Raw genomic sequence first — 71,326 nt, forward strand, 5'->3', positions numbered from 1 at the left:
AACCGTATGACTATATTCCATAAGGCATTATGCCTATAAGTTACTGTGGCTAAATTCAAAGGACACAGAACCTCTCCGTCTTATAAATAGTTGTGCAAACAGCTGCAGCTGAAGGATCCTTTCACTCTTAAAAATCTTGTATCGCAGTGTCCCCTTCTGGCGAGTCCGGGCTACACCTAAGCTTTAAGCCTACAGTGTGGAAATGGAGCACGATTACTGGACTCACTCCTGTGTGTTGATTGTGAGGGGAAGAATCATCCACGAGGGCCTGACTGGAAATCTATTGCTGAATTTGTGTGAAATCTTGTGTGAAAATTCCAGCGGGAGGGCATTAAAGAAAGAGTTGTTCTCGTTGGATATTCGTTTTTTGATGGAGGGGAGGAGCAAGCACAACTGAGCTCTTCCATCTGTGTTCCATCTCTTCACAGACCCTATTCTTCGAAGCATACTGCCTCCCTGTAAGCCCCAGCACACACACACACACACACACACACACACACACACACCCACACACACACACACACACACACACAAGCCACTGGACTCGCCACATCAAAGCCTTCCATAAAGGCCTGGTTTTGGCCTTGGCTTTGGAGGAAAACGATGGATGGTTTTATATTTTATATTTCTCATCCATTAGACTGCGCTTCGCCATTCAGGTCCTGCTTGTTTTCTAAGCATGAGGATTAAAATATCTCTCTCCAGCGAGAGAAGCCAAGAAACATCCCCCTCCAAAAAAGGAATAAAAAAATGTGAGATGTGTGCCTCCAGGGGCTGTTTGTGCTGTCCTGAAGAATACAGAGGCAATTTATGCTCAGCCCAACTTATTTCCATACAGCATATCACTTCAAGTGGGCTTATTTACATCTGTTGGGAAATGAGGACAGTTTGGTACCTTACTGCTGAAATGCATTCGGGGAAGCTGCAGACTGAACAATCAAGAGCGTCCCCGCTCGTATGAATATTCAACGTGTTTATGCAGATATATCACGACAGAAAACATTGACAAAATAGCGTATCAAAGTGTAATCAAATACATTGCATGTGCACCGAATGAAATATGCATGCCAAATTGGCTTCAGAGAGCACAGAGCAGGCAGGTCCTCTGAACCCTTTGCACAAAAAGGCTCATTGAAATTCCTTTCATTATGACTGTGGCACTACAGAAAGACAGAGAATGAGAGGGACGGACGGAGAAAGATGAGTGTAATGGTTTCTGATTAGAAAGGCAGGGAAAAGCCTTGCATCATGCACTGGGATATAATTACAAGGAATTATGCAATTTCACCTCTGGGGGGGAAAAATAGTCAACAAAAAACACATGAGATGAGCATTTAGTCATTTTATTTACAAATGTTACGGTTTGCCTCGATCCATTTAGTGCGATATATTCTTCACATGGAAAGCTGCTTGTGTGTACAATTCCTCCATTCATCAGTGAAAACTCCAAACAGGTGCTATCCAAGCAGACAGTTTTAAATATGCTTTGAAAGGATCCTAATAATCTTAATTGCTAATCCCACCAATGAAAAGGCACACAGACGCGACGAGAATACATTGGTTGACAGACCTGTTAATACCACAAGACTCGGCGAAAAAAAAAGAAGAAGCAAGAGTGAGACGAGATTGAAACCTCGAAATATCTCTCGAGATCTCTAAAAATCTGTCATTACAAAGATCTGCCTCAATAATCTTATCGACAATTTAACGCTTTTACTAGTTTCGTGGCTAAAACATAAAAAAAAACTTGCGGATGCATGCAGAACCCTTACAATTTTGTACAACTGTAATACTTAATAAGATATAGACACGTTAAAGTAGATAACTTCTTTGCAAGCTTACCCTCTCAATCACACACTGAAAATAAAAAATAAAACGGAATATAATTTGAGTCAACCGGAAATTTCTGTCGCCATAAATGGAAGTATGTCCAGACCAGGTGTCCCCGGCTGCTTGCAGTGGCTTCGATGCACACGTTAACGCTCAGGGGCTGTTGTCACATGTAGTCTCTTCGTCGATCTGCTGGAGTACAGTCACGTCACATAGTGGTTGGCTGGCCAGCTGGGAGACAACAAACAGCAGCATTAGAGGGAAGAAAACCAACACGACGTCATGCTCGTCACGTTGATTTGCGCGCTCACCTTTGAATCGCATGTAGCAGGTGTTACAGAAGAGCTGCCTGTTCCGTATTCTGACCTCGGCGCCGGCTGCCGACCCTCCGAGGTCACACTTGCAGTCGATGCACTGAGGGAGTTTAAGAAAGGGAAGAGTTAGAGAGCTACTCAACCGCTGGTTAAAAGCTATAGACTACAGTGTCCAAGTCCAAAAGGCGGAGGGATGAGGACAGACAAGACACCCCTTGATTGTATGAAGAGAGAGAGAAAAATGGAGGGAAAAGGATAAACGAGAGTCGAAGATTGGCAAGATGGATCACTGTTCAGATGCAGGAGACCGAGCTCGAGTGAAGGCCAGAGTTCAAGGGAAGGATCGACAATTAAGCGTTGAGAGAGACAAAGTGAGGGAGAGGTGGATTAGTTTGTCTTGCAGGGTTTTGGCACAGAACATACTACTTTGCTCAAGCTGTGAAAGAGATCAGGACCTCGAGATTCACCAGGATTCACCAGGTTAGTCGTAAAAGAAAGGAGGAGTTTGGAGGAATCGAGGCCGAGGTGTATTGACGGTGTGCTCCGGCCGACACGTGTCCCAGCTCTCACCTTAAAGCAGCCCAAATGATAACAGAGCCCGAGGGACTCGATGATCATGGCCGCTCCCTTTCCCAGCGGGATGTCACAGAACGTACAGATTTTCCTGCCACTCACTGACCTGGATTACAGAACGCACAGCTGTGATTTTTAGAGCCGAGCACACGTGCACAACGCATGTATGCATATGCATACGCACACACACACACACACACACACACACACACACACACACACACACACACACACACACACACACACACACACACACACACACACACACACACACACACACACACACACTATGCAACTGTTAAACTGATAGATGGCTTGTTTGCTAATGGTCAATATTGTCCTTTTTTTTTAAATAATTATCTTGGATGAGGGCCAATCACGTCCCCTGCCAAAATGGAGCAGGAGCACCTCCACAACATTCTGTAAAATATTTAATAATGTTTTTGCATTTTTCATTACTTTAATTGTTTATTCCATTATAGAAATCACTGAGTAAACAATTATCATTTATACTTTTGGCACGGAAACAAATGTTTGCTTAATTCTTAAATGACCGGTGCCCCGGTGTTGCTTTAGAACACATGAACAAAGATTCACACAAGCTCAAAACAATCAAACAGGGAATCTTTAAAAAAAAAATTGTGTGTCAGAGTTTCACCTGTCAGCTGTGAAAAAAGAGGGTGAACAACACAAAACACAATATCATACAACAACATATCATATTAGGTTCAAAAGCAGAACAAGTGAAATCAGTTGAGCTTCAACCACCACTCCCCATCCAAAGTCATGGTTTATTAACACCACCTGGAATATGACTATGCAACCCAGTATACCAGTGAGAGGTTAGTTGTTGGGGGTGTTAAGCGAAAGCAGCACTGTTAATATGTACCTGCTCCGCTGCTGAGGGGCGCCTGCCTCAGACGTGGGCTCTGGGGAGGTTGCGGGTGACGGAGAGGACGGCGAGGGGGACGGCGACTGCCGGGACCAAGGGGACATGGGGGTTCCCGCCCCGGCTCGCAGGGAGCCCATGGAGTAGGAGGAAGGCAGGGCGGAGGAGCCGGCCCGCTGGGACCCTGACGACCCGCCGCCGTAAAAGGAAGTGCTGCCGGAGAGCGCCGAGTTAGGCCGAGCGTAGCTTTGGGCGAGAGAGTTGCTTCTGGGCGTCCACGACGAGCGCCAGGAGTTGTGGGAGGCGTCCAAGTTGTCGAGAGACTCACCTCTGCAAAGGCCACACCCACGCCACACCCACATTAGCCCGTTAGAGGCATTTAAAAAGTCTGGCTACTAACTGAACCTGTGGTTTTAGAATATCTGGTCTGATCAAATTTGCCAAGATAAAGTCAGAGTAGCCAGACTAGTAAATGTTTTAATATTTCAGCAGGTAACACAGGATATTAGTAAGGGTGAAAAGCCAGCCACCACCATCACACAACAGAGATGAGATTGTTTCACTCTAACCAGACCGTACCTGCGCATGGGCGGCACGTCGGACTCATTGGTGGCGGCGGTGGTGGAGGCGCGCTGGCGGATCCAGCTTTTGTCCCTCAGCAGCGGAGTCTTCTTCTTCATCTCGTTTAGGATCTGCTGGCGCTCCTGCTCCGCCTGCGATGCCGACTGCTGACCCTTCCTCTCACCCACCCCGCTGCCCGTCACTGCACCCAGAGAGGAGAGGGTGGGAAACTCAACATTATGCCGGGCTACATGAAAACGCTTCCGGTAGGACAAACATAGATCACGACTGGCGAAGAGGACGGGTCAGAAACGATGAGTCTGTGATGAAGTCTGGTTGGATCGGACCATTGTTTTTAAGCGCAATGAAATTTAACGCACAAGAGAAATCGCCCTGCAATCAATGAGTTCATTGTTTTATTGCTGCATGCAATTTTTCCGCTTGGCTGACTGATTGATGCACCATTTGATTGGTCAGCTGTTAATCAAACAGCTGTAGGTTTTTGATTTTGTAGATCATCACAAAATGAGAGCGGGTTGGGGGTGGGGGGAGGGGCTGAGCCCACCTCTCTCTGGCTCTCTGTATCTCATGGCGTTGAGGATGTTCCTCCTCTCCATCTCCAGCTCGGACGCCGCCCGCTGACTCTGGGCCTCTTTGTCCAGCGCGCTCCTCGCATGCTCCTGCAGCAGCTGGTGAACCATGCCCCCCGGCTGCACTAACGCATCTACAGCAGCGCACGGCCCAAATGCACGCGCAATGGCACAGTGCATACGTTGCTTTTACAGTTACATTTTCTAAAGTTTTAAAACAACCAGTATGAAAGAAACTGAGATTTTATATTGCTGTTGCATTCACAATCCATTCATCATTAAAGGTAAACTACAATGACGGAGAACACCTTTAAAACTGACCTTTTCTCAGAGGTTTTTCCTCTTTATCAAGCTGGGGAGATGATTGAGATTTTGTCCTGTCAAATAAAAGAAAATAACTGTTATTTGAAGAAAAGAAAAGAAAAGAAAAGGAGCCATACTTACACGGCTATCTTTATAGAAGCCACAGGTTTTACAACCTTTTTGTTACCACCATAAAATATCAATCAACTCTTTTGATATGTCAAACCCCACAGTGAAAGAAATGGTTTAGTGAGAAAAGTGCTGATTGCAGACAGCACAGGTCACTCCCCGCTCAGCTGGAGACATAACACACGAGCTGGCTGGAGGCCTTCCAATTTCATGAGCGTCTATATAAAGAGAGATTGTTTGAATGATTCAGTTCAGCAAGAAACAAAGCAGCGAGTACCTGGACACACACGCTTTAATATGTGTCAGCTTTGTTCATTACTGAGAAATGTGTTGAAAATATAACAAAAAAAACATGATTACTGTTCCGGAGATATACGTGATGTCCAATGATGTACCTGGTGTATGTGTTTTAAGGTGAATGACAAATTGTTCTTGTTTGATAGAAACTGGTTTTGGTGTTTGGCAGGATTATGTGCTCGTGAGACACTGTTTTGGCAGGTTCGGTGCAATTCAGGCAAGAACAGAATATGTTGCCAAGATGACTCCTGTGCAGAGAATTATATAAAGCACTCAGATAACCTGGAGAAGCTAACGTGAAAGCAACACTTATTCATTTACAATTCAAATGCAACCGATTACACCTGAAATCCCCCTATTTCATATTTATAAGCAGTATACAAACATTTAATGGAAGGTTTATAACACAATTTAAAGTACTGCTGTTATTACTTCTTATGTTTTTACTCCTGTTTTATTCTGTTTTAATTGACTTTTTCTCTTCTAGTTTTACTTATTTTACTAAATTGATCGTACTTGTATTGCTATTATTATTTTGCACTGGTGTAAGTACTTATACACTTTATATGTATTACTTTATTGTTTATATAGCTTTATATTATATTCTAATGTTTTGGAATTTGGAATTAATAAACCTTATCTTATCTTATAATGTAGTTGTAAGCAGATATAAGGACATTTTTAAGTGCTTATTAAACTTCTTCTATGAAGACATATTGTATATTATTACAGCTGCTTTTTAGTATATTATCCTTAATCATCTGTTCATACAGGGACCTTCATTCATGGGAGCCCACGGGAGGAGTTCTAAGAGTTTATTAACCTATTTGCCAACAACTATTTATTAGTTGTTCATATACTGTACTGCTCTTAAACACTTCATTGGGGGACATTCAATAAAGTGTTGCCCATTCAACCTATTCAACTCATTATCTTGAAATACTATAATATGAATTGTAATCATTGTGAGGCACTTCAATCATTATACATAGTATTATTACTTATCAAATTGGGAATAAGGCGAACAGGTTTTATTGGTGCCAAAAGCTGATTAGCTGCAAACAGAAAGCAGCATTATCTTGTGACTGCAGATGCAAACACAATCCCTGCTGGACTGACCTGTCTGTAAAGGACAGTGACGGCGGCACACTGGCAAAGCCGGAGGCCCTTTGGTGTTGGGAGTGTGTGGGGAGAGGTGGGGCGAGGGTTACAGCACAAAGGTGGAGGACAAAGCACATGCAGACACGTTAGTTATGTTAATGCGCAGACAACAAAGCAGGTTATGTCAACTGTGTTATTATCCACATGATGGACGTATGAGGGAGACGTGTGAGGGGAGTAGAAGGAGCGGTGGCTCTACTGACCACTGCTGCTGCTGCTGCTGCTGCTCTGCCAAGGCTCTCTCCCGATCCCTGCGCTGCTGCTCCACAGCTTCCTGCCGCCTCCTCTCCTCCTCCCTCTCCTCCTCCCTCCTCCTCTGCCACTGCAGCTCCTCCTCCACCCTCCTCTTCCTCTCCTCCTCCTCCTGCCTCTCTTTTGTCTCCCTCTCCTCCTGGAGCTGCCGCAGCTCGCGCTCCTCCTCGTCCCTCTTCCTCCTCTCCTCCGCCTGCCTTTGGCGCTCCTGTTCCTCCTTCCGCTTTCTCTCCTCCTCCTCCTCCCACGGAGGAGTGGGGGGCTGGCCGACGGGAGAGAGGGACGAAGGTGGGCCGACGCCGCGTCTGCTCACCTCCAGGCTCGCCGGCTGCAAGAGAGAAGGGAGGACGGGAAAAGAGGAAGTGTTCAACCCACGATGGCCTTAGTCTGAACTTGATCAACCTCCAGGAGGAACTGAACAACGGTGGAGGAACTCGTGTTTTGAAATTCCAATCAATAGGGAGTTTTTGTTGCAAAACTATAAGCCGGAAGGACTTCTGTCATTACGGGAAACATAATCACACATGTTGTGTGTGTCCTGTGTGAATATCCACATGACAATACATTGTTCTGCTCTCACTCTATGGGAATAGAACCTGCGTTTTAAAAAAGCCAGAAATACCAGCCCCAAGCCACGTAACTGCTGAATAATCAATGCAATTTTCATCAACAAACACAGAACTTGTCTTAGAATACATTCAGAAGTCAGAGCTTATTGTCCCCTTTTAATACAAATGAAATCCTTTTGTTACCTCTTGTTGGTCAACGCTCTTGGCAACCTCCTCCTGATCCTTGAGCCACTCCTCCTGCAACTTCTCATGGTCGCGTTTGTATTTCTCCTGGAAGAACAGAGCAGGGAGAGATGTCAAAGTTCATCCAAATAAAATGACACACATGCAAACACTCACATACACACAAAGACAATGAAAGAAATATATATTGTTCAGTACATTAGGAAGACAAAACAATTCAAATAAAAACTATATTGTAGCTGTATTGTATTCAGGTAATTCTAGGCTCACCAACATGTTATCTAACCATCCTGAAAAGTTGATAACCCTAAAGCTTGCCCAGGGCGGGAAGTCTCACTGGCACATCATGAAATCAGGCCGTATATCCAACAGGGAACAACACTGGAGGAGTAACAAGCCTTCGCAGCTACAGCAGCTCTGCTTGGACACCTTTGATCTCCATCCAGAAATAGACCCTCGGAAAATATGTTTTGACAGGGTTCTACTACATTTAAGTCGGATACTCCACAGATGCCTTACTTTCAGCTGCCGGATCGCTCTGTTAAGTGTTCTGTCTTGAGCCCATTAGGAGCAGTCTGCTTTGATTGGGAGGACTTCCTGGTCTGTTATTTCAATCTCTGAACCCCGTCTCATTGTAAGTCGGGGCACACGGACAGAGTATTTCAGATCAAATGGATTGTGAGGCTGGTATTTTCAGATGTATTAATGGACTAAAGCAGAGGTCTTCAACAGGGGCTCCGCGGGGCTACTGCAGGGGGGTCGTGAAATGTTTGGTTGATTAGACAATTCTATTTTTTTCAAACATGAATCTGTCCATTATTTTAATAGTTCAGTGTTGTATGCAAGATAACATGTTTATGCATGGCAGTGGCACTAATAGGCCATCACTCATTTTCGTTTCCACATTTATGTTTAAAATAAAAACGTCAATTTCAATAGCTTGTATGCATGATTATCATGCAATTAACAGACAATGTTGATATTGTCATTGGTATCAGCTGAAGGTATGTTTCTAAATGTCAGTAGCACGGCCGCCCTACTCACTGTGCCTTCACATGTTTAAAATAAAAACATGAATATATGAACCTGTGTATTATTTGAATAGCTTAGTATTGAATGCACAATAAAGAGCTATGTTTATACATGGCACTAGGCCCAGTTTAATATAAAACACAATTTTATACAATATATGTAGTCGGGGGTCCCTGCTCCATCTCTCTATCAGTTTGGGGGTCTTTGATCTGAAAAACGTTGAAGACCCCTGGACTAAAGGCCCAGCTAGCTGAAACTAATGCAGTCTGATATGCCAGTCCTACAGTAGATCCTACCTTTGTGAAGGTTATAATGTTCACTTTCTGTTTCATGGTCATTCCAGCGGGTGCAGGTTTTGGCGCTGGTGAATTGTGATGCGTTTTACTGAGAGGTGTGCACCACATATTACAATATTGTGTATATTGAATTCAAATTTGACTTTCGGCCTATGTGAGATACACATAGTAAATAAATAAAAATAAAAATAGCAAATACACACTGCTTTAAAAAATAACTTCTGTATTGTTTTAATTGCATTTAGTTTTCTTATCTACCTCCTTGAGTGTCTTTATTTCATTGCGTTGTGATTCATCTGAATTGTTGCTCTCTTAATATAACACAATACAATTTAACAGCTCCACAAACTATAGAATCAACCTCTCTCTGGTACACTTCCAATGAAACCTGAACATTGTAACCTTGACTGCAGTGCTGATTAATTACCGAGTACACCTCGTAAACTGGCAACTGAGTGCATGTTTGCATTTCAACACCCATGCTGCCATACTATTTAGTATGCCATGTAGTATGTCTCAATACCTAGCATGTCAAATGCAGCATGCCAATAAACACCAGGATGTCCTGCTACTGCATCCGGTCCCATTTATCCACCAAGACGGCCAAAGTTCAAGGCCCACTGTTATGACATAGTAGGATGTCCCAGTTATATGCATAACGTCAACGCTACTCCAGTGTGCCCTTATGTACCTGTAGGAGGCGCTCCTGCTCCTTCTGCCATTTCTCTTGTCTTTTGCGCTCCTCGTCTAGGTCCCAAGACCAGCGGCTGGAGGACGGCGTGATCGAAGGAACGGGTATCTGCAGACGGAGAAGAATGGCACGTCGAATAAGACGGCATCACGTCTGCCAACAACTTGCATGACCTCTTCACTCACTTTGTGATATTGTCAAGTCATGTCACTTTTAATTAATACAGACAGTTTGTACAATTTACATTATATTTGTATCCTTAGACCCATGAGTATTTGATCTAACTCATAAAAAGGAAAGCTCACTGCAATCAAAGTCATTTTCAAATTTGAGATTCTTAATAATATGTCTATACTTTGTAATAACTGTGCATTTAAAGACGTTTTCCTGCTATAATAGAAAAAACAACAAAAGAGACAGAAACAGCGCTCTATACACTGATAAGACTACTCACGTCTGGCATTGCAGACTCTGATCCTCCTTGAAAAGAAAAGAAAAAGCATCAAGTCAGTACTTCTGGCATGCACAGGCAGCGCAATAGAAGAGACGTTAACCCTGAGGGTTAATATACTGTAGCAATCGCAAAGTTGACAGGCTTATTAAATTTTCAACAGGACTTTTAAGTCAAACGGCATGTCCTCATTGAAAATGTCAAACAGTAAATTATGTTTTCAACAAGCCCACCGAGCAGGTTAAATTTCACCCGCTAGGACTTATTGATTCTCTCAATCCAAGATCAGCCCCCCGGTTGACATTTAAATTGGACGCCAGGCCCAATAGGTTCTGAATAGGGAAATCAATAAACTGATTGTGAGAACAACAAGGCCAAACAAACGGGAAGGAATAAACACACGTGTGAGCAGCATGCGTACTTAAGGATGCTTAAGGATGCAGACACGTACAGCGCAGCCAGTCTGAAAGGTTAACATACGGTTTGATACATGCAGGCTAAAGGGAGCAACGGGAATGCTTTCAACTGCATGCGCAGCAAAGTGAAAAGTGTAACCGTGTGTTAAACCTGGAGCATTTAAAAAAACACCACAAACACTGCAGGATTCCAACGGTTTGTGTTTGTGGTTGGTACGCTGGCAAAGCCTCTGACATGCTGTCCAGCCTTTGGAGCTGAATGTGCTACTTTTATACTGTTTTACATTTTTCTTTTCATTTGTACTGGGTCTCTTCTTCCCTCCAAAAACAATAAGCAGTGCATTTTTATCAGAAAATGATTCCTTAATTTGACTCCAAAATAGCACCAGGCTCCCTCGGTTTGAAAAGCATGTCAAGAGTCCCAGTTTGTACCAAGCGAAGGTGAGGAGGTCACTGCACACTCAACCCTGTTTACCACAGAGGTAGACCAGCGCACTGACACGGGACCCCGAGACACCTGAAGGAGGGGAAGGGGGCACAGCACAACAAGTTACGCTCTGGCAACCAAACAGAGCCATGGAGGAATCTACTTCAACCCGGACGGCTCATAATCAATCGATAATGCAACTTATCAACTGAGCATGAGGCTGTGACCGATGAGAAACATGCAAACATCCCTTGGGAAGCTGAGAGACAGAAGCACAGAGAACCAAGCCACCAAATCACAAAGAAGTCATCATTATCATTATTATCATTAAGAACCACCCCGCCCCGATTTGGTCAGTCTTCTTTTCTTTTTTTTACCTTTTTCAAAAAACTCTGACCTCCGTTTTAAGTTTTTCAAAGACATGGGTTCTGACTCTACATGGGAGATGGAAAACAGGATACAGTGAGGCACAGGAGAGGAGATACACCGTTTTATATTACCAATACATCAATCACACACACAGCACATGTTGCTTTAAGCTGTATCACAACAATACGTTTCAGATAATGTCACATCTTTTTACACAGTAAATGTCCATCAATAACCACAACAGGCCAGTGTTTGCAAAGACGTTCCCCCCAAAACTAAGTCAACAAAAAACCCATCGGTGCGTTTCTGTATTCAGCACAGAAATAGTTGCTAAGATCAATCCCATAACCTTTCTGATTGTGTGCTCTGCTCTTTACCTTTGTTCCTCATGGTCACCGCCTGCTCACGGAAACCTCCATTAACTCTGTTTGAAGCCACGTCCTGCAGGGGGGGAGACACGGCGGGGCGCCCGCTCATTAGAAGGGCCCACAATACAGAAACAAAACATGCTCAAAACCCGAGAGAGTTCACCCCAGGTCACTTACGAGGACTGGGTGGGCGGCGGCCTCTTCGGGGAGCAGCTTTTCCATGGAGGCACGCGAGGTGAAATCCAGGCTGGAGTTGATGGCGTTGGCGTCGGGGGAACCTAGAAGTATCGGATGATCCATACTGGTCAGATTGACGGTCTTATGGCTTTTAAATGGCATGGAAGGTTGATCTCTGTCCCAGTCTGCATGCAGACAATGCAACGGCAAAAAGAAAATAGGATGTGTTTTTGCACATAAAGCCACGTATTATGTGCCTGTATATATACATATGTGTGTGTGTGGTAGTAGTCGTTAGGAATTTGTGTACGTGAAACCCAACATTTGACAGTGAATTGTCTATTTACATAAAGAACGCTATGAAGCAGGGGACACGGTTGCTGTTATGGTGTTATTACAGAGAGCAGCAGGGTGTGACAGAGAAACCTTCCCCAGCCATGCAGCCTATTAAAGCCTTCATATACCCACACAGTGTTTCTAACAGGCTCACAACCACTGGACTTCACCAAACTATTTGAATAAGTACTGGCTGTTAGTTCAAGTCAGCTACTCTGGGTGGTTTATTAATATTTTTTTGGAAGGAGACACTGGCGTAGTTGTAACAAGTAAGCCTGTTACACTAACACTGTGCAAACAGCACTCAGGGGACCGTGGACCCTGAGATGGGTTAAGTCTCCACAAGGAAAACACCGTACAGACAGGAATGCTGATAAGACAGAAAAGGCAGAAGGAGAAGAAGAAACAACCAGTCGGAAGAAAAAGGAAAAACAGGACAAGAAAAATGCACACAGGAAGAAAAAACCAGAAAGTAGAAATAAAAACAGTCTTCCCTCGTCAGATGAGAAAACAAACAAACATTACAGGTCCTTCACTGCTCAGCTGTCATGAGATCATTCATGGATGATTTCACAATAGTTTACGGACCAATTTAAAGTGTCAAAACTGTTTAGCAACGCAAGCGGCATAAGCAGCGCTGTCAGTCCAGGAATGTGACCCTTAAAGTGGTTCAATTCAATCTCCCGCAAACAAACAAACACACACACACACACACACACACACACACACACACACACACACGCACGCTCAGACACACAGCGTTCACATGACTCACTGTTCCTGCCGTGATTGCGTATGTCCATGATCAGACTGCCCTCCTGCAGGGCCTCCTCCATGCAGGACTTCCAGTCGGTGTAGCTCATTTCTGCCACCTTGTGCCCGTTCACCGTCAGCACCTCGTCCCCGACCTGAAGCTGGCACATCTCTGCCGGGCTGCCTGCACGAGACAGAGGATTACTCATAAGAGCTATCATGCTGCACTAAGCAGCGGTTGTTTTAATAATTTCAGTGAAATTGCATTTACAAGAAATGATCAAGTTTTTGGATAGTGAGACTTTTTAATTCGAGTTAAAAAAAATAATCTGTCTTTGTATTATTTAATGATAAAAAATGTAAATGGTGTCAATATTGACGGTGTATTTTGTGTAACAGATACTAAACAGTGCGGGAAGCTACTGAAAGTCAAAAGCTGCCTCTTCTAACATTTCCTTTACATCATCTTGACTTTTCAAGTGAAACAAGACAGAACATATGTTTATATTTCTACCAACTAATTCTATTAAGATCAATGCTATTGGTTGTGAACATTTGACTGTATGTCTTTACGTTGCTCTGCATGGCTCATGCGTGCATGACGTGGTTAATAACAGTACGGCTCATTTACTGCACGGCTCCATGTGCAGAACCGTGAACGAGGTCGTTGTACTTTTGCATCTTCCTGCTCATCTGTCGTCATTTTTAGCGCTTTATGTCACTTAACTGGATTTTTAAATGTCTCACCAAAGGACTGCAGCTAAACAATTTGCCAGCTGGTTAACATTTACAGACATGGTGATTCATGTGCGTTGTCCTTACAAATACAAATTGAAATTAAACAAAGCATGATGCATCGCGACAAGTACACTGTAGGCTGAAACTGGTGAGACAAAGCTAGACTATTGATGCGGTTTAGTGAAACCTCACTAAATTAAATGAGAAACGAGCGACGGTGGAGAAAGCTCAGTAGAAAGAGAGGCTCAGACCCAGCAGATCTGACCCAGATAGACGCTGCCCTACATAGGTCTGGCAACGCCACTGCAATGGACTTGAAAACCTGCTGACAACCATCCAGCAGTGCCTGGCTCTCATATATATCAGCGCCTGGGCACTGCTTTCCACTATTACTGCTGTACTGTATCTGTGAATACATCAGGTGAGATGTGACTGTTTGATCTTCTTTGAACCACTGGGAATGTTGTGAGTTTAGCCAGTTTGGCTCATCGGCACGCATTATACTGGAAGGTGAATAAAGCTCATATCCTGTTTGTTTGAAGGTACGGCTCTGACTGTTACCTCGCTGGATGGACGTGATGCGAGCTCCTGTCGAGTCCCACGCCGCCTGGAAGCCAAAGTCTGTGCTGCTGTTGGGCTTCTGGTTCAGGCTGATCCGCATCTCACAGTAGTTCTCCTTGAAAAGCAAACAGAGCAACACAGGTGAGTAGAGGCGAACTCAAAACACAAAAATAAAGAAATGTGGTCCTGACTTCCCATCGCTGCGCAGACCGCCGTGTCAGGTTGTGTTGTCTGAGTGTACGCAGGTCTGCTTTGGCAAGAAAGCCTCGCATTAATCATTTATGGCTGTTGATTAAATGCCAACCTGTTGCTATTCTTTCATTTATGGGTTGCATTATTCTATTATTTTTAAGCAATCTTTAAATTGAGAATAGAAAAAGAATGAAAATGTGATTTAATGACGCATTTGGGTTCACTACTTATTTACCAGAAAGCCAGAAACACATTCAGTGACTGTTCACATTGTCAGTCATGAATAAAATGTGTTTAACAATCTCCACTTGTCAATATACAAGCTGATCGGTTTTATCCACAGCAGGTAATGTGAGTACCTGGCTGGTTTCTTTGGCTGGAACAGGACTGAGTGGGGCTTCGGTCTTGACCTGAGGAGGGACGGGTGAGACGCTCTGAGTAGAGGTCTTCATCGTGGTCTTGTCCTCCTCCTCCTCCTCCTCGTCCTCGGTGCTGTGGGCCGAGCTGGACTGAGACAGATGCTGTTCCTCAGAGGTCATGAACTGGTGATAGCGGCTCGGCACCGCCGACTTCTGCGAAGCCACGGCGTCGCCGTTGACGCGCTTCTGGGGGTCGTCCACCTGTTCAAGGTGAATCCAGATTGTCAAAGGATGCACACTTTGAGTCTTTGACAATAAGATAAAATGAACTCTACAGCACAGGGCCGTTTATAAAATGCTGATAATGGAGGGAATGGTGGGGGGTCAACTCTCTAACTGAGCATGAAACTGTTTCATAATCTTCACCTGAAAGTCACGAACTGATCTGATGAAACTGTGACAGTAATGAATGTGATGGAGGCCTAAAATAGCAGCTCTGGCAGCTGAGTTAGCATTATAAAAACACTAGCTTCATCTATTATTCATACAGTACAGTAATCAGATCGGACTCTTTGGTAACATCGATGCCTTCAAAACACTGCACCGGAACAACAAGGCAAAAGATTTCTTACTGCCAAAGAAACACCCTGTAGATGTCCTTCAGTCCCCTTGTGCTGCACTGGTAGTTTGTATTTAGAATGATCAAGTACTCACTGTAAAGGGTCGGGGAAGAGAAGTGAGGCGGGACGACTGGGTCCCGAAGGGCCGTGGCGTGACAATCGAGGTCAGGCGTGTGCTATCCGGTCTCTGGTAGCTCCTGGGGAGGGAGGCAGAAACCCGAGACACCCCGGGAGGCTTGGGTTCCATTGAGCTGGGCTGTGGTTGTTGTTTGTACAGAGAACCGGAGGAGGGGGCCCTCGCCTCAGTCTGTGCTCCCGACAATGGGCGCCTCGGCTCGGGCAACTTTTGCTGGGAGCTTGAAGAGGAGACGGCGGCCGCTGTCTCCACTGCCTTGACTGTGCCGGTGCGTTCTGAGACTGAACTCTGTGGAGGTGCTGCTGCTGCTGCCGGAGATCGGGACCTGGGGAAAAAGCTGCGGCTGGCGGGAGTGATGGTGGTGGTGGCGTCGCTGCCTGCAGGACTGTCCACAGTGTCAACTCCCTGTGAGGTGGGAGGGGAAGCGGCCCTGCCAGTAGCCGGGGAGGTGGAGGGGGGTTTGTCCTCTTTCCGAGGAGGCTCCGGGGATTCAGAGGAATGGTAAGGAGTGTCAATGGTGTAGCTCCTGGCGGGGGTGGTTCGGGTACGAGGAGAAATGACGGGTTTGTCAAATACGTCTTCGTCGTCCAGGTAAGATAGAGATCCAATGCGACCACCAACGCTGTTTTTTCCTTTATTTTCTCTGAGGACCGGACACAGGAGCAGAAGAGGGATGGGATGAGGAGGGGAAATAGGAGGGGGAAAAAAGTGGACAGTGATGGGTGAAATTAAAGACAAGGGTGGAAAGGGGTGCAATTTAGGAAGATGAAGGGTACAAGTGACAGGAAGGGGAGTGAGTGTCAGGGAGGAAAATAAAAGGGTTGAAAAGAGGGGTGGGGCAAAGAAGGGGGAGGCAGGTTGTAAGCCGTGATTAGATTACACTTTCACACTGACTGAAGGCACAATTACAGAGAGGCTCCTCATTCACTCCTGCACAAACAGTCCTCCCGTCTCTGCATTTAATAGCCCAAAACTTCTCATGCACATTTATTCTATTACTTCAGCAAAGGATCCCCCGTCGAGGGTCAAAATAAAAGGTGTAGAAGAGGGACAAATTAAGCAGGTGTTGCTTTTTTGGGTAAAAAAAAGAGGATAAGAAAATAAAAATATCAATCTACTGATAGATTATCTGTTCAAGGGTGTTTTCTCTTACCTCTCCTCTTGCATCTCCTTGAAGGTCTTGGATCTTCTGCTGCTGGACGTGCTCTGCTCGGTTTTCTCCCTCTCCTCTTTCTTCTTCACTATATCAGAGTTGACACTCTTGCGCCGGTTCTTCCATTTGCTCAGGTCCTGTAGAGAAAAAGGAAGCCCATCTAACATCATGCACCATTTTTGCAACAGTTTAAAACTTAGATCTGGATAAAAGCAGAGTGGTTGTGTGGCTGAATGTACAGCTGGAAGGGAGGGAAGTTGAGAAGGAGAGAGAAAGACAAAAAAAAAAAAAAAACAGCCAGAATGGGCTACATTTGAAGGTGTTCTATTTGTGTGCTTTAGGCTCCTCCCGGCTCACCTCCCCTGTGTATTGGGGACTGAGTGACCTAAATGCTACTTTAAGACTCGATTATATTGCCAAATGACACCAATCAGACTGCTGACTGTCACAGCAAGTCACACAGACATGGATCACCTTTTATCACTCTTAATTTATCCACCTACAAAATGAGCGCTTGTGATGCATTGGTGGTGTTTAAAATTGGAGCACCGCTGCCCTTTGAAAATAATTTTCCAGGATTAACCTGTAAACCAAGTCAGCTTTACATGGATTCATGTATTTGTTTTCATTCCATTGTCTTACATCGTCTGTCCATATTACATCATAAAAACGGTCCCACATGAATCATATCGTTAATATTTACAGGAAGTGGTGCTTCCTGCCACAAACACTGATTCGGAAATGAGGACAGTCCATAGCCAGAGGGCAGCGCTGAACCAATCAGTGTCAGCCTCCGTCTCTGGCTTCTATCTGAGCAACTCTCTTTTCACCCTGCAGGCCACATTCTGCACCACAACACCTGCTCTCCTGATTGCCGCACGGATCCTTCAGATCACGTGCTCACGAGTTGGAAACAAAACTCTTTTCCTGCCAGAGCCAGATTCTCTTGATTTGTAAAACAAGAATATAGGGATGGCGGACCTCGAGCGTCAGCGGAGCAGCAGACATATTATTTACTCACATCCTGCCACTGATCCTCAGTGTCCTTTATCTGCTCGCGGTGCTTCTGCAGCTCCTCGTAGCGAGACAGCTGGACAATGTTGGGGTCCACCTGGATGTCGCTTGTTGATTTACTCCTGCGGACAGAAAGAGTTAATAGAGTTTTCAAAAAAAGTCCCTGAGCATCAGCAGCTCAAGTGAGAGGTGGATGGGACGTTTAGTTTGCATATCCCGGCAGAAGCTTTACAAGGTAAAAAAAAAAAAAAATGTTAGCAAAGATTGCATGCATTACTACTGTGTCAAATAAACAGTAAAAAAACAAGTCAAAATAATTTCCACCTTTTACCTCCCGTCCATATGTTTGGATGCTGAGAATAAGTCGGATTAGACCTTTAACCTGTAACCAGGTGTTAGTTTGCAAACACAGCACACGGGTCACCCACACAAAAAAAATGTTGCTGTAAGCTGAGTGGGTTAGTAACATGTATCACAGCGCTCCCCCGTCATGCAAAAAGAGCAGAGTCCCTCACAGCCTTCAGAAAAATGCACTCTTTGTCCTCTCCTAGCTGTTGAGACGTACATGTGTCTCTCACTCTATCAGGGTGGACAGACCAGCGCTCAGTCAGAACTCTCACTGGGACACGCCAGAGTTTAGGTGGATGACCCAGCGTATTGCTACTGTGTGCATCTTTTCACTTTGTTGCTTTGTCAATAGAGCTTTGTGGAGCACCAACCCCCGCCCCCCCCCCCCACACACACACACACGCCCCTGAACTTGGCCCCGTGCCAAACAATGCAATGTGTTGTGTGTCAGCATTTAGCAGCCGGTGAGTGAGAGCAGTAGCACAAAAGCAAGGGGGCGGGGGGGGGGGGGGGGGGGGGGGGCTAGCAAGGTGCAACTGCATGGGGGGCCAGAGTGAATGCAAACGTGCCACATTCCTGGGAGCCCGCATCAACTCACCCGTCGATACTCTCTCGCGCTTGCTGCTGTCTGGGGAACCGGAGAGAGCCAAACACAAACAAAGTCACATTTCTGTGGAGGGAGCCTTTGACAGCGAGTGTGTGAGAGTAGCCCGGTCAAGAGCGGCGAGGCCAATTAGTCACAGACCGGATCATCGCCCGAAAGCTGGTGTGGGGCCACAAATGTACGTGAACCCAGCTGAAATATGACGCGGCTGGTTTTCACTTTATACACTGCAGAGGTTAAGAGTTTCAAAGTACAGTCTACCCCATAATCAAAGTACATATTTTACTCTTACCTGCATTACACAATCAAAGATACATATTTTTCTTCTTACTTGCAGTACAGCCTAAATCATCTTTGATTCTGGGGTGAACTGTCCCTTTAAAGGTGTGTATATAGTGGGCTTACAGCGCGGTATCAACTGTCCTTTCCCTGACATTTGTATGGGGAGTTGTGCACACGCATGTCTCTCTAAACAATGCTGCCTTCTGGAGACTCCAGCATGATGTCACTGGTAACGCAGCTTTAACATATGGAAGTGAAGTAAATCCAGATGGCCTTGACTCAGGTTAAATGGTTGCTTTGTGCGTGCTTGTGTGTGTGTGTCTGTTCATGTGCAAACGCTGCATTACAGATTTGTGTTCAGGTTACCATGGAGTCCACGAGTCGCGTCTTCTCTCGGAGCCGTGGGGAATTTCTACAGGCTTTTTCAAGTCGGCTCAACAGACTCGACTGCATTTCTAATCGCCCCAGCTCGGTGCTGTGAGCGTGTTCAGGACGCTATGTTCGGATATTACTCAGGCTTGAGCCTTTCCACACTCTCTCGCTGGACTTCGAGCTTCACATGTCAGTGTGAAGTTCCCTCTCCTGAGGGAAACAACGCTGAACTCTGGACAGCTCCGTGTTACTGTAGGTGTTAGGTGAGGTCAACAAATGGCCACACATTCCATCACGAGAGCATGAAGTCTCTTATTTTCTTTATTAAGCTTGTATTTTTTTTTTCCATTCACAGGCAAACTCGGTCTGACAAGGAAAACAAAACCAAAGACTAAATGCAGAACTCGGGTCTGTTTTAACAGATCTCATGATGTACCAAACACTATTGATAGAGTCGCTTTGTTCAAAAATCACACTTCAAAAACACAGTGGTGGTAGGTCTCCATGCACAGTCTCCCCATCCACTCAGCATGTACATACCACGTGTTGCGATGGTAAAATGAACCATACCGCCATCATGCAGAAAAACCACAACCAATGTCATCGGGACTTTGACCGCGGTTTCTTATTGACTGGAAAAAGACTTTCAATTTTGAGGTAACAACAAACATTTAAAACAGGAAAAGGTTCAGAGCTCTTGCCGTGCCTTCGTTGCAGTCTGTGTGACTGACCCAGTGAATGCTGAAGGCACCTACTCGTTTTCATAAAGAAGAGCTCGACGAGATGGCCTTCAGACCAGTCACTTACAAGTTGGATCGACATGCAGTCTGAACCACATCACTATCTGAAAGAAAATATTCCAATTCTGAAATGGCACTAATGACTTTTCACATTCTACAAAGTCAGGAGGAACTAACAAGGCATGATCTGTCTTTACAACCTCAGAGCAGCCAGCCTCTCCACCATGAGCCTCTTCTTGTATCTCAGCCGACTGGCCTCCCTGATCTCCTGCATTCTCTGCAGGTCGCCTTCGCTGCAGGAGGACGGCACTGAGGGCACCATCTGACTGGCCGACGGGTCTCTCTGTGAGCTCCGGCTCTGATCGGAACAGAGTTTCCGGACGAGCATGTCATCTGTTTTAGGACGCGCCTCCTGCCCAGCCTGATCCGGTTTATGTGCTGCCGCCTCCTGGGTCAGAGGACACGGGGGGCACAGGAGTCTGGCCTTGAGATCGGGAGGCAGAGCCCACGGCTCCGGGACGGGCATGGGGGTGTAGTTGTCCGGTGCTCCCGAGAGAGGCCGCTGTTGCTGAGCCTGCTGGGTTTTCTCCTTGCGGTAGACCACGTCGTCCTGCTCGATATCGGGGTAGTGGTTCTCGTCGTCGCCGGCACCGCCGTGTCGCTGGGTGACGATGTTGAGCTGCGGCTCTGACGAGTAGGGACGGCGGTTGGCCGACAGCTGGGTCTTTATCATGGCCATGTCCGTGTTGGACTGGAAGGCCAGGGTTCGCCTGGTGAACATGTCGTCGTTCTCCAGGTCGGGGGAAATGCTCTCATAATCGAAGGGGTCTGGGGGCTCGCGGGGGTCTTGGCGCCCCAGGAGGGGCCACCGCTCACATTTGACCAGTCTGGGCCCAGAGGCGGGGTCCACTGGGGCAAACGCCAGAGGGGGGGTCATTAACAAGGGGGGTTGTATCTCGGGGAGCTGTGGGAGAGTGTGTGCTTGAAAGCGAGGACTGCAGGGGTTGGGCAGAAGGAGAGAGAAGGACAGAGAGGTGATGAGTGCATGCATGTGAACTGGATCAAAGAGCAAGAAAAGGAGGAAGAGACACATCACGCTGCCATAGTGCTGATATTTGATTCAAACAGATGTTGATCAAATCAGGATAAATAAAACTGCGACGCTAACTGCCATCACTGGAATAGCCTAATAAAAATAGCATAAAGCTGAGTTACAGCCTATTTTCTACAAAAGTCAGTGGAAGCGAAGTGCTTTATAAAGCGTGTTAGGGCAACCTCGACAGTATATATTATCATTAGTGTATTAGAAAGCAGGTCGTCAGCCCCAACAGGGGCCAATCATATTCCTTCTTTTGAAATCTGGATGCTCTAAAACATCCCGTCATTGTCACAATCATGCAGCTGTATGGACCTTTTCCCCACAACAAGGGTGGCGCGAGCCGAGGCCTCGTGCGTGTGGGGGTGAGAGGGGGAGGGGCCGGAGGGAGAGCGGGCAGAGGGGAGCCAAGGGCTGATGTCACAGTCGGAATCGTCCGACGAAGAGCCCGACTTCTTATAGCTACAGCCAAGGACGGCGGGGTGGAACGAAGAGAAAGGGAGAACAGGAGCAGACAGAGTAAAAGGGAGGGAGGGGGGGGGGGGGGGTAGGAGGTGATGGCAAGAGCAGGAGAGGAGAAAGGAAAAGTAAGTGGGAGGAATCTGTACAGGAAATGCAGTGAATGACAGAATCTTAGGATCTAAAAAGGTTAAATTGGTGTGTGTGTCTGGTGGAAAAGAAAAAAAAGATTGTGCAAGAAGAAGGGAATGCATTTTATCTGTATTGCTACTAAATATAATAAAGTAGGTATATATATGAGAAAATTCCATGCTTGATTTCAACGTCCTCACACACCTGAAGCCTTGCATCTTCTTGTACCAGGGTCTCTTCTGAGAGCCCAGTTTGATCTTCTGTATGTGAACATCTTCTTCGGGCGTCCAGAACTTTGGCAAGAACTTGTCATACACTTTGGCCACGGGCTGGGGATTGACGCCCATCTTGCGGGAGTAGAGGTCATCCTGGACGGGGTCAGCATAGCCCACCTCGTCATCCTCGTCCTCGGAGTCGTCGTAAATCTCCCTGAACAGGCTGTCCGCGGACAAGGGCCGGCGGGGGTCCACCCTCACGGTGCCCTGCCGGGGGGGCAGCACACCCCCGCTGTTGACGCCGCCGCTGCTGCTCGAGGGAGACAGCCAATCACACGGGTCAAAAAGGCTATTTTTGGGCAGCAGCACACCACGCCAGTCACGCAAAGAGTTGCCAAACAACCTCAAACGAGATGCCGCAAGGATTAGCAAACCAAACGCAAGCTCAAAAACCAAGCTGTAAAAGAGGCAAATCAAAAAAATGGATTTGGGGAGTTAATGTCGCCAAATCACTCCTCCAAGCCCATCAAATTCAGGAGACGCAAAAAAAAAGGACGTGCTGCAGCAAAGAAATCTCAAAACAAGTCAAACAGAAACCAACTTTCAGGCGAGTACAGAGCTCTGTTAGAGGCAGCACACAACAACCAAGGGCGTTGCTCATGGTTACAATCAACCATGCAAACTGAGGGTAAGAGAAGCGCTCTAGTTCGCTCTCATCAGGCAGGCACATCAAAGTCACACAGTTGCTTCATGTTCTCTGACCTGAGGCCGGTCACATTCTGTTGAGAGGCAACATTGGGAGTCATAGTGACCTTAGGCCAGGGGCCCCCACTGGCCCCAGGCGCCCGTCCCGCCACCAGGGGACTGACGGGCACAGCAAAGTTGGTGGGAGGAGCCGGGAAGGGGCTGTGGAAGCGTCTGCTGGCCAGGTCATCCAGGACGAGGTCCGGGTCCGGTCGGTCTGCGTCCGAGTCGCTGCCGCTCTCGTACTCGTAGGCCCACTGCAGATGAGCCGCTGGCGAGGCGCTCTGGGGCGCCTGGCCGTTACCGCGGGCGTCCGAGGGAAGCCTCGTTTCACTGAGGTCGCCGTTCCACAGGAAAATGAAAGACAACACCGGTACACAACCAACGTCGACCATTCAACACAACAGCACGACAATCACCCACATGATGGGAAAGGAGACAGGGTCAACTTTGAAGCGTAGAACTTTGTGTGCGAACACTTTGTGTTACTTTGCGTTTCAGAAAAGAAAGAGGAATCAAATGAAACAGCACCTTCAAACACAATCAAAGCATTCACTGGTGTGTGTCACAGTACCTGGTGAGTGTGGCTTCCTCCTCCGTGTACATGGGGTTGGCCCAGCTGCGCCGGCTGTCCTCATTGCGCTCGGCCCGCTTCTTCCTCAGCGGAGCGGGCACGTAGGCCGAGGGTTTGTCTTTAGTGGGCAGGAACTGGTTAAACTGGGAGCTGGCCTTGGGCGTGAGGTTTACTGACCGGCGGTAACTGAGACCGCTCTTGTTCTCGGCCATCCTGGAGACGGAGTCGGCCTCGGTGTCGCTGCAAAAACCTGGGGCAGAGACGGAGCGGGGGGGGGGGGGGAATCAGATTGTGGGAAATAAAGAAATGAAGTGGGAGAATAAATGGAGGAGACGAGGAGAAGTAAAAAAGGAGAAATGAGGTGAGAGTAGAGAAAAGAGCGAGGGGGATCGTGTTGTGTGTTCTGGCGTGACTCTGGAGGAGTAACAGAGGGGTGCAGGGTGGGGAACGGAGGCCTCCTCATTTACAAGCCGCTGTGGAATGTCTCACTTCCCTGTCCTACAGCGTGTGTGTGTGTGGGGGGGAGACCCACTCTGAGATCACTGACCACTACTTCAACCCCTCAAAGCAAGCTACTTTTTTTGTCATGAAACAAGATTGCAGACGAGCTTCTGGCGTTGTTATACATCTCCTTCTTTGGGTGCTTTTTTCACTGAAAACATTCACTTTCAGGAGCACACCACTAGATGGCAATAGGTGTTTGTTTTCACTAGTGGGAGGAAACTTTCTGGCTCCTTTGAAGCATAGCTTTCCAGTTCACAAACATTTGAAGTTCTGGACAGAACAGAGATGAAATTTGAGAAAGTCTGAACACTTAAATGACAATCTGCAGCTAGGATGTGATGGAGATAAGACAAAAGAAACATGCTCTGACCTCTTAAATGCCATAAAGTCAGCTTTAGATCAAAAAAGACAAGAGGTGAAGAACAGAAGATTCAGATATGTTTGTGTAGAGATTCAAAAGACATGAGGTCTCTTACCCTCGCTGCTGCCTTTAAGAGTGTTGTCAGATGAGATGCTCTGGGGTCGGGAGCCCAAAGAGTCCAAGCTGTCCAGGGAGTCGTCTCTCCTGTGTCCTCCTCCTCCTCCTCCTCCTCCTCCCTCTTTCACTTGGAAGAGCTCCTCTCGCTCTGAGCACCAGCTGTCTCCAAAACCGCTGTCTCTGACGTTGCCGCCTTTCTGACCGGACGATTCCTGCAGAGCCTTTCATATACGCACACACACACACACACACACACGGTCAGATAATAGGCTGCCAATTACAATATTTAGCTCAGCAGTGTGTGTGTGTGTGGTGCGTTAGAGGTCTGCACTGTCTGGCCTCTCGTTTCTGCACACTGAGTGACTGGAAACGCTCCTGTACTGTCCATAAGAGACCGTGCACCGTGTGCCGTTGATGACTGTTTACTGCCTGAAGACATTTTTGATGGCTCTTGAACACATAAGCAAGCCCCGGAGCCACTTTAATTAACCAGCGTGGCTACGAACAAGCCAAAACTTGAAAATGGCTTTCCAGATCTGTAATCCACTGAATCCTACCAGACAACACATGTCCACAAACTAAACCCGGCCTAACCCCGCGCCACTGAACTTGGATTATCATAGCTAAACGTACAAGACGGCACGGTAACCGACTGCTATTACTGAAAACCCCTGCAGTCAGTTTAAATTATAGGGGACTAGCGCACCATCGCCTTTAAATCTATGTGAGAGCAAAGTGCCAAATTCAACACTGGAATGAGCAGGGGGGCAGGAAACGGGCTCCTTCAAAGAGAAGAAGCAGCTATTTTCACCTGCAAATATGAGCCAACTGTGCGACCGTGCTGGAAACAAGATTTGAAATAGCAAAGTCAATGGATTGGGTCATTTATGACTTAACGTAGCTTTGGTTTTAGAGGTCAGTAATCCGAGGCCCCTCGACCTTTTCACAGCCATTCCTCCAACATAGTGTACATACCGCGGGAGGACACAGAAATGCACTGAGCAGTGACTGTAAAAGAGGATTTTCTTCACGATTTATGTGGTTTCCACGAGAAAATGAAGCTTTTGTTTCATGACGACATGGATAAGACAGCTTAGAGTGAGCAATGGGATGACTATCCATGTTTTACCTTGGATAGTGCTGTGCCCAGTAAGCCCTCGAACGCCTTCAAATTGAGGTCGGGACCATCATAGGAACGGTCACACTGAGCTCTTCTACCAAGCCAGTAAATGGTGATCAGCACCTGGAGAAGAAGAAAACAAACAGCTTCTTACACAAAGCATACATGTGGAATACAGGTGGAAAAATCCACTACCATTACCAGACATAGTACATCAGATTAGAGCTCTACATCTACGCCAGCCCATGAATGCTCTGTGCCAGGTGATTGTTGTGTTAGTTAGCCGCACTGACACCAGGTGATATCACTGCCCTTGTTTCCAGGCTCATCCAGAATACTCTGTTGCTGTTTGTGTGTCGGGCCGGGCAGGTAGATGTGCTGCACTGAAGCAAACAGGCATCGCTATATTGCAACGTTTTGCTGGTCCCCTTATTACACGATACGCTTCAAACTGACGCGTCAGCTCTTTGGTTTTGTGTCACGCGGCCACATGCGGGAAAATAATGTGGGTTTGATAAAACACGATGAAGCTGTGATGTGAAATGCTATGCTTTCACTTGCACTTAAAACATGTATGACTAATAAAACATTTATGGGATCAAAGTTCCCTCAAAAAGGGCAAATTAAACACTATATCTTGTAATTGAATACCTTTCAGGATACTTTTCAAACGTACAGACAAGACCTTGCAATATATGTCAAATTTACCGAATGAAAACCTGTGTCAGTCACAATGCCTTGGTCATTATGAAGACATTGCTCGATGTAGAATAAAAGCATTTAAATCTAATGCAAACCCTACAGTGTGCCTCTGTGTGTTGACTTGCATTGTATACTTTTTAGAGCCCAGAATAAATGTCCACCCACGCAGTTAGCCCTTCACAAGATGAATATCTCAAATTAAGTCTGGGATTAGTTTAGTGCCCGTCTGTATTTGATCTTTTTTCATCCTCCATCTCGCCTCTCATTTCCTGTCACAAAGACCCCCAAAAAGTGAGTGTAAGCAATAAAGCTAAATGTTATGTTACCATCACATATTCAGTTGTTTTACATCAAATGTCATCTTATGGTACAAAATGTTTAAGGGACTTTTAAGGTATGAATTTAAAAAAGAACTCCATAGATATATTATGACTCACGATGGACTGTTCAAAAAAAGTCATAATCGATGCAGCAGATGCAGAGATATCACATTTCTTATTCCACACATTCTTATTCCTTAAACCTGGCTCCTACATTACCCATAATGCATATAGCCTTCAGCTGCTAGCCCCAAGTACAGATGAGGAGCTACAGAGGTCAGGTAAACTCACTTCTTTCTATCTCCACAACTCCAGAATATATATTTTTTTTAAACTTATAGTCTTCCGCCCGCAACCAACTCAAGTGACATCACTCGAGTCAGTTGTGGCTCAGGTTTCAGATTTTGCACAGCTCTCACTGGCGCCACAGAAGGCTTTATACACATGTAGGTAGTCCTCGCTAACACCTATAAAAAGGCTTTTAAAATGAACCCTGAACAGGACTGAAGCTAAATTATATTTTATTATTTCTGAATAACAGGTCAATAAATTAAGCTCTTCAAAAAAAAGGTTATATTTCTCCACTCACATTTTTCAGCCTTCTGTTGGTCTCTTGATGCCTGCGAGAGAAAGGGCAGAAAACAGAGGTGTGTGTGTGTGTGTGTGAGAGAAAGTGACAATAAAAGAACAGAGGGCATGCTTGTTGGGTCTCTGTGTTGGGCGGTGAAAGGGCTGGAAAGTGAGAGCACAATCCAGACCCACTGCCAGCCCTTCACTCACTCGCACACAACAACAAAAACACAGGCCGAGAGAGGAACAAACACGCTTTTCTGGAAACAAATAATTGTGAGCCATTAAGTGTTTTAGGTGTGCGTCTATTTTTACACTAATCTCACACAATCAAGCGGCTGTAAAAACACATAGTTAAAGCTTAGGTGCACAAAGGGGGTTTTTGTTTCTGATTTCAAACGATACAGCTAATAACTGACGATTATGAGCTGAATACCGCTACTGTTGGAGCAGCAGGGCCTCTCGCGTGCTGCCCAGCTCATACAGAATTTCAGTCGTATTTCTGGGATTTGACAGTTGACCTGACAAGTCAGCAAATCACTCTCAGCTCATTCTTGCTCCTGTGAAACCAAACAACACTCACAGTGTCAACCTGCAGGCCCTGATATATTCCCTTTTTTTCTCATGCACATTGTGTACCTGTCGCCTAAGGTGGCCGTAGTGTCTATTTAGAGAGGTCAATAAACAGCTACAGTGCACACAGTGGCCATAATGGTGACAGGCGAAGATATACATCCCCTCTGCAGCTCTGCATGCTACACATTCCTGCTATCACACGGTAATACAAAAGTCACGCATGCCTCTCTTCCCCCTGAGCACATGGATTTCCTCACAACCCCTTTCCCAGCATGCAGTGCGACCGACGCAACAGCTCAGAGTGCGATGCACGTGTGGCGTCGACACCTGAGATGACTGCTGTGTCAATATAACGTCAGGTTCATATAGGTCGCTAAGTTCAGGAGGAGGAAACACAGCCAGGACGTATTATTGAGCACATCATTTCACCAGGGGACAACTGAACTGATTGTCTGATACAGTACTTCAGAACAATTTGAAGACATTTCTACATAACTTAAGCATTTCAATTTCACATTAAAAACATTGGATTGTATAATAAAATACAACAGACTGGTGAAGATAAAACCACTGGGAATGGGAGCAGATCAACTTTCTCACCAGTATGCGTCATCGTCAGGGGTGCGAATCCTAATTTGCCAACGGCGGACACTGAAATGGACGGTTACCAATTTGGCATACAGCAAATTTATAGGCCCAATAAAAGAGGTGGGAGGGTAACAAAAAATACCCTCTCTTGTGTGGCTTGGAACACAGTCACAAAGCCTAAGATTATAGCAGCGCCGGCCAGATCCAGAGAATAAAAAGAGCTGTATACCAAAACTACCACCACACTGCTTCTCGTAATGCTTATTTATGGCTAGTGGTGATAGTAAATATAAAGGGATATGTTCAGGCCTCCAGCGGAGCCTCGGGACTGTTGAAATCAGCTGAGCGCTCATATGATTGAGTGCAGTCATCAACAGAACGTCATCCGAGTATGAAACACAGTTCTGCACAGAGTACAGGCAAGGAACAGCCTCAGTGAAGTAGTTTTACTTATTAAAATAAGCACTTTGGGTTTTTGGTCTTTAATGTGCCCAAAGGAGAAGAAAGCCATTTGTGTTTGTGTACCCTGCACACATGAAAGGAAGCCTGAATCTATAAGAAATATAATATCTATCATGTCAAACCGATTCAGAACAAGAGTCCTTGAGAAGATGTCATTTTGTCTGTTTTGTTCCAGGTTTAAAAAGTTCTTGTTTCGGATGTAAAAAAGGACACTTCAGGGTCCCATTTGTGCCCAAAGACTATATTAAGTATGAGAAGGAAAAATGCTAAACATTTGTTCCGATTGGTCTGAGGTCTTGAATTATGAGAAGGACATACTTTGTAAAAAAAAAGAAAGTACAACATTGAAAAAGTTTAGATCACGTGACAAATCATGCTTTTATCAAATGACAAAGACAGGATTCTTGAAAAATTAGGCAAAAAGCTTTCTTTTTGTTTATTAAAAAGTCTCCCACATGATTTTTTTTTTACACTGCATCTATCTTTGGTATTCAACTTATTATGAATTCCGAAATACTCGATTGTGCTAGTTGTAATATCTAATACACACAATTCTCGTCATACTATATTTATTGTTTGGGCACGTGGGACTACTGTGTTTTCCTAAAATATAACATTTCAGTTGTGGGCACAAATGGGTTACAACTGACTCCTATCAGCCAATATATGCCTGCTGTACAGTGACAAATTAACCAGCCAGCCGTCAGCCCTGAGCCTCACCCTCTGCATGCTGACACAGACATTCACATCAGCGCTCTCTCGCCGAGGTCAAAGGGTGACAGACATCCTTCTTCTTCTAACCTCCAGAGGAGATGCAACGGCACAAGACACCATGAGTTGTGCGGGTTAGCAACTCGCTGTATGCTACACAACCACACGACGCAGCATAGGTGGGACGATAGCTACTCTATCAATCAACATTAGATGCACAAGTTTCAGATGCATCAATTATTAAGAGACTAATGAAAACCACATTCTATATAATAACTTGAAAACAGGTTTCTAATTTATTATTATTAAAACTTATACTATACCTCTTTCTTCTCGTATGGCGACTGAATTGCGTGAATCTGCTGAGGACTGTGTTCTGCCAGTACAAACCAACCAGACAAAAGGCAACACATGCAACCGATGAATCGTAAGCCGCTATTCAAATGCTGGACAAATAACTTCATGACAGGAGCTAAAGTAAATGATCTTTCCCATTAAGTCGATCACGTGCCGTGTGAAGTGACGTCTCTGTGCGTGGACCGAACGGAGACCACAGGATGTGTCTCCGTCCATGCACAGCCACCAACGAGATCGAGGCAGCTCTGAGACAATAACAACATCCCAAAGACAAACAAACCCGGAACACCGAAGCCCTAAATTAGTGGGTGTGCATGTGTGATGAGAAGCATACCTCTGCAATGAAGATTACTTGCTCTGCAGCATTCACCAACTTCCTTCAAGCCACGTTCTTTCATTCTAACGAAATAGTTTCGATTTAAAGACACACCCAGCCGCTCTCACCGGGGAGTCCTGACCAAACCTACAGGGAGAGTTGGAACAGAGGAATCAGCCGCGGGTGAAGACGGTGTCGGGCATCATTGTGGCGCGTACTAATCAGAGACACTGCAGCCTCTGTGAGGCTGTAGCACAAATATAACCCTTGTGTTGGCCTTTTTTTTTTTTTCATTTACAGCCAGGGCCGTGTCCGTGGTGTGGAGACTTTATTGGCCTTTCACTATCATCGCTCGTTTGCTTTCACCATCTGCCACAATAAATGACGGCAGTGCCACATACTAAACCACCAAACCAGAACGTGCCGTGCCAGCTCAGTGAACCACACCCCAAACACTAACACACGGGCCACTTCTCTCTCCTTGTGTGTTATGCACTTAAAAACATTCAGACTTTGTCACGGTGAGCGTGAAACTACATCAACAGCAGTACGCACACACATGGCGTGAGGTATACAGTATTGAGTAAATTCTGATAACAGGCAGTCCAGATCTGTCTGGGAAACAGCACATTCCTTCAGGTAGGTCAAACATTTGGTTTGATCCAGAGCCAGGGATGCCATTGCGCAATCCCAATCATATAATCACACAACGCAGCCACTCCTCTTGATCTATTGTTTGAAAAGGTTCATTGACATTCCTCAAATGACTATTTTGATGTACCTGCCCAGCCAGTGCAGTTTCCTTTTTTTTTCCGGTTTGGAGAACAGTCAACCCTTGTCAATAATTTGCTTAAAAATCAAACGGCGGCAACAAGTGAGACTTTGGACTCCTCTCAGCGGGGGATTTGTTTTGTCAGTTGCCAGAGGTCAGGGTGCAAAAGCTGGACTCATAGCCATGAGTTCTTTACCTCAATACAAGTAGCAATACTTCAGGGTAATAGTAGTCAATTTCAGGGAAAAGTACTAGCTTTTAGTACAATCGGCAGAATATATTTTAAACCTGCATGAACTGATTTTTTACCACAGCAGAGACACTGACATGTCGTCACTTTTAAAGCAAACTTGTTCACAAATCACTGCATATTTTGACATCATATTTTTAGAGCAACATTATCATTCATCTGAAGTGGTGTTTCTGGTCACCTGGTGAATTCAATTCTAATATTCGCTCTCTTTTACATCTGCTTTTTGTCTCTTTAGCTGCTAAACTGTGTTCACCAGCTAGTCCACAGCTGTGTCCGTCTGCTGTTTGGTGCTGAGCTGGTGTGTGCACGGCGGGTTTTTAGAGCTTCTTTAGCTGAAACAGTTGCCTGCGGCGGGCGAAATCGATGCCATGAGAGCGGAGTGAGAGTGAACCAAAACAGTAAAGTTTTGAGCCGAACAGTTAAAAAAATGAGCTGAAAACTCACTTTACAGCTCCGTAAAGCCGATGGGAGCTGCAGACTCAGGTGATAATAGTGTCTTCAGCTGGTTTAACGCTTCCATTTGAGACATTTGGATTGATCTCCATACTTCCCACTAGGGCTGCACGATTATGGCCAAAATCATAATCGCGATTATTTTGATCAATATTGAGATCACGATTATTTATCACGGTTATTCATTAATGACCAGTTACCGGACCTTAGATATTTGGCGGCGGCGGGGGGGGGGCGGAATCGGGGCGGAACACCGCTGTGCGCGATACAGAGAGCAGGGGAATTGTAAACGCGACCATGTAGTGACAGACGTGACATGCCGGCGTGTAAATAAATTAAGCACAAGTACTCGTCCTTCAAGCTCCCGTCTCTCTACTCTTCTACTTCTTCTACTCTTCTACTTCTACAGGGTCCGCGCATGACAGCTCTCATCTCGTTCGCCCCCTGGTGGTCGGCTAACTGTTAATTGAGGAAGCGCTTGATTTGATATGTAGCAGAGCACGTATTTTAAACGTCAATATCGCTGACGATCATGCTCATTTAATCGTGGCAGCCAAAATCGTGATCGCGATTAAAATTCGATTAATTGTGCAGCCCTACTTCCCTCTTAGATACAGTGAGGTATAAAGCATAAAGTAGAGATACAAAAGTTAAGTGCAAATACCTCAGACTTGTGCATAAGTACAGTAATTGAGTTAATACTTGGTTACTTTCCAACACTACTGATAGCTTGTTCTCCGAGGAGTTTCACAACATTTATATAGCTTGAGATCAGATATGCTGCAATTCATCTTTGACTACTTTGATAAAAAAGTAGACATTAGGAGGGTGAAGCCGAAGTGAAGGCAGCTTACACACTGAAATGAGCTGAATAAGCATGAGAGTCCCTCCGCAACAACAAGTACAGAAGCACAGTGTGTAAAGTTCCAGTGTAATGACAAACAAACACTGCATATCCTGCAGTATCTCTGTGACAAAACGCCACTTGTTCAGACGTTCATAGAGGTCAAGTGTACGGTGATCAGCTGACCTTTTGTGTCGCGAGCGAAACCCCGGCGTGTTTTTGCGTTTTCCTTTATGTCAACTAAGAGTCGAGGTCCCGGTCCAACCTCGACACCCCGCGCTGTTGAAACTTCCAAAAGGCAGCTAAGTGTCTAAAAAGGAAGTGGCTGAGGTTAAATGGAGCACTTTCAGATGCCATGATTCATCTGAAGCACTCCAATGCCCTCAAGCCCCGTTTTCCTGGGCGGCTGTTACGAACGGACAGAGTTGGTCTAAAGCAGCCGGTGAGTTATATGGAATGAATCCGATTCTGGTCTGGTCAGAATGACACCGCTGGGTGTTTTCAGCACTTGGTTGTAGTTCAGCGACACGTGGAAGATGTGAGGAAATCTTCCAGAACGCGTCACCCAGCAGCTTATCAGTCTGTTCCTCTATTACAACAGTTTGTCATGTTATATATACATATACATATATATATATATATATATATATATATACATATACATATATATATATATATATATATATATATATATGTATATATGTGTGTATATATGACATATTTTGATGTTCAATGTGTTTGTAGCTGGTAAATGTTTTTATCAGACAGCAGGTTACACAACTCGAGGCAATAGAGCAACATGCGCTCCTGATGGCAGTGAGGCCAATACTACAACAGCCGCAAGGCTCAAAGGTCAACAAGGACATCCAATAATCTTTTATGGCTGTCATGACAACGCGGCCCAGTATGAATTAAACTGTGTTCTCAGCACACCTTGCTTTAATATTTATTCAATATCTGACTCAAGCCATACGCCAAAAGAAAGATACCTGCCAACGCTAATAGATTTCAAGCACAAACTGTCAATGTGTGAGATTCATCTGAGTCAATGGGAGGTTTCTTTTTCACTGAACTAGTGTTGAAAATGTGCTTCTGTACATTTTGGTTGTGTAGCACCTTCCATGATGTATCAGTGAAGGGCTTTACAAGGAAAAGGAAACTTACAGCACCAACAGGATAACAGAGAACAGGGAAGCTGAGCAAAGCACCTGTCAGACGGGGTTTAAGGGAGTGGAGGTTGGACACACACCAGGGCAAAGACAGCTGATCGAGACAACTCTCTCTCTCTCTCTCTCTCTCTCTCTCTCTCTCTCTCTTTCTCTCTCTCTCTCTCTCTCTCTCTCTCTCTCTCTCTCTCTCTGTCTCTCTGTGCCTCATTTGCCTACAGGCTCTGATAAGCCACAGTGAAATAAAACTATTGGTCGTGCTCGTCTGCAGCCATGTTTGGGATCAGCTCCTCATGTTACTCTGCGTGTGCCATCTCTAAATACTGCAGTCGTGGGCACCACAACATTGAGGCTACAAATATTTCTACATTCTAGCCGGATGAAACGACGCCTGCATTTAAGAAGAAAAGTGACTGAAAAATCAACTTGAAGAGCGGACTTAGAGTCGGAGCAGCCGAGGGTTCATCAGAAAACAGAGAACCTGAAACTGTTTGACGTGAGCAACAGCAGCAATCGAAGAGACTGCAAAACCTAATGAATGTATTGAGGGGGACGGGGGGGGGGGGACAACACACTATTAAAAGCGCTTGTCAAAGTGACCCCACAGGACCTAAAAATAGAAGGTGCCCCCCCCCCCCCCCCCCCCCTTCCCCAAAACCCCCACACGCAGGCAGACATGGTTGCAAAAGAGCTGAGTACACCCAGTTCCAACAGAACAGTGAGACTGGGACAGTCGAAGGATTACACGCTAAAAACATAATGTGAAATGTGTTTTTAGTAACATGTCAGCTTTCACTGCATACATCTAGGTGCCATTTACTTTCCTGAAGAGTCCTTTAGCACCTGTCTCATGGTAGAAACGATAACGCGCGAGCGGAAATGTCCGATAACGCAACAGGTCCATAAAAGACTTGTCTCTGTATTTATGACACTGCTGTGCCTTAGGGCAAGACAGGGTGTGTCTTGATGGAAAAGGGCAGGCAGATTTGTTTATCCAGAGTTCATATTCCAGTGTACAGCACATACACTGTGTTTTATGACCGCCGTGGTTTCGACACCATTGTCAGCGTTACTGAATAATGACTGACAAGAGCCTTGGGTGGATCATGGGAAAAAAAATGGTCCTCCACATTGTGGCGACATCTCAGAGGAACAGTTTAATTATAGGACATAAACTAGCGTCATTTTGTCAGCTGAAGTGATGTATTTGCTACTACATGCTTATCTCCTTGAAGTTTAACAACCTACAGGTATGGCCGCAATGCTGTACAGCCACACACAGAGAGAGAGAGAGAGAGAGAGAGCGAGAGAGAGAGAGAGAGAGAGAGAGAGAGAGAGAGAGAGAGAGAGCGTCACTGTGGATGGACTGTGCTCTGAGCTCTGGGTTACCTCGCTTCCTCCTGAAGGCGCACCTGTGTAAAAAAGAAAAGCTGAACAGGTTGTTCGACATACCGCAGGCATATCAGACCGGCACGCAAACGACCACAGAGCAACTGTCTGAAACTGAAAGAGTATAAACAGTGTTTTTCTGTCCTGCTCCAGCTGAGCTTCTTTCTGTTCACACTATCAAGAATAAAACATTTCTTGATGTTCCTTTCCTTCCATGAGTTGATTATTTTGTCATGATTTGTGATTTTCTAGACCTGCGCCAAAAAGGAAATCAACTTGATCAGATCGGAAACACCAGGCGTGCTTCAAACCCGTGTAGTTTCATCAATCATATTTGAAAGAAAACACATAGATGTGTTGTCATTATTCTACTATATCGACTGCTGCTGCTGCTATTAGTAGTGGTAGTTTCTCCATCATTATCCTGCTTACTACTCTCATTATAGGAATCATTTCTGTCATACGCATTGAATGTGTTCTGTTATGTTGTTCATTCTGTACACATGACATCTATCACACTTCTGTCCATCCTGATAGAGAGATCCCTTCCTTTTTAAAGGAGTTCTTCCTGTTCCGATGCGAGGGTCCCGGGACAGAGGATGTCGCATGTGTACAGATCGTAAAGCCCTCTGAGGCAAATTTGTGATTTTGGGCTATAAAAAATGAATTGAATTGAATAGAGCTGTGCTTACACGGGTGCTCACCAACACAAGAATACATGCAGACTGAAAATAGCGCTGACCTCTTTTTAAAAACTGCAGCTTGAATCATGTCTCACACGAGGACTCACGTGCTCCGCAATGCCGTATGTGTGAACGTTACATGTTTATACTTTCTGCGCAGATTAATTAAAAACATAAAAAGAAGCTGGTTCAATCAAGGAAGAGTCAAAACCACGAGTTGGACCTCAACTCTGTAAATGGCAAGAACAGGTAATCTAGTGGTACCTGTATGTTAACAAAGCTCATCAGATCAGAACTTACTTGACTGTGACTCTCGTGGATAAGTCCTGGAGATCTCCTGGGTGAAAGAGCTGCGCCTCCTTTAGTCCGAGCTTCTTGCAGGCTTTGAGGAAGACGTTGAGGTTGTCCTGGACAGAGAACAAAGCGGGGATGAGGGTTGTCCACCTCCAGGAGGCGAAGAATAATCACACTAGAATTCTCTGGCAGGGGACGCAGCCTAAACTCACTGCTTCCAAAGTTCACACAGCCAGAGAGCAGAGACAGGACGGGGAGGAGCATGTGTGTGGCAAATAAGAAGTGGCCCAGTGCAGAACACACACACACACACACACACAAACACACACACACATGCGGGAGGGGAAGGGAGGGGAGAGGCTGCGTGACAGGAACTGACTGACAGCAGCAAAGATACCTGTGGGCTGGGTTAGGGTGGGGACACAGCTTCAAACCAGGAAGGATGACATCAGAGCTGTGCACAAGTCCCACCCAACCGGCCGTGCCAGTGTAAAGGACCTGACACACACTCACACACAATGCCGGCTACGCTCTCCTTCTCCTCACACCCAGAAACCGTCCCCTCCCCTCCCCGTCAAGCCCTTCACTCGAGAATACCTGCGGAATCTGCGGTGGAGTATTTTGGAGACATTTGGTTGCTATGATACAGGAGGTCGGCTGATAGAAACCGACGAGAGGACATGGGCGTGTCCTACACTGTGTCAATCATTTTATACTGCGTACAGTTTTATGTGTGTGCACATAATTTGCACAGATGTGGGAGAGTGATGCACAATGGCAAAAAGACATGTTGTTCTATAAATATACATGCGTTTAAAAACCGTTTAAAAAAACCCACCATTCCTTTCAGGGGTTATGACTTCTCCAGTTCTAATCCCGAGTGTCTTGTTCGTAAGTCAGCACTTCCACTGGAACTGAACTCCATAGGAGGGTTTCATGTAATGACACATGGCCCCAACATGGGCTGGAATAATTAAGGGGTAGCTAGTTCTATATTTAAATGGCAAACATGCTTATTAGCAAATGCTAGGGAAAGTGTTGACCTCTCTGTGCAGGAATCCCTCACTAACAGCTTTGCTTGTCCCTTAACGGCACTTTGTCGGGCCCTAGGGGTCACCGTGGGCCCCGTACAGGCCAAGGATCCCCCCCCCTCCTTCTCTGTCAACAGGCACTGGGGTCACCCTTTATTCATTATAACACAGAAGATATGTTCTCCTCCTCTGCTTTCTCCTGGTAATAGACATGGTAATGGCATATTTTCAGATAGGTGCAGAGTAGAGTAACTGCTAATGACCTGTCGAGGTTTATCACATACAGTCCCTGCGACATCGTTCACAAGCGTGTTTTTCAGTGACACCTAATTTACCACCATGCGTACGGCACGTACGGTCAGAAACAACAAAGTATACCTCGCCTCGCCTCAGCGTGTCGCAACATTCAAGTGCAGGTACTCTGCATGTTGAATATGATTAAAGCCCGACGCATACTTGGATCTTTAGGCTGATACCGCCATTGATTTATTTTTTAAGTTTATAACACTCAATAACAATATATATATAAATATTCTTTTACATAATCTACACATATACCATAGACAAAGAATGGTGACCTCAATATCTACTGATTTTTAAAGAACAAGAATTTTGTCAGTGCTCTCTGGTGGACAATCTATGCAACTGTGACACAGACATAATCGCTGGTCATTTCCTGTTACTTACCGACCGACACATACGGAGAGACAATAATCAAAAGCTAATAGCGACCGATATATTGGCCCACATGATTTACTGGTCTGGCTCTCGATACGACTTTTATTTTTTGAAAGAATGCAGGCCATAAAAGACCACTGAGCTCTTTTGGCGACCGGGCCCTGCTCTAGCCCCTGTGAAGCCAAGACTCACCATAATCCGATGTAATCAAGGCCCATGTAAAAGGATCATTAATATCACTTAGGTCTGAATGTCTTTTGAACTCAAAGAGCATTATGAACACACTTAAAAGCCCCCCCTCCCCCCCCAACGACCAGCCCCAGAACATGCAGAGATAATGATGTTGAAGGAATGTTACGCTGACTTGTGCACATAATCCTGCTAAATATGCTGCACCCATCCAGCAGCCTCCTAATCCTCATGCAGACTCGAGGAACCCCCTGATTTGAAGCACTTTCGCACCGAGAGACGGAAAGACTCGACTTGTAAGGTGTCCGATTCGGATCCCTACCGGTCCCTCTGTTTCTTCCACTGCATTCTTTGTCTAAGATGGGCATACTCTACATTTACCCTCCAGTGACCCCTGCCAAGCAAAAGCTATGGTTAAAATATCAGGCTACGCCTTTCCAAGTCCCGCGACAATAAACCCAGAAAAGATGGAATACTGGAAATGTTGCTTCTCCTGAAGCGGACCCAGTAAAAGACCCCCCGCCCCCTTTTCCCCCAGCTGTCGGGTCCAGACATAACATGCACCCATACAACACAAACAGTGGCAAAACACGGTGGGATGCCTGTCATTGCTCGGATGATTACACAGACATTTAGAGGAGTAAAGACACCCTCGAGGGTCGTTGGAACTGTCTGTTTATCTCCTCCCACTGCCACCTCAACTCACCAAGGAGTTGGTGTATGCGGGAACATCCAGCAACATGCCAATTACAGCGTCTTTATGGTGGGCAGAGTCTTCTTTGACTCCGTCCCTCTCTAGAGTCAGCCCAGTGGGCCTCAGATCCGGAGCCCCCGCTCACATAGCTGGCTGCCTCGACCGCACTGCTGTCTGCTTCCTGCTTCAGCACCGGTCAGAGCGGGACAGGGGGCCACGGGCACCAGGGGGCCATGGCCCAAACCCACAGCTCGCTGACTGCTCAGCAGCAGGCAGGAGAAGTGTGTTGACATGGGAAACATTCCCTTGGACACAAGCGAAGCCAAGGAATAGGCCCGGGTCTGGAGCCAATGTTGCTAAATATTCCGCAAAACCAGAGATTTCCGTTTTGTTTTCTTCCCCCCTCTTTTCCCTCCCTGAGCTTTTTATTCTGCTACAGCTGAAACCTGGTGCCGATTTGAGCGCTGAATCTTTCAGATAGCAAAACTAAATCCACAGTTATGACCATAATGCTAGGAAACGTTCATGTCTGAGCGCTAATGAGGCATGTTTGCAAAGAGCCTTGCATTGGGCGGCGATTCAAGTTATCACATTACAGACGGATTACTCTTCCTCTGAGTTTCTTCCACGTGCCATTTAGACAGTTGAGCATGATACAAATTTCCAGTTTCCTCTTCTCTGACAACATTTAGTGGAGATGGATAGCATTCATGAAGACAAATCCGACACAATAATCCTCACCATCTGGAGACAATCGGCTAAAATTATACAATCAAATGCTTAAACGATTTCACAATTTCAGAGATCACAGCTCAAATTTAAATTTTGAAACACTTAATTTCAACACTCAAGGTGAGACACTATGGGCAATAACATGTTTGGAAAGAAACCATCCAAACTACACATTTGGGTGTTTGTTTTACTGCTTTGTCTATTTGCGTCTGTAGATATCGCCCATTCCCCAAACATTTGCATTAGATAATGCCTCATTTGCATATTTAAACATACATTTTCAGAAAACTTGTAAAGCAAAAAAATCATTGTCTTTGTGCAAGTTATAAACTGGGGAAGTTTCATTGAGATATCCATTAATTAAATTTCATTTTTGAACCTACACGTTATTATTCATGGAGATGAGAGACAACCTCAGCAACACTACCTGAATACTTTGGGAGAAAACGCTTTTCTCACACAGCAGAGTGAGAGAGAGTGAGTAATGTTTGTTTTTTGGAGAGCTCTCTCCTTTTCTCCATGTGGTTGGCAGTAACTGATCGCCGCGGGCCAACCGGGAGCCTTCACATTCGCTGGAGAATTTATGATCAGGTGGTTTCGGGTTTTTGTCCAAGTGCTCGGAAATACCACACCGACGCTGCCGTCGGAGGACACACTGTACCTCATTACCTCAGCAGGTGTCCAGCCAGTTGTACTACAAACGGTCCAAAGCAAACTGGCAGTCAATTCGATTTATGTCATATCACAGATATGACGGCGCAGTGTTTGTTAACGCAAGTACTGTGTTTACTGTTGACGTCGAGCATGAATGCCAGTCTGTTTCTTCTACTTGACATTGTCCTGCCAAACATGTTGAGCGCTACTGAGCCCACCGCCGTACACTCAGACTGGCTGGGTTAAGGTTTGGATTCTCTGTAATTCCTCCAGACAGCTGGACCCAATTACTCCCACAAGAGAGAGCTTTGTGAAGGATGGGTTTAAGGTAGGGTTTTCAACCCTCTACTTCCCGAGCACTTGTGTGCCGACACTCCCAAAACATTTACTCCACTGTGGGCCAAAAGGCCTCTGCCACGAGCTGCCTCAATTTGAAGACATTGCCGGGTCCAAAAAGGTGAAAAGGTTTGAAAGCAATGATTCAATAACAGGTTGTTACGTGAGCCGAGCTCTGCCCTCGTCTGATCTCCCGTCACTCAATCAAAAACGTAATTATCCTCACAGGCACAAAGACTTTTCTGTCTGAAATGACTTTGATTGAACGCAGCCTCAAGCATAGCAGACATCATATTTAGGGTGCGCTCAAATGCGGCCAGTGGCCTTTCAAGCAGCTCCGCGTTCGCCAAACTTATTAGTGTGGACGGATATGAGGAGCGACAAGTCACTGAGGCAAACACCTCTCTCTCACTGGCAGCCGTGCCTCAGACCTGTCGCCAGTCAGCTCAACGGCTGCTTGAGCATTTGTACATCAGTAGTAACAGGAGACAAAACCGTGTACGAAGGAAACTAGGATGAGCTGTTGAGGATATGCACCCTTTGAGGGGAGACACCCCGATCAGTTTTGAGATTTTGGGCCATTTTGCTTCCATAACATGTTTTCTTTCAGAACATTCAAAATATGCTAATATATTTGCCTATTCAAACAAAATGATTATCTTAAATCAACTGGTGACGTTTCATGGAGATATCTATTAGTTCTTTTTTTTTTTTACCATATTCTCCTATATGTACATGTACATGTGTAGAACAGTCTTCAAAGTAGAAGCCCCTTCCTTTAAATTTCAAGTAAATGTATGGAATTTGGCAGGCATGTATATCATGTCCAGACTTTAAAAAAAAGGCTCTTGGAATGATACTGCAAAGCCAACAGGAAGTCAGCCATTTTGAATTTTCTATGCAGCGTTTGGGTTTCCTCTAAATTATTACATTTTTCTCAGACTCTGAGCCAGACATCTCCACTTCAGTAGCACTATACACCAAACCTTTCCAGTTTCAACATCTATATTTATTCCTAAAAACATGGCCACAATGGCTTTTTTAATGGCTGTTGACAGTATTTTCTTATTTAGGAAGTGATACAAAATTCCCTCAGTAAAAACCTTTGACTCTAAAATGTCAACAACATTTGAATATGACTTTATTCAATGGTCAGATTTCTGTTCTGGAAATGTATGTAGATTAGCTCATATTTGATAAGCCTAATTTGCATACTTAAACAGACAGTTTCGGAAAACTGAATCCCCTTAATGTTAGTAATCAGCTGGGGCAGTTTAATGGAGATATCTATTAGTTCAATATTGTACCCTATTCATGAGTACCTCCACTTAAACCCAATGTACATGCAATGCTCTATGCCTCACATTTAAGCTGAATAAAAAGAGACTTACCAGTCCAGCAATAGGCGTGGGCAGCCTGTTAACCCTCCTGATGAGACCAGGCTTGATCTTGTTGATCAGACTGCAAGCAAAAGAAAGAGAGGGACCACATCAGGGACAGGAAGAGGGTAAGTGAAAGCACTCGGTCATTGGCTAGTCTGGTCTCACTAACAAGGAACGAACAAAACGTGTTGCAAAGTCTCTGTGTTGTGTGTTTACGACTTTGTTTAATGGCGGCCACCTGGCTTCGGTTTAGTAAATGGCTAGTGGTGCACGGTGATGTAAACACGCTGGGTCCCCGGCTCCTGAAACATCTCCTCTTCTGCTGGAAAAACCCCAAACAAACAGGAATCACCACCTACCAGCTCAGAAAAACTGGTTTTTCATAGATGATGGTGCTTTTCAAAGGGTTCCTTTAGTCCATGAGGTAAAAAAGTAATGCCACAGTGTACATTTTTTTACAGGTACAGGTCTTACATTCACAAGTAAAATAGCAGAGGAATTAGCAACAAAACATACTCATATTATGGCTACAATTTACAAATGATCTTATTTCCGTGTTAATGTTTTGCTCTATGAAATATAAAACACCATAAAAGTGAAGAATGCCTGTCACAATAAGAGCTCATGGCAATGTCTTCAAATGTCTTGTTTTGTCCAACCAACAGTCAAAACCCTAAAATGATTCAATTTACCACAATGCAAGAAACGAAACAGCCGCAAATTCTCCCGTTTGAGAAGCTGGAACAGTTAAAAGTTTGCAATTTATTTTTTTTTGCTTGAAAAGCGGCTCAAACAATCAATCGATTATCAAAATAGTTGCCGATTGATTGAGCAATCGTTGCAGCTTGAAGCATCACAAGTAATAGCGCTCGTGTGCAGAATGGCTCCTTTCAGTGAGATGTTGCCACATCATTTATTGGATTGTCATTACAGATGCATGGATAGGATTGTTCGACTAATATTAACAACTTGATATGCTGTTGGGTTTTGAATCTCTGCAGCATGTTTCATATTTGGTCCTTTGTTTTGTCATGTAACATCTTAATCTGCAAATAAAAAGTGCAAATATCTTTCTGTTGTTTTCAGAAAAGGAACACATGTTAAAGTGTTAAAGTGTGTCTTCTGCTCTCAGTACAGCAGAAGGGTGTGTGGGGGGGGGGATGTATTTTGTATGGGTTGACAATAGATGCAGAGAAAGAATGCAACGGGAATGTGATTTTAAGTTAGTCATTTAGCGGTGAAACAATAGAAAGCAGTGATGTGTCATCAGATAACACACACTGTAAGCCAAGTAGGATGTAATCATGTGTGCGACCCGCACCAAACATTCCTCTCCGAGCAGCTGTGATAACCACAACACAATGGGAACGGAGGCCGAGTATCTAGGTGAAAGCGGTTTTAATCTCGGCCCACCTCTTCCTCGCGCTGAGAGAACACGGACAGCCCCCCCCCCCCCACGAGCCACAGCGTCTCCACGCAATCAGTGGAGTCAGGCCCGGATCAGCAGAATGAGGGGCTTTCTCCTTTAAACGATGCTGATTGAGGTTTAGAAAGATTCTGCATGGGCCGCTGGTAATTACAGCTTCCCGCTGATGCGTGCAAATCACATCGCTGTGTCCATCCACCGGGGCGGCCCACACACACATACACACAAACACACACACTCTTAGCAGAGCAGTCGGTGAATCGATGCAAAAGCCAATTCGGCGTAGATCAGGCGGCAACTTTTGCTTATGAAAAATGAAGCCAATGCTGAAGTTTCTTTAACTTGCATTCTTTCTAATGACCAGCAGGAGGTGGTTGTATAGAAGTCTATGAGAAAATGACTCTACTTCTCTCTTGATTTATTACCTCAGTAAACATTGTAAACATGAGTTTATGGTCTCAATCTCTAGTTTCAAGTCTTCTTCAACACAGCATGATGTTCATTTAGTAAATGATGGTCCATTTAGAGTCAAACAGACCATAAAGCAGAGTATGCTTTAGGGCGGGCTTACTGTGATTGACAGGTCTCTATCAAAGACATACACAGCGTCTCTGAAATCCAAGATGGTGACGGCCAAAACGCAGAATTTGAGGCTTCAAAACGTCCACAAACCAATGTGTGACTATGTCCACTTCTTATATCCAGTCTATGGCATTGATAAATGTGCTCCTCTTAACTCATCACAACTCTCTCCACTCACTACATGGCTTCACATTAAAGTAAAGGAAGGCACTCAACAGATCTGTAAAAATCTGTCAGACACAAACTCCTCTTGAAATAGATCACGCTTCGCATCCTCAAACAGTTCCACAGAGGGCAGATCCGACACCGGCGGCATCAAATGACCACACAATGCAAGCCCCATTGTGCTGTCTGGAAACACTGTCTGGCTCACTTCATGTGGCTGACAAACAAACAGCGGCCCGGCAGGGGGTCCGCCTGGGAAATATCAGCAACACTTACGCTGGGCTGCAGAACCTGGAGGAGAGCAGGAGGGCTTCCACAGGAATGAATGGCTCGAGAGAGAGGCGCTTGGGGAAAGTACTTACTCACACAGCAGAACTCCATTCTCCAGCGCTGATCGGAAGTCGTCGCTCCCGAATCTTTTCTTGGTTGCTGCCTGGAAAAAGAGAAAGAGAAAAAAAAAGTGGATACAAAAACAGTGAGCAAAATAGCGAGAGGGGCTGGGTGAGGAGAGGAGGCGGGGGTTAGTGTGTGTTTGTGTGTGAACGGGGTGGGGAGGTTGGAGAAGAAAGGTAGGATGTTGAGAACAGTAGCAGAGGAAGTGAGAGGTATTTCCTTTGAGTTCCTACAGTGTCTCCGGGACAGAGTTGAGTCTCGCGGTCCTTCAGGTATTCCTCGGGAGACTCACCCTTCTCCTCACTTCGGTGCTAAAAGTCGCTGGTAGACTGGAGAGCTGCGCTAAAACTGTGCTGGAGCCAGGCTGCCCAGAGACCGCAAGGCTACGGGAGCATCTGGAGCGCTGTGTTGTAGCCTCATGCCTTTCCCATGATCACAAACCACCGCTGCGTGGAACACCAAGAGTCATTATGCAGGCTGCGTGCACGTGTGACGTCCAGCGCGCACACACATGCACGTACACAGTAGACACACTGAAACAAACATCCTGGATTTTAAACACAACACATACAAGTGTAGTCTTTCATTCATGCAATCTGTATTTCCTTTAAAAGGCAAAAATGATATTGTTTTTTTTTTATGTTTTCATACTTTGTTATGGGATATCAAAGTCACGCTGACGGCCACTCCCTAACACGAACGTCCTGAATTTTTCCACCAGCAACGTCTCGACAAATCAGCACCTGAGCTGCTACATCTGACACAAATCACAAAACAATTAGAGTGTAAACTTCTACCAGTTCTGCACAATCGTCTATTTTATTATTTTAGAAAATATTCATAGTTTTTAAAAATCTGGAAGAAAAGACATTTATGCATGGATGCATGCAATTTTTTGTATTGTAGATAATACAGAAGTAGCAAAAGAAATGCTCAGAAATGCTTTACAATGTGTGGAAAACATTTTGAGACATCCTGGTTCTGGATCCGTCCCAAACACTAATCACGTGGCCCACGGCCTGACTTTAACCACACGTTACACTGAAACCAGTTTCTGCTAAATGATCCCAGTCAAACAAACAACCCGAGACTACTGATGAATTATGAAAAACCCTTCCCTGACCTTACGCACCGCCATGTGTTTGACTTTAAGTCTTTAATTTACAAATGAGCACACATATAGGCCATTACACTGTAAGTACAGTAATATAAGACAGCTGCCATTAACCAAAGCACACACACACACACAGGCAAACATGCACACACGCACAAGGCAAAACAAGTCAAACAGGTCTGACAAACCAAATTGGTCAGATGTGCCTTTTCCCTTTGAAGGGAAAGGGACAAAAGCTGGGACAATTACTGGCACAGCTAAGTACAGGCCGTCATCTTTCGGAAGGAGAAACCGGAGCAATACAGACTGACTGTATTACACTATTATTATTTTATTGTTTCACACAAAGTCCTGCTACACCTCTGACCACACCCTGTGTAACCTGAGCTGGCCTCAAATACCCATCATTCCAAGGGAATTAGACACATTCTGTAATAGAGGAAGGAGCTTAAAGTTCTGACACACTGTCCTCGCACAACGCCATCAAGCCATCGTCGGGACATTCTTGTTACCTGCTCCTCCTTCATTGACAAAAATACAAACACAACCAGACGCTGAATACAGGGAACACAGACAGATGGGCGAAGCTGCAAACAAACAAACACACACGTCACACACACACACACACACACACACACACACACACACACACACACACAGAAAACAAAGTTCACAGTGCAGTTAGCATATGAAATCCTGACCCCTGCTGTTCTTTGGGTGCGGCTGGGATTCGTGTACGCAAACAAACAATACAGGTGGAAACGGTGTCAAACATGTTCCCTCATGGAGCTCACTGGAGGTGTTTGATAGGAAAAGAAACAGAGTGAATGTGATAATCAAGATATTATCTCCCCGTCCTTGCGTGGAAGGTGGGACCCACCCACAGAAACTCGCGCTGAGCCGGCCGTAACAGAGCAGGTTTCCTCTATATCGTCATCATTAGAGGTATTAACTGTCCTCAGATCCAGATCCAGCCCCCCCCCCCCCTAATCTGAACCAACATACTGCTGCTCTGATTTAACGGTGGAGATTTAAGGCAGAGGGGGCAGAGATTTAAAAAAAAAAAAAACAGCTTGCCGCAAACTCCACCGTCGCTCCCCTCAAGAATGTGGTCCTCAGAATTCTTACGGTGCGCCGATGCATGCGTGACATGAATTATTATCAGTATTATTGCAATGAATCCAAGAATAATGTCTCGGTAGAACACACACAATCAAGAGGAACTGAGGACTTTTTCTCTGCGTCCGTGACCACAACTATTGTTTATTCATGCGGGGCACTGAGGCAAATTGGGACTCAAGGTTTGTGCGGGTGCACCCCCCCTCCACTAATTGTTCCTAAAAATTCTTCTGCAGAAGACAGGCGCGTGGGGTCGTCAGAGGGCAACTAGGGCACTGTCCACATATTTCGGTGGATCCGACTCAAGAGGCGTCCACCAGTGCAGGAGCCGTCGGCGACGACGCCATCGACGTTGTCGGGACATCAGCGTTCATTTATCAACCTTTTTCAATAAAACAGCACTAATTAGATCAGTAACTTAGCTGGTGTTCATAACAGACTGCGTTTCTGTGTATATGCATGATCTTCTGACCTGTAAGTTGCACAAACACTGCCACTTGTTCCTGCTCGTCAACACTTACACGGCCTCTCCTATTCAATTAACAAGGACCTCCATTATTCCGCCGGGCTCTGCGGCTGTAGGACGCAGCGGCCGGCGCTGGCTCTGTTCACAGCCATGGCAGCAAGCTAATGCAGGAATGTGTCCATGTGACAAGCTCCAGACCATTTAGTCGAGTTTTTTTTTAACAATACCACCAACCTCGCCGTGCACACATGCCTCTGTTTAAAGCGCTATGAAGCCCGAGCAGTTTGTTAATCATTCAGTGGCAGAATCCAAGAGCCACAAAACTTCATCTCAGAGGGTCAAGTGTGCCAGAATCTCTGCGTACTTGTTTCCATTACGACCAAAATCCCTCTCATGCCTACACTGTTAATACACTCGGCCTGCACCTTTTACCTTTTACACTTGCTTCCTGCTCCACCCCCCCCCCCCCCTCCCACCTAATCCTCCTGCCCCCTGCCTGAGATCATGCCCCCACCACGGTGCACGAGGTAACCTGCGACAATGGGCCAGTGTGTGAGCGCGAGAGACACTGATGTCACATCGGAAGAATTCAGATTCACCCCCCCTCGTGAAATTAGAACAATATTTGTTTAGTTGCAGCCCCTCCAGCGGCTCCTCGCCACCCTGCTGGGGAGAGAATTTGCGAGATGAGGAAACATAATTTCACCCGCTTGTAAAAAAAAAAAAAAGAGAGAGAAAGAAAGAAAGAAAGAAAGAATGAGAGTCTGGCTCGCGGTTGAGTGGAAACTTTAAATGATTTCACATTTTGGGAATGAAATGGGACTTGTTTTTAAGGGGCTGGTGGGTAGTTGGTAGCTGTTTTGCATTTTGAAAAGAGGAAACTTTATGATTATTAAAGTAGCTTTTTGACAGAACAGTAATCACTTGTTGAAACCTCTACTCTAAATACATGGCGTGCTTTAGAGAAATGGTCATAAATAGCACACGAGCCATAAAGTGTGACTGATATTTTTTTCATTTCTGATTCATTACTGACACATGGAGTAACTATTTAAGTGTTCTATAAATGGCTTAGAGCATTCCTTATCATAGCGAGTGTCATGAACAAGGTGGGAACCCTAAACCCAGTCGATTCATGACTCCGGGTTGATCTATTCTTACAGCAAGCGTGTGGTAAAATAGCTATGATTCATAGATCACTCATAGAAGTTTTTTCTTAATTGCTCTGCTGTATTTCTCACGGCGTAGCCTGAAAGAGAAACCCTGGGATGAACATTAGAGAAACTGATGAGCAGGTTCTAGTCAAGATCTGACAAAAAGTAAGCAGTGTGAAAACAATGATCATGATGAATGGGGTCAAATCCACCTGTGCTCTGAGGACAGGTGAGATACAGGACATGGCTAAGGCTTGGAGTGGTTTAAAGCCACACGGTTTCAAGTGGCTGAAATTATACACTTCCACTCTATTATAACCTGAGAGGAGAGGTCAAAGGTGACACATGCCTCCATGAATCTGTTGTTCCAGGTTACTATTATCTGGGAACTCTTGTGGTTCAGCAGCTATAAACCCCAAGCGGGCTTTAAATCAGGGAAGTTTAGGAAAGTAAACCTCAGCTTTAAATCTCACAGCAGCCACACTTTAAAACTTCTTTAAACAGAAAACAAATCCACACAAAAACACCTGCTTTCCCGCATTGCCATGGCGATCACAAGCACTTTGCCTATTCGATTACAACTCTGATTTCCAAAGCTGTCAGTATCTGTGAAGAAAGGTGTTTCGGGAGTTTAAATAAAAGAAAACCTTTTTACTCACCTCAATCCATCTCTGCGCCTCCACGTAGGCTTCGTCGCAGCTGACCGCGGACTGCTCGCGCCACTCCATCACAGCGAACCTGTTATGTGCACCGGCGGGGCCGAATGAGTTCCTACAGTTCCCCGCATACAAAGTCCGGTGACATCAAATGTGGGCCAGTCCAAACAAGCAGACACAACACGCACGCACTTAACAAACAAACAAAAACCCGTCAAGCCATCTAGAGCTTCACCGGTAAAACTTGTAATCACACTACTCATTCATGAGAAATGCCTCCTATTGTTCGTTTCCACCCAGCCCGCTCGTTTCCACCCAGCCCGCTGTGCCTGAATGCAAGGTGGAACAGCGACGCGGAGCTCCGTTTGCATCACCTCGGGCTTACCTGTCCGTTCACCCGGCACGCCTGTGGTGCGTTTCTCTTCTGGGTATAGTTTCGACACACCGCTCGGTTCACATGCGATCAAACGAGATCTCCACAGTCCAACTGCGGGCTCACTTCGTCCCTGACAGGAGAGAGATTCACTTCTGGTTTAAGTTTAAGCATGCATGAGGCCGTGACGGAGGGGGGGGGGGGCCAAAGTGGGGTCCGAGGACCACCCACGGGTCCTTTTGAGCGGCTTCCAGGTGAGCGCACGCTTGAGTTGGCCCGTTATTTTCCCTCTCTGAGAGATTATTTTGATCCCAGTTTTGTTGTTGTTTTTCCCCGCTGACCGTACAGTCTGCAGCACAGCGGTGCGACTCATAACCAGCAAACAAGAAACAGTTCCTCAGCTCAAAATATCAGTATCAGTTTGAAGTCTGTGGACCGCGGAGTATAAAGAGTTGAGTCCTTGTTGAGTCCTTGTTGAGTCCTTGGGTAAACTACTTGGAGAAGTTCGGCTCGTTCTCCTAAAGCAAATCGCTCTCCTGCAGCGCCACCCAGCGGCGGCTCGGGTGCACTGCACGGCCTAGAAACAGAACTGATTTGCTGCCAGATTAAACTCCATCAATTGGTAATATAATTTAACAAAGTACCCTACCCTTGACTGAACTGAATATTTCTATTCCACTACATTTCAGAAGGAAATTATTTTTTTAATAGTATTTAATTTAGCTATTTCAGTGATTTAGTGACCACAGAACAAAGTCATGCCAGTAATATAAATAGCATAGATACAGCTCAAGATGTCCCTGTCTTTACTCAATGGTTCCAGTGGTGTCTTGGTGTCTTAATTGCAATCTATTGTCCCATTTCTCAATAAATTCCAATTGTTGAATCCTCAATACACATCAGTCTTTAAATTTAAAATATCTCCTCAACAGTAAGTGACTCAAAGTAAGAGGGTCCTCTTGGCACTATTGCCTTCTTGGGCGCCACTAACAGAACTTTAACCGGGTATCGATCATCTCACTGAACACTTTCCCTCGACAGATCGCCTAGATAGAACACCACATCATTTCCTTTGTAAATAATGACCAAATATCGCTTTCATTATCATTCCAGTGTTTTCTTATTTTCATAGTCTCAAAAAACACTAGTGTGATCTGCATTTTTCTCTCCACTCAGTCTCCAGCACGACTGTCATGCAGATGAAAAAGTACTTTTAGTCTTTAGGAGTAATGAGGAATCTGACTGTTTTTCCACAAACAATGCCCGTCCACATCAACGAGCTGGTGGTTGATTGCTGTATCTTAGAGACGTTGTACCTTCTTTGCATTACTATATTTTGCTTTATTTCCCCCCATTTCTCTCTAACAGACTGTGGAGATTCCTCAGCTCATTACTGGCCCACTGTATTATATTTGTATGGTTTACAGTGTGACGGTCACACGGCTGGGTTCGTGAGAGAAATCTGGACAAAATTATATTTATTTGAAATTCTCTTCAGTGGGCCTGATCAAGCCAATAGTCCAATATTATCTAAAAGATGGATAAATAACCACGATGTTTGGGTTACACAGAAGATCAACAAAAGAAAGGTTTAATAAATTTGCCTTTTATTTGACGGAAATTGTAATTCTTATTAGGAAAATGTAGGCACCTTCCACATGGATGTACAGCTTTTCAGAACATCATTACTGCATACAACAGAGTTAGGCTTCTCTGTTTCTTCAAAGGTATGACTTATTAATGAAAGCCTTGATAAACTCCTTCCTGCAGCTGGTTGACCATGTGGTTGGACACACGATCAAAAACAAATCCATACATGCAGCATGTATCATTGAACACGGAGCACATAAAAAGAAGAAGAAGAAGTTGAGCTGAAGAATCTTTTTTCACTTTCTTTCTTCATTGAAAGCCAAACATGCCATGTAAACAAACTTAAGTGCAGTGTCAAGATAGTACAGCTGATATCTGTTTTACAGTTCAGCAGTGAGGAAACAGAAGATTTTCATCTTAACAGGAAATACTTTTAGCAGCACTCTGATTCCCTTAGAATTTAAAGTGATTTATACCCAAAAATTGAACATTACTACAGAATGATACCCTGGATATGTTTAGGGGGGGGGGGGGGGGGTTCCAATGAAGTCAGCACTTGAGAATGTTTGGCAGTAATGTTTTTCTTTGTTTTCTCGGGGACAGAAGTGAGCTTCCTCAGTATTAATCTTTGGAGAGGGCGATGATGGTGAAACGCAGCTCTTGAGGGTCGCGAGCCATGAAGACCTTACAAACCTCTGCAGCGTCCTGCGGGGCAATCAAACACATGACGACTTGCAACTCAACCAGAGACAAAATATTGACGACAATTTGCCCGTTTGATTATGTGCAGTCTTACCTCCAGGAAACGATCTTCTGAGGTTTTTCCGTGGACAATAGGGAAAGGCTTCCGGCCATCTAGATTTATAATAATAAAAAAAGAAAGTGGATGTGAGTAATTATCATCAACAATGAGACAAACGCAGCTCAATATATTTGTGATGGAACAGTGGTTAACTCACCCAGTTCATATAACTGTCCTCCAACATTCACAAAAGCTATAAAATGCAGGTTGACTTTCTCATCTAAACTCGGGGCCTAAAACAGACAAGAAATGAACACAAAGGGATTTTGAGTTAAACACATTCCTAATAAACAAAAAGCAGAGGTGTTCTCGCCGTCTGAAGCATGCTCCTTTTACTAAAACTCAAAACAAACCTCAGTCTGCCCCTCCTGTGCACTGGATTCATGTGTAACGCGTATACTCTGAAACAGAAAGTAGGGAAAAGAGCCAATGAGGGTACGCAGTGGTTCCTGGTAGGTTTTTTATGGTATTGTGCTTATTGGTAATTTTACCAATCTCCTACAAAAATACATAACACAAGGCCAGTATTATCAACTGACAAATGACAGCTACAGAGCTGTTATACAAGATTGTAAATGCTAAAATGTGACCTGGACATAGATGATTCAGTGACCACTTCACCCCCCCATCCTTGAGCAAAGATGTTTTTATTTGGTTTCTCACCTCGTCTTTTTCCAGGAAGGCGGCTCTTTCCTCTGAGGTCATTTTAGACGTTTGTTCGATAAACTTCTTCAGTGGAGAATCAGACTCTGAGGACAAAGGACAACATGCAGTCAAATCTATGGAGTCAGTCGACATCAATATTATAACTGAATAAGTGTTATAAGGGGAAAAAACAGCAGATTTTAATGCCGCAGCGCATCTTATGGTTTTTGCTTAATTATACAATGACAGTTTGTTCAAATAAAATGGACTTAAATGAAATATTCAATTTGATTCTTTGGAGGAAAATGAATTGTTTATTAAGGGATGTATCTGTGAATGGTGGACGGATGAATCAATGGTTAGTGGCAGCCCTAGAGATGAGCGATGTGTCGGGTAGAGGTCGATTAACCGGTTTGGCCGATGGCACTGACAGTGTGCTCCGGACAAAAATGCCAGACAGACTTGGAATCGCGTTTTTCAATGTAGATTATATCAGAGGTAATTCTTTCAGAAAGGAATACTCAACTCCATAAAAATGTCCAAAATGTTCCTGCTATCGTTTAAAGATCCACTATCAGTCGACCTCATATTATAGTAATCAGAGGTTATGTATTGTAGGCTAGATAAATAAAATTGCTTTCTTGTCTTAAAACTAAGCAATACATAACTGTTCTAGGCTGAGAGAAAACAAAACAATGCCTTTAATTGTTTTGCTGCTAGTTTTGTTCTAAAAACATATTCAAATCCAAATTGAATGGATATAGTGTTATGTTGTCCTCTCACAGTCATTTTAACTCTGCAGGCATACGACTCTCTTCCAGTGAATATGACGTGAACAGCATGAATACTCACCGAATTCCAGGTGAGCCTGGTTGTTCGCCACTGCGTGAATTAATCCTATTGTTCCACAGGCATTTCCAATAGTTTGCTTGATGAAGTAGACGTCCGGAGACACCTCCTGTCGCTGACCCTTGAGTTTCTCTTCTTCTTCTTGCTTGAAAGCCTCATACTGGACAGGAGGAGGAGAGAAGAGAAATCTCTGTTGAACATTGTTTCTTAGCACATGATCCTGTACAACATGTACAGCAACTGTTGAGTCTCAACACACATCCATGTGGAGACCTGCACTATGGCCTATATCCACATGCAGTTAATACATTTCACACCAAAGATGTGAAGAAAGTACCTTATCCGTCATTGGGAAGAGAAGCAGCACTGCACACACTGGTCTTGGTACCATGCCGAGAAGCTCTGGATCCAATCCGTAGACATCTCCAAATTGCCAGGTTGGTCTCATTCCCAAGCAGTTGACGAACTACACAAAAGCTGAGAGTTCATTTGTACGCATACTAAGACGTAAAGCTAACCTAACCACATCTCGGCAAGGTAGAAAGGTTGACCTCAAAGTTACGTTGAATGTTATAGCTGGCTCCGGATACAACTTATTCCTGTCCTGTCCGTAACATAATCAAATATTATTATTTTTTTTAAACAAGTCAATGTCATTACACTCAAAGGAATATTCACAGCATATTACATTTCTGTTAGAAAATCTTACAGGGAGTTTCCCGTAAATATTACATTTTTGGTACAAAGCAAAAGGAAATTAGGAATTTCCAAGAAAGACAAGTTTTTATCAAAAGCCAAGCAAGTATTAATTAAACTTAATTGTCACATGTACAATTGAAACTGTGGATAAATATCCCATTTTTCATATACCGCTGACCTGCTGCGTGTTGACTGGTTACACTTGCAATGAATTTAAATGAATAGAAATAGGTATAGAATAGGAAATGTACCAATTCAAACTGTCTCCGTTCCCCCTCATCATCAGTGGCAAACTGTTAACCTGTGCAGTAGAGCTTTACCAAGTGATCCTGATGAGCTGGCACAGACTGAGACATCCAACCTCTTCCCATTGTTAAATGTGGACAGCATTGTGTGTGCGTGTGTGTGTGTGATTTATCCGGGGTTACATTGATCACTTTGCTCAGAGGCTTTGGCTACTTCAAAAAAGGAAATCTCTACTGCAGGACAGAGGCTACATTTTTAGTGAGATGTTATTGAAAATCCCATGGACAGCTGCATGAATTAGACCAAATTAACTTTACTCTATAGCGTTACGTTGGAGGTAGCACCATTGCTGGGTAGGCCTTGTTCCTCTGCAAGTCTCTTTGTCACTGTTTATTTAGACCCATCTGGTGTTAAATTAAATCAGAAGAAAATTCTCACCTTGGTCATGACCTGAAATGAAAGCACACAAATAGAAGTATTAGTCAAATTGCTTTTGGATTTGGCAAAGCAGCCAAACCGGTATTCAGCTTTTGTTCTAACTGCTAGCTCAAAGTTAGCTAGCCCTCACATGCTTGTTAATGAATGGCTTCGATAAAAACGATAAAGTTTGAAGAAGTATCAACAATACATACTTCTGGATTTGACTCCAGGGGCAACCAGCGTGGACTATCCATTCTGAAGTAACGTCAACAGTTACTTTGCTGTCTACCGAGAGCTAAACTGCTGAAACTGATTCACCAAAATCTGTTTGACAGCTCAAATTCGCTTCCGCGTCAGGAGAGTGCACCCTGACATTTAAATAATATGCAGGGGTACCTGCCTCTTCATAAACCATAAATACACCACACCTAATACTTTACACCACAAAAATACAAGTTACATATATTATAATCACAGTTGTGTTATGTTATTCTATCGTAGATAATTGTGTCTTGGTTCTTTGTCTGTAATAATAAGCATTTTTGAATGTGCTTCCCACACCGCCCAACAGTGGATCATTCCAGAGTCGCAGGCGTGTTTTGGACTTCAGAAAGACTTCTCAGTGGTTGTGGTTGCCCAGTCCCGTTCTGTTCTACACGGTGCGACATTTTCGTCCGCTTTATTTTTTATTAATGTCCGTGTTCCTAATCGTCTTCTCTGATAGCCTACTTTTGCTATAATAATGAGTTTTTTTTTTTTTTTGTTAATCTCGCAAATTAGCGAACTGGTTCGATTCATGAGAGACAGCGAGTGCGATTATTGACAGTGGCAAGTCTGTTGCACCATAGTGGCAAGTCTGTGGCAAGCGTCAGTCAGGTGTCAGGACAGCGGCAAGCGAGTTGAGTCACCTGAGCCACTTGTTCTCTGTATACATCCTTAAAAGAGTGACCACGTTGTACTTTTTGTTTCTCATTCAGTATGATTTCGCTGGGTTTTAAACAAAAAGGAACAAAATATATTCTTTCCAAATAATTACATTTACAACAATCGCGTTAAATAATGAAAATAATCCGTTTTATTATAATTTAAAAGTATGTATAGTTGAACACATTTTAAAATGAAAATCTGTAAAAAGTCCAATCCAAAATACATTATCTTCACTCTTCCTTTTATGTAGGTGCCACGAGCTGCCAGTGTCAATAGTGTCACAGGAGTGCCACCACTTGTCACGGACTGACACTAGTTGTCAGACGATTGACACTATTCAGAGAAATGCCACTAACCAGAGGATTGCCACTAGTCAGAGGATTGCCACTAGTTGTCAGAGGAATGCCACTAGTCAGGGGATTGCCACTAGTTGTCAGACAATTGCCACTAGTCAGAGGATTGCCACTAGTTGTCAGAGGATTGCCACTAGTGAGAGGATTGCCACTAGTGAGAGGATTGCCAATAGTCAGAGGATTGCCACTAGTCAAACGATTGCCACTAGTCAGAAGATTGCCACTAGTTGTCAGAGAATTGCCACTAGTGAGAGGATTGCCACTAGTGAGAGGATTGCCAATAGTCAGAGGATTGCCACTAGTCAAACGATTGCCACCAGTCAGAAGATTGCCACTAGTCAGGGGATTGCCACTAGTTGTCAGACAATTGCCACTAGTCAGAGGATTGCCACTAGTCAGAGGATTGCCACTAGTTGTCAGAGGATTGCCACTAGTTGTCAGACAATTGCCACTAGTCAGAGGATTGCCACTAGTCAAACGATTGCCAATAGTCAGGCGATTGCCACTAGTCAGAGGAATGCCACCAGTCAGAGGCAATCGTCTGACACCTAGTGGCAGTCCTGTGACAACTATTGGCACTAGCAGCGCGACACAAAGTGACACGTTTTTGAGCGAGGTTTGGTGTAAAATAGTCTCCTCATATATGAAAAACATCACGAGTATGTAGGAAACGTGTGAATTGTGAACACGTTGAAATAATACGATTTAAATATATTGTCATGTGTGTATCACTTATGATCCATATCCCCTAGAAGTTGTATAAATATATAGAAACAATATTTGTATTAGCATGTCTCAGTGTGTGCTAGCTTAATGCTATACGGTCGGGTCTAAACAGCTAACATTAGCTAACAAAACAAAAGCGTTATTGGTTTAAATTAGACAAAAACGTGTTTAAACTTGGTCACAACAGTGAAAAGTCAATCCTAGTGGATGAATTTACACTGATAATTGAAAAATATTACCAATATTAGCATACATATTGGTGTATTTTGGGGATTCACAGTCTCAATCAGAAAAATCAGAAAAAAGAAATAAACATTTGGAAAAAGTGATTGTATAGCATGTCGCAAAAAGTAAAAAAAAGTAATAGTATAGCACAGGGGTATTCAATTAAAATTCCGAAAGGTCCAGATTGAGAAAATCTCCTCATGCAAAGGTCCGGAACATTACAATAATATCTAACTTGCGCTATTTAGTGTCATATATATATTCAAGAAGCCTAGTAGTAGTAACAAAGTATCTGTGTAGTCAACAACTGTCAAATCAAATAAAGAAAGTACACATCAATTACATTTTAAAATCTAATATATAATTACGTTTTCAAATTTAAGTCTACAAATAGGCCTACGTCTGTCTGTAAACTTAGGTATTGACAAAATAAAAAAACGCAGCTACTCTGTGACTCAACTCAAATCCATACTGTGATCATAAAACTGACATGTCGTAACACCAATGGATGTTCTCAGCCCGCTCAGCTCGGCAGCTTCTTGACGGAGATGGGCAAAAATACATCAAAATGTATTTTGATACAAAATACAAAATACCCCCAAATAAATGTATTACAACAAAATACAAAATACAAAATACTGGTGCCAGAAAATGTAACAAAATACATGTATTTTGTATTTAAAATATAAGAAATACTTTTTTCTAGATTTTCTGTTTTCTCACAATTTGGTATAGCAGAGCATTCAGGTTTGGCCTATATAATGTACACAAAGCTCTGGTGAACCCCACAAAAAGGAAGAACAGTCACAGAATGTCAATGTAACTAAGCAAAGCTATTGAAAGACAACAACTCCATTGATTATGTATATATATATTTTTATTAATGGGACTTAACAGCCCATAAACTTTGGCTTTGTATCAACAAGAAAATATTCATCACATATGACATACAAGCTCCCAATCTCCCTCTTCCTATAGCTAGCTACTCAACTGATAAGTTAACTTGCTAAACACTGGCTATGCACTAGCCAAGACAGCATGCTAGCGTCATTAGCATGTTAGCATCGATCGCTAGCTTGATATTATAACCATCACCATGTATATACAATAGGCTATGTAGCCAGACCCAGCATAAGTTACACATCAAGCTAGTTGACATCTGTCACACTCAGATACAATATTTAACTTAATCCGTTGAACTTGAAGATCAGAAGACTGAACTCGTGAACTGTTTTTTGATTCGTGGAGAAAGTATTTTGAGTATTTTAAATACAAAATTACTCCACTCTAAAGTATTTTGTTACAAATTACGTTAGATTTTGAATCGGCCCTATCAAATACAAATTACAAAATACTCAAAAGTAATTGAAATACGTATTTCAAATACAAGTAATAGAAATACTGCCCATCGCTCGCTAAACTGACAAACAGCTCAAAGACACTCTTTGATCTTAATTGATTAAAACATGATGCAATCATATCTAAATCATACTGTTGTGTTTACAGAAGAGATATAATGTAGTTGTATATAATATGAGCAACAATTTGGACCTGCTCAAAGATCTGGAGCCAAGATTAGGGACCACTGTTTGTATATTAACTGTTAAATCACTGACAAGTAATTAGTGGATGAAAAAGTATTCAGATCCTCACTGCAATAAACGTACTAATACCATACGGATGAAACAGGAATCCACTTCGAGTAAAATACCTGCATTCAAAACCTTAGTCAAGTATGTTATTATCAGCAAAATTTACTTTAAGCGCAGAAAGTAAAAGTACCCGTGCAGTAAAATGTACATGATTTGCCCCTGACCTGTTCTGAAAATCTCCCCCTGACGTCTGAGTCAGAGTGATATCCGGTTTATCCAAAGACGAGCATTGTAACCAATTAGATGTAGAGATACAATGGAGACTGGGTCCGCCCACTTACTGTCAAAAAGAAAATCTACTCGCAAGCGAGCAGAAAAAAGACTCGCGAGCAGGCAGAATAAAGATTAGCGAGTGAACAGGTTTAAGCATCTTGAGCGACTTTTGCTCGCGCGAGACGGACTTTTGCTCGCGCGAGACGGACTTTTGCTCGCAGAGTGATATAAAAGCGCTCGTCAAAGTAAAATACGCGCGCATGGATCTCATTTGCGCTCTCGGATTTTGACAGTGATTTGCCTTCATAGTTAGTGTTCGTGTTAGTGTCTACTGGACTGTAAATGGAGAATGGAGTTTCTGCCATCTAGTGTCACATTTGGCTTTGGCAGCAAAGGGCAACAGATTCAGACAGCAAGGCCGAGATCCTCCTTGTGGCACTAGCACCACAGTGGCAAGTCTGTGGCAAGCGTCAGTCAGGTGTCAGGACAGCGGCGAGCGAGTGGCACTTGTTCGCCACCTGTCAAGAAGCAGAGATGGGCAGTATTTCTATTACTTGTATTTGAAATACGTATTTCAATTACTTTTGAGTATTTTGTAATTTGTATTTGATAGGGCCGATTCAAAATCTAACGTAATTTGTAACAAAATACTTTAGAGTGGAGTCATTTTGTATTTAAAATACTCAAAATACTTTCTCCACGAATCAAAAAACAGTTCACGAGTTCAGTCTTCAGATCTTCAAGTTCAACGGATTAAGTTAAATATTGTATCTGAGTGTGACAGATGTCAACTAGCTTAATGTGTAACTTATGCTGGGTCTGGCTACATAGCCTATTGTATATACATGGTGATGGTTATAATATCAAGCTAGCGATCGATGCTAACATGCTAATGACGCTAGCATGCTGTCTAGGCTAGTGCATAGCCAGTGTTTAGCAAGTTAACTTATCAGTTGAGTAGCTAGCTATAGGAAGAGGGAGATTGGGAGCTTGTATGTCATATGTGATGAATATTTTCTTGTTGATACAAAGCCAAAGTTTATGGGCTGTTAAGTCCCATTAATAAAAATATATATATACATAATCAATGGAGTTGTTGTCTTTCAATAGCTTTGCTTAGTTACATTGACATTCTGTGACTGTTCTTCCTTTTTGTGGGGTTCACCAGAGCTTTGTGTACATTATATAGGCCAAACCTGAATGCTCTGCTATACCAAATTGTGAGAAAACAGAAAATCTAGAAAAAAGTATTTCTTATATTTTAAATACAAAATACATGTATTTTGTTACATTTTCTGGCACCAGTATTTTGTATTTTGTATTTTGTTGTAATACATTTATTTGGGGGTATTTTGTATCAAAATACATTTTGATGTATTTTTGCCCATCTCTGACTGCTTGCATGTTGTTGCTAACGTCCCCAAATAATCGTTAGCATTCGGTGCCTAGCTAACGTAGCTTGAAACAAGTATACGTGCAACATATAATACCTGAATAAAGCGGTTTAACGTTACAAAATAAGTCTTGCCTTGTATGAAAAGCAGGGAACTATCAAAATACTCCCACAAGCAGGTTCAAGGACATAATAAAGCAGAAAATCAGTAGTTTAGCAAGACTGAACAAATACATTTTACTAGTGACAGGTTCGTGCACATGCAGTGGGTAACGTTGGTTGGCAAGGCTCCACCATCCATTATATATATATATATTATATATATAAAAAAGAGAAAATAATTCATATTTCTCTCTCTCTGTCTTGACCAATCACACGCACGCATTCACATGTGCGTCCCTAAATGCCATGGAAACGGACCCAACCGAGGTTACTTAAAGCCTCAGAACTTCCTGCTCCTCACTCTGCATTTGGACCCGAACACGAGCGAACAGTTCTTGAGCGAACACCTCTTGAGCTGAATACCTCTTGGACATCCATACCGTGGAGAGCCGACTCTTGAGTTTTTAACTTCTGGAGAAAAGCTACTTTATACGAATCTTTTGGAGAACTGAACGACTGGATCACTACTATTGTGGACAACAGGAGAGGAGCCGATCGAGGAGCAGCATCTGCTGAGCAGAGCACCCGCTGAGGACAGCGGGCTGTGTGTTGGACGATAGGCGAGCAGGTACGATAACTTTTAGATTTATTTTAGGATTTTTCTGTTTGATACATCCCCTTAAATCCTTAAAAGTGTTCTCAGTTTAGAAATCAGTGAAACTTTTTGAGTTTAAAGGTAAACAGTTCACACTATATTATCAGGCCTGTTGGAAAAACACAGATTTGGTGGAAACAGACAATCGATCGTCTGTTAAATGATTATTTGAGTGACAGAATGTCTTTAATGTGGCGGGAGGTCTGGGGAATGTGTTCACAATGAGTGTAAAGGTTTAAAAACGCTCTTATCTTTGGTTTATTTTTGAAGGCATCAAATCTTCCTATTTTAACATGAAAATGTCTATTTTTGAAAATAGAACGTTTTCATAAAATGCTAAATATATGCTTACATTGTGCACCATGGTAACCATATAGAACGGTTAGAGGCGGACGTCAGGACGTAAGATACGTAATCGAACCAGGGCACGATGCGACCCTGAGTGGGTTTATTTTGACTGTTGAAACTTGAGTTATTGTAGAAAAAACATCTGCTCCTTTTACTTTATAATATTACATCAACTATTTCTTTAACATTGAGATGCGCTTTGCTCGTTGTTGTGGTATTTTGTTTAACGAGGGACAAGAGAGCGAGCCCTACTAAAGAGGTTACTGTGGTCGTGTTGGATTAATGCAGCCATGTTTCACTGTGCGTCGTGACGCACGTAGCTCGATGCATATTAAACACGTTCACGCCGTTTACTGCAAACTATTGATCGTTTTGTCCACACAAACATTGAAGTCCTTACAATTGTTTGGTGCAGAATAACTAACTGTTAACTGAACTAATGTTCGAACTAACAGAGGCAGAGCTGCACTATGTTTGATATTATTGTTAAAATATTAAAAAAGGCACAGCCTCTTGTGTGTTGGTGACCTGGTGACACGTGTAGTGCCGTCATCATTTTTTCTAATTTAATCTTTGATTATTCTTCAATGTAATCCAGAAATATTTCATGTTATGAGAAATCCTTACAGTTTTAATTTGTCCCTCTCAGCTGGTGTGAACTTCATCATGGAACGTCCTGCACCAGATGGCTACAGGATCATCCCGTACTCTTCTGACGACGGAGAAGGTGTAGTAGATGATGAATGTGTTTATTATGTAAACGGTGAGTATGAGGGCAGGCTTGACGTTTTGGTCCCAGCTCAGCAGGGGGAGGAAGAGGACGAGGACAAGGAGGAAGATGTCGGGTCCGACTGTGAGAGCTTAGATTCCGGGTTAGACGAAGAGGAGGACGAAGAAGAGGAAGAGGAGGAAGAAGAAGAGGAAGAGGAGGAAGAAGATGAAGATGACCCTCTCACCCAGCGGTTACCACCTAGAAGTTTCTGGGAGGGGTATTACCGAGTGCCGATGCCGACTCCTTCTCCCTTTCCCGCTGGCCATCCTCTCTCCCTCCCTTTTAGTGTGGAACGTCCTGAAGAGGCTCCGCCCCTGGTCCCCCAGAGGTCAGAAGAGTCCACCAAGAGGAGCAGGGAAGGGGACCGCACGGAGCAGGTAAGCGTGAAGAGGCAGAGGACCGGTGACCACGAGGACGCAGCACCCTCCACTTCAGGCCTCGGACCTCTCTCCCTCCCTTTTGGTGTGGAACGTCCTGAAGAGGACGAGGAGGAAGACATCGGACCCGTCTGGGACTCCTGGTATGACTCCATGTTCAAGGATGCAGAGGACGAAGAAGAGGGAGAGGAGGAAGAAGGAGAGGGGTTTCACAGAGTGCTGACTCCTTCTCCCGCTGGCCATCCTCTCTCCCTCCCTTTTGGTGTGGAATGTCCTGAAGAGGCTCCGCCCCTGGTCCCCCAGAGGTCAGAAGAGTCCACCAAGAGGAGCAGGGAGCAGGTAAGTGTGAAGAGGCAGAGGACCGGTGACCACGAGGACGCAGCGCCCTCCACTTCAGGCCTCGGATCCTCCAAGAAGAGGACCAGAGAAGAGGACTACAGATGGTCTCTACCCTCCACGTCAGGCCTCGGATCCTCCAAGAAGAGGACCAGAGAAGAGGACTACAGATGGTCTCTACCCTCCACTTCAGGCCTCGGATCCTCCAAGAAGAGGACCAGAGAAGAGGACTACAGATGGTCTCTACCCTCCACGTCAGGCCTCAGCTTCCTCACACACAGACGATTCTGGCAGTCGGCTGAAGACAGCGACTCAGATTGAGACCGACAGCCTGTTTGCTGCAGGATTGTAAAACCTTTGTGTCTGGTAGGACTGATAAAGCACCAGACAGTCTTCCCTTGCGTCTGGCGGGGTTGACGATAGGTAGCATCCTGCAGCAGAGCTTTTAAATATCACTTCTTTATACATCTGATTCTGATTTATGGATTGTCCTTTTGAGTAATAATTTATGCTAGATGCAGAAACCAGAGGTAAGTTATCAGTGAATGGTTGTTATTCTGTTATGTATTTTTCTTTATAACGCCTAGATGTCTTTACCAGACAAAGGTAAAGTAATAATTACTAACGTTAAGAAAAAGTCTCCAAGTCTCTTTTACTCAGGTATCGATGGCTGTAACACAGGAAGCAACATCCGGGATCTCCTAGACAACAGAGAAGATGTCTTCACTCTGGACCAGATGAGAGAGACGGAGGACCACAGGACCAGATGAGATAGACGGAGGACCACAGGACCAGATGGAGAGTGGCATTCTCCTTCCCTTCAGTGGGATGAGTAAGTAATCCCTCACTAAGACTACAGAAGTATCAGTAATAAGATTCCATCATTGGAGGCCAGATTCAACAACAATGTAAAGGTCGTATAGTTGAGTTTAAAGTATTCATCTCTTGTGTTTGTGTCTCACAGGGCAGGACTCCTCTGTGCTTTTGTCTCACTCATGGGGCAGCTGAGAGCCGAGAGGACGAGGAGCGTCCCGTCCCCACCGGCACAGAGGACGTAGTTTGTCTCAGTCTGCTTCCTCTGTGCTGGTGGGTTTGGGAAGCTCCTCACACACACAGGAAGCCGTCAGCAGCTCTTTGCATCTGATCACGAAGTCAAGAAGGAGACAGACGCTTCAGGCTGAACGAGAAACAATAATTCTAAAAGCTTTAAGCCATTTCATTTGTCACATAGAACACAGTATGTTCATGTAAACTGTATGTATGCTATTTATTTACAGAGTAGCACAATAAAAATCAATGTATGACAAACTTTCTAAATGTCTTTATATTAGAAACAATATCAAAATATTTCTGATATTCTGACTATGTATGACAATTAATATACAATAAATATTGTGCAAATTATAATTTAATATCTTTTTGATTTTCATTTGACTTGTACTGTTAAGTATTGATAATCATAATATTACATGTTGATATAAATAAAATGGGGAAAGCTTTAGATTACGGCCCCAACGTGCAGCATAATTCTTCCCAATATAATTAAAAATAAATCATAAATAATTGAAATCTTTACTGATTGTTAACCAGTACAGAACGTAATGATACATATATGTAGGCGCAAGGGAACAATAAGTGACATTAATGAATAATAAATTAATGAATTATCATTTTTTTATAGCACTGCTGTAGTTTATTTCAAAATGACCATATAGAACTTACCTACACTGGAGAGGCACAGATGATAACAAAATAAGGAAATACATAGAAAATAACTTCAAGGTACATTTGTGTTTTTACTTTGCAACAAACAGAGATAGAGGTAAAAGAGTACTGTCAGGTACATACTGTTCGCCTAAATAGGTCATTGAATAATTTGAGTCATTGCACAATATCAAAATGAAATTAATATAGGACACGGTCATCTTGGCTTATGGTTGTGTGCTCATTTTCAGAGCTAGTTTGAACATTTTCAGTGTGTTTGTGCAAACGAGCACATGAGAACTTAAAATATGTGCACATCCACTGAAAACAAAGACATGTGCGCACAGATTTCAATGTTTTCACTCTCATTACATACATAAGTAAGTGAACGCATCACCGTTCTAATGTTCTTCAATTCGTTCGTCAGTAAGTGAAGGCATATGAAGGCAAATCACTGTCAAAATCCGAGAGCGCAAACGAGATCCATGCCCGCGCGTATTTTACTTTGAGGAGCGCTTTTATATCACTCCGTGAGCAAAAGTCCATCTCGCGCGAGCAAAAGTCCAAATTGTTGCTCATATTATATACAACTACATTATATCTCTTCTGTAAACACAACAGTATGATTTAAATATGATTGCATCGTGTTTTAATCAATTAAGATCAAAGAGTGTCTTTGAGCTGTTTGTTAGTTTGACTATCAAACACACATTGTCTGTAATAGAATGATGGAGTGAATTCAAAGCAAATGTAGTGGCGATGTAGTGGAGTAGTGTTTAGTGGCGGATTGATAACCACCTCTAACAGACCTGGCGTCTGTGTCAGTGATATCCGGTTTATCCAAAGACGAGCATTGTGACCAATTAGATGTAGAGATACAATGGAGACTGGGTCCGCCCACTTACTGTCAAAAAGAAAATCTACTCGCGAGCGAGCAGAAAAAAGACTCGCGAGCAGGCAGAATAAAGCGAACAGGTTGAAGCTTCTCGAGCGACTTTTGCTCGCGCGAGGCGGACTTTTGCTCGCGCGAGACGGACTTTTGCTCGCGGAGTGATATAAAAGCGCTCCTCAAAGTAAAATACGCGCGCGCATGGATCTCATTTGCGCTCTCGGATTTTGACAGTGATTTGCCTTCATACTAACACAGTAACAGCTGTTTAGATTGGCGATCTACAGTCAAGTGCTTGTGTTACAAGCAACTAAAAACAATCCACATATGTATTTAATTAAGCTTCTTTTATTTGTCTTTACACGACAAATAAAACACAAATAAATTTAAAGCAGATCCTGTACTCTGTCCTGGGCTAAAATAAAGGCTGGTTCTACTGTCATTTATAGAATGTATGAAGTACTCTATTTTATTGCTCAAACACCTCAGTCATAATACTGTAACAGATATATGTGCAATGCATCTTTCATTTAGCATAATTTAATGTTTGACTAAATAGATATCTCAAGGCTGCAGGATTCAACAGTAATGTCATAGTAGTCTGTGCCTTAATATAGTGTGATGTCATAGTACAGTGTGGATTCAAAATATAGTGTGATATGTCATTATAGTATAGTGTGATGTCATACAGTGTGATGGCATGACATATTGTGATGTATCATAATAACGTGTGAACAAAGTGTGATATCATAATATAGTGTGATTTGGCATAACATAGTGTAAGATGTTATAGTAGTGTGATTCATTTTGAAATGTGTAATTGCCAGTCACCTAAGATTTTTACAGCAGGAGATACTGTACATCCAGAAAGTAACTTCTATACCTCAAAAACGTTTATTTTTATTTGTTTTAATCCAGCCAAGGTGAAATGAGCCTGCTCCTTTTTTACAAACAGAAAAACAAAGCTGCTGTAAGCGTAAAAAACAAAACCTTAAAGTAGCCGATGACACTCCAATACAGTAGGTGGCGGTAGAAACCCATTACGATAGTTGCGAAACGCCGAGAAAGAAAAAGAAGAGGAGTATTACCGATTCTCTTGAATGAGAGGACTTTTCTCTGTACAGAAAGTAGCTCTGTTTGTTACTCGGGGGGTTAAAGGATAATAGCCTCTTCTTATTCTTTATTTTATTTTTTTGAGAATTCGCTAAAGGGGTCTTTAAAGGCCAAGCAAGAAAGTCGCTAAATTGGCAAAACTTGCACGGCGGTCAAACGTGAAGCTTGTCAGAGAGGATGCCAGCACCAGAGGAATCGTATGGTGAGTTCCCATTTCCATCATGTTGCTTAGCCGTACAGTGTTTTCAATCGATTGCAGTTTGACTAGAGAGACGAAGAGGCTTCTCCCATCCATTCATTTAGTAGCGTTAGCTTAACACGATCGCTAGTTTCTGTTTCCCCTCACTACCTGTAACATTAGCGTTAGCTGAACCAAACTATAGCCCTAAACCCGTACTCTGCGACGCTTATCCCTACCCCAACTTTACCCTAACCGGTGTAACGTTACCAGTGCCACGCATAACCATGCCACTCACCGCTGTTCTCACTATATTTAATCCCTCACATAAACTACATCATGTGAGCTGTGCTGTGTTAAAAAAAGGGTTTTAACCCGTTTCCCAAGTTGCGGCTCAATTGCCCATCCAGGTATTCGGCTGGCGGCCATCTTTGTTTTGATTTGGAGCTAGAGGCACAGCTTGGCACACAGGTCAACTTCTTTTTGTTCTGTCAGCGGACGGAATATTTTTATTTTAATCCAGATGGTTAGTTAGACTATGTGGTGATTCTGGAGATACCTTCATGCTGTCTGGTGACCAGGCTACTCTCCAGCAGACCCTCTCTAGGGCGGACGGATTCTGCACATCACAGGAGATTTCTACTGAGCAATAACAGAAGCACCCGAACATTATTTCAGGGTGTTGTCTTTATTTAAAATGGATTATCTTCCTGCAATACCTTGAATACCTGGAGCTGACCCCATGCTTATGTTATAACAGATAAAGTTGAAGGCATCTCCTTCAAGCTTTTACATAAATGTCAACCCACTAACCTTTATTTAAAGAGATTGAATAGTGACATGAATGCGTTTCCGCTTATTGTAGAAGTTTAGTGTTTTTTTGGTCCGATATTAGTGCTTTCATTCATGATCATGTCCTTCCTGAATTTGTTTTGTCTTTAGAATATGTGCTTTTATAATTTCATATCTATGAGATCATTTTGCCCAAACACTGCTATATTATCAACTTGATCATTGTTTTGGCTAAATTCCGTTTTCATAGGAGCAAAATGACTAAAGTTAAACCCTGTTTACGTTTCTTTTTTTTTATGAAACTCCACAATACATGCAAACAATTATTTCCTGTGACAACTTTCTTGAAATTGGATTAATTATTTTATTTCTAATTTATAAACTATTAGTCCTAATTATTATGTTAAATGTTGTCTTGCCTTATGCGTTGTCCCTCCTTTTCCCTTGGCGTCTTCTCTTCTTTCCTGTCCTGAATATGCGTTCTATTTGTCTGTTTACTGAATAAAGTTTTATCATAGATGAATAATTTGCAAGATTCCTTCGCAGTCGAATTTGCTTGCGTGCCCTTTTAAAAAGGACGCAGAGGGACCATGACTAACATAGACGGCCTCTAATGACGCCGTGACTCACTCCACTTCTCTACTCCAGGTGTCAACAAAGTTGTGGACAACATCTGTCAGCTTTCTCCAGATCTGTTGACTGCAGCAGTGAGTATATTTGATCTCTCTTTGTCCATGTTCCCATGCAGGAAACTGGTTAATGAACATTGAAGTGAGTGATGTAGACGTGCTGAGAAGAGGAACACGTCACACATCGTGCCACACACTAAATATCTTAATTGACAAAAATGTAAAGCAGCTTCACACTCTCTCTTCACACCTCTCTTCACACTTCATGTCATAATGTTTGCCACAGCATGAAGTCGCAGCAGAGCAAACCTCTCAGTGGGATTAACGATGGGATGTTAAATACAGGATGATGGTGTTCATTGTTGGGCTATTAGCAGCTGTGGCATCACAGGATGTGGCATTGTCGCCATAGAGGTTGTGCTGCAGTTCCGATAACTAATCTTCTAATCTCCACAGTGTCAGCACATTCTGACTTTTCTTCAAGGGCAAACCAGAGGAGTGGATTCAGCCGAAATTTCTGACGTGAGTCAATATTTCCCCAGACAATATTTTTTTAACTTCTAGTAACCCAGCTTCCCAAGTTCCTCTTTCATTACTTGTTTTGTTCTTTTTTTTTTTTTTTTCCTGCACAGAGATTTCAGAGAGCTGGAGTCAGACTTGACCATGAAGCTCTGCAGAACATGATCAGATTTCTCATGTTATCATTCAGGTATCTATATTTGTCTTCTTTGTTTTGCCTATGAACGTGGTGTGTTAGAATGTGTCAGCCCACGTTTATTCCTTATGGTCTTGATCGAGGCCCAACATGTTATGTTTGTCCAGTTTGATGCATTTGCATGTTGATTCTAACTCCCCTTCATTAGAACATGCCTGTAGCGTGGGCACCAATTGTGTAACGGAGTTTTAACAGCCTTTATCCGGGGTTATGCGCCTGGGGAAAATGCTAAATCTTTACACAAAGATGCACTTCATTGCAGTGTCAGGTGACATTTGTATCATCAGGTCCGCTGGGAAGAGCGGCCTCTCTGGGGATGACCTTGTGTCGAGGCTGGAAGAAGGCAGCAACAAGTGGCCGAAGGCTTCCCTTCAGGTGTTGCACAGGCTGTGGAGTGAACATGGTGCATTGGTCCATGCTCAGCAGGAGGTCCAGGCCATGCTCAGCATCGGCCAGGTATGCTCAAATGTCATTTTCAAATATTTCTTGATGAGTTTGTCTCTATTCGAGGCTGATGAGACTTTGTTTGTTTGCTGCTTCTTGCTAGTTGGTGGACATGCAGTGGAAGCTCGGCATGGCCGTGAGCTCCGACACCTGCCGATCGCTCAACTCCCCATATGTGTCTCTGCTGCTGAAGATCGTCGAGCCCTCTGGACAGATTTGTCACAGGTCTTTTGAAATGACCATTCCACAGTTCCAGGTGTGTGTTTGTTGATGTGAATGTAATGTTTTTTTGGTGCAATTTATCACTGGGATTGATTTTTGTGATTTCTTTTTTTTGTTTTGTCCCTGGCAGAACTTTCACAAGCAGTTCAAGGAGATGGCAGCTGTTATGGAGACTGTGTGATTGCCGAAGTGCTTGTGGAAATTCCACCCCAGTTTACATGTAACCAACAGGCAAACAGCATGGTGTGTGTGTGTGTGTGTGTGTGTGTGTGTGTGTGTGTGTGTGTGGGCGTGTGGGCGCCTTCTGGCTGTCTCACAATGTGGAAACAAATTACTGTCAATTGTCTGCTTTGCACTTTCGTTGTTCCACAGATTGCGTCGGCGTCGAAATTATTTACTTTTTAGGACCACCAGCTGTTCCAATAGTTGAAAAACCTCGTCTTCACTTTGAATGTCAAGAATAAGTGTACTTCTTCCCATTAACTTATCGAGGTAGCATGATAACTAATGCAGTCTAATAAGTAATAAATCCCACTTTAAAGTTACTACAAGGAACTTTCATTTTGTGTTGAATTTGGCGGCCCCTGTGGACAAAGGTGGTAGTGTTGCAGAGATTCCCTTTAGAAAACCTGGCATTTTACTTCATTGGGGTCTGACAGTCTGCTACATGCAGTCTTGATGCGTTAGTGAGAACAAAAAGCAGAGAGTCGGAGAAACAAAATGTTATTTTCTGAGTGGTTCACGGCCCTTGCGTCCTAAAGCACAAATGAAACACTTCTACACCTCAAACATAAACTTGCAAGAAGGTGCTGATTTGGCAACGAATGCAGCCAAGTGGCAGGTGTGCACTTGGGAACACAGACACTCAGTCACTCTGCACACAGCCGAGGAGAGAGAGAGACGCACAGGGGAAAACACAGCCACGTAACAACCCGTTCTCATCCCAATACGAGAACAACGGCCGCTTTGTTTTCCGACAGAGCTAGAGGGGGACTTGTGCCTCGGTAGCAGATAGCGAGCGGCGGTATTGGACGACCTGAACTTCTGCACACCCTGCGTGCTGTTATCGGCCACGTGAGGCCCCCGAACACAGCAACATAAGAAGGAAAGAGAAAATCCAGGCAGTGGGTCATAAGTGATGGAGAGGAATTATATTTGTCTCGTTTTTTTTAAAGAAATTCTTGCATATTTTTAACAAACAAATAGCCTGCTCTAGAGAGGTGCTGTTGAACTGTATTGCATTATACAGAGAGGTGTTTTTGTTTGTTGCTCTACCCTCAGTGGTGGAGTGGACAAAATAATTGAAACACCCGTCTGTATTAACGCAATACAAGCACCACAAACCACATCCTCCGAATTGTCAACACCTCTCTAAAACAGTTTAAACTGAACTTTTTATAAACTTCATGAAGGACTGTTTTATCAGACTGCATTAGTTTTGTCTAACAGTGTTATGGTTCAGGTGCTATATTGCACTAAACTTCAGGCCCCCTCTGGTGTGGTACTTTTAGAGTGTACACAATCAGAATACGTCGCCACAGTGAACACTGTAGTTGTATTATTTTTGTATCTTGGGTTATGGATTGAGATTAGCCCACTTTACAGCATCCTTTATACGACATGGTGTCATTCAGATTTCATAGACACGCTGCAGTGAAATGGTCCATGTGAATTGTTAATGTCTAATTTATGAAAACTTTCTTTTACTCTTTGTGTTCTTCCCCCTTGCTATGCTGAAATGGCCACCGTGTGGTTCTGAGGAGGCCGTCGCCCTTTTTACCACTCTGCGCCGTCCTCACTTTGATGCCACATAACAATGATGCAATAAACTATGATTACATGTAAACCTTGCAGTGCGTGGTTATTTCATCCCAACTTCACAGCTCAGAGCAAAATAAAACAATTATACACAAACTATTGCTGTAAATTACTGCCACTGTTTACCATCTTACTACTCTGTATATGCAGAGTCCACAGGGAAATAATTCGGACTCTCTACTTTTAGGTACTCTTCCAGTCTGACGGTGGTTCCTATTGGGAAGTCTGAGGATCTGAAGGCATACTTTAGTTATCTAGTGTGCAGATAGTGTACGATTGCATGTATAGATTTCCCCCACAATGCATTGTAGACGGTCGATTCAATACCCTGTCAGCACTCCAAGAACAAAAATACTTTTCATCTAATAAGGGTCTGGGGGCAGCTGTGTTATATAAGTATACAGGTAGGATATGTTAACTGTTGCTCACCAGCAGAGCGGGGTTTAGTAGGCTGCACAGCTCTTGTGGCTTCTGCCTCAGTGAT

General features: G+C 43.9%; 4 protein-coding genes across 15 annotated transcripts; 1 reads left to right on the forward strand and 3 right to left on the reverse strand.

The window, feature by feature from the left end:
• Positions 1-1,327: 1,327 nt before the first annotated feature.
• Positions 1,328-48,798, reverse strand: LOC306704181 (LIM domain only protein 7-like). Of its 12 annotated transcripts, none has more exons than XM_079170420.1 (30): positions 48,639-48,798; positions 44,096-44,166; positions 41,570-41,639; positions 35,871-35,977; positions 27,020-27,050; positions 25,418-25,531; positions 24,287-24,509; positions 23,307-23,556; positions 18,687-18,716; positions 17,748-17,862; positions 16,727-16,863; positions 15,532-16,216; positions 14,818-15,078; positions 14,267-14,381; positions 12,990-13,151; positions 11,879-11,979; positions 11,711-11,774; positions 11,342-11,398; positions 10,125-10,150; positions 9,671-9,778; positions 7,652-7,738; positions 6,851-7,227; positions 6,606-6,653; positions 5,079-5,134; positions 4,733-4,891; positions 4,186-4,369; positions 3,607-3,936; positions 2,715-2,823; positions 2,142-2,244; positions 1,328-2,061 (listed from the first exon to the last, which is right to left on the reverse strand). In XM_079170420.1, the coding sequence occupies exons 1-30, from the start codon at positions 48,705-48,707 to the stop codon at positions 2,039-2,041; spliced, it is 4,272 nt and encodes a 1,423-aa protein (XP_079026546.1). In that variant the 5' UTR covers positions 48,708-48,798; the 3' UTR covers positions 1,328-2,038. The 12 variants fall into 12 exon arrangements, with proteins under 12 accessions (XP_079026546.1, XP_079026542.1, XP_079026538.1 ...); XM_079170416.1 differs by having other exon boundaries at positions 6,854-7,227; positions 11,879-12,063; XM_079170412.1 differs by having other exon boundaries at positions 11,879-12,063; positions 48,639-48,797.
• On the reverse strand, positions 18,723-23,127 carry LOC306703990 (uncharacterized protein; the record flags this gene model as incomplete). Its single annotated transcript, XM_079170200.1, has 4 exons — positions 18,723-21,081; positions 21,498-21,644; positions 21,978-22,469; positions 22,751-23,127. The coding sequence occupies 4 exons, from the start codon at positions 23,125-23,127 to the stop codon at positions 20,280-20,282; spliced, it is 1,818 nt and encodes a 605-aa protein (XP_079026326.1). The 3' UTR covers positions 18,723-20,279.
• Positions 48,799-50,593: 1,795 nt separating the features above from the next.
• uchl3 (ubiquitin carboxyl-terminal esterase L3 (ubiquitin thiolesterase)) lies at positions 50,594-54,600 on the reverse strand. The gene is made up of 9 exons (XM_079169582.1): positions 54,472-54,600; positions 54,278-54,289; positions 53,232-53,360; positions 52,898-53,054; positions 52,064-52,149; positions 51,754-51,801; positions 51,558-51,633; positions 51,395-51,453; positions 50,594-51,303 (listed from the first exon to the last, which is right to left on the reverse strand). The coding sequence occupies exons 1-9, from the start codon at positions 54,511-54,513 to the stop codon at positions 51,220-51,222; spliced, it is 693 nt and encodes a 230-aa protein (XP_079025708.1). The 5' UTR covers positions 54,514-54,600; the 3' UTR covers positions 50,594-51,219.
• Positions 54,601-66,015: 11,415 nt separating this feature from the next.
• Positions 66,016-70,858, forward strand: commd6 (COMM domain containing 6). Its single transcript, XM_079169863.1, has 7 exons — positions 66,016-66,246; positions 67,663-67,721; positions 68,100-68,165; positions 68,276-68,352; positions 68,646-68,814; positions 68,906-69,058; positions 69,155-70,858. The coding sequence occupies exons 1-7, from the start codon at positions 66,222-66,224 to the stop codon at positions 69,203-69,205; spliced, it is 600 nt and encodes a 199-aa protein (XP_079025989.1). The 5' UTR covers positions 66,016-66,221; the 3' UTR covers positions 69,206-70,858.
• The last annotated feature ends 468 nt before the right edge of the window (positions 70,859-71,326 follow it).

Source organism: Pholis gunnellus (genome assembly GCF_910591455.1).
Source record: "Pholis gunnellus genome assembly, chromosome: 12".
Classification (NCBI taxonomy): Eukaryota; Metazoa; Chordata; class Actinopteri; order Perciformes; family Pholidae; genus Pholis; species Pholis gunnellus.

What these genes read in the sequence shown, in the direction of transcription:
- commd6 (XM_079169863.1), top strand. Translation starts at nt 66,222, where the DNA reads ATGCCAGCACCAGAGGAATCGTATG. An exon ending in CAGATCTGTTGACTGCAGCA is followed by an intron (nt 67,722 to 68,099) that starts GTGAGTATATTT and finishes TAATCTCCACAG; the next exon opens with TGTCAGCACATTCTGACTTT. An exon ending in TGACCATTCCACAGTTCCAG is followed by an intron (nt 69,059 to 69,154) that starts GTGTGTGTTTGT and finishes TGTCCCTGGCAG; the next exon opens with AACTTTCACAAGCAGTTCAA.
- LOC306704181 (XM_079170412.1), bottom strand. Translation starts at nt 48,707, where the DNA reads ATGGAGTGGCGCGAGCAGTCCGCGGTCAGCTGCGACGAAGCCTACGTG. An exon ending in TCTTAAAGGCAGCAGCGAGG is followed by an intron (nt 23,557 to 24,286) that starts GTAAGAGACCTC and finishes TCTCTGCCCCAG; the next exon opens with GTTTTTGCAGCGACACCGAG. An exon ending in GCGCGAGAGAGTATCGACGG is followed by an intron (nt 17,863 to 18,686) that starts GTGAGTTGATGC and finishes TTCTGTCCGCAG; the next exon opens with GAGTAAATCAACAAGCGACA.
- uchl3 (XM_079169582.1), bottom strand. Translation starts at nt 54,513, where the DNA reads ATGGATAGTCCACGCTGGTTGCCCCTGGAGTCAAATCCAGAA. An exon ending in CCAGGCTCACCTGGAATTCG is followed by an intron (nt 52,150 to 52,897) that starts GTGAGTATTCAT and finishes CTTTGTCCTCAG; the next exon opens with AGTCTGATTCTCCACTGAAG. An exon ending in AGGACAGTTATATGAACTGG is followed by an intron (nt 51,454 to 51,557) that starts GTGAGTTAACCA and finishes TTATAAATCTAG; the next exon opens with ATGGCCGGAAGCCTTTCCCT.